The sequence below is a fragment of the Eucalyptus grandis genome, chromosome 7 (genome assembly GCF_016545825.1).
Source record: "Eucalyptus grandis isolate ANBG69807.140 chromosome 7, ASM1654582v1, whole genome shotgun sequence".
NCBI classification, from domain to species: Eukaryota; Viridiplantae; Streptophyta; class Magnoliopsida; order Myrtales; family Myrtaceae; genus Eucalyptus; species Eucalyptus grandis.
Window position 1 is genome coordinate 38,447,739 of NC_052618.1, and position 72,089 is coordinate 38,519,827.

At 40.1% G+C, this 72,089-nt stretch overlaps 2 protein-coding genes across 6 annotated transcripts; both read left to right on the top strand.

Annotated features, from left to right (window-relative positions):
* The first annotated feature begins 6,395 nt into the window (after window positions 1–6,395).
* Window positions 6,396–36,045, top strand: LOC104455540. Of its 5 annotated transcripts, none has more exons than XM_039318228.1 (5): window positions 6,396–6,572; window positions 29,089–29,358; window positions 29,608–30,055; window positions 30,699–31,451; window positions 31,617–36,045. In XM_039318228.1, the coding sequence occupies exons 3-5, from the start codon at window positions 29,629–29,631 to the stop codon at window positions 35,876–35,878; spliced, it is 5,442 nt and encodes a 1,813-aa protein (XP_039174162.1). In that variant the 5' UTR covers window positions 6,396–6,572; window positions 29,089–29,358; window positions 29,608–29,628; the 3' UTR covers window positions 35,879–36,045. The 5 variants fall into 5 exon arrangements, with proteins under 5 accessions (XP_039174162.1, XP_039174166.1, XP_039174163.1 ...); XM_039318232.1 differs by lacking the exons at window positions 29,089–29,358; window positions 29,608–30,055; window positions 30,699–31,451 and adding exons at window positions 7,346–7,751; window positions 8,332–8,984; window positions 9,063–9,111 and having other exon boundaries at window positions 6,398–6,572; XM_039318230.1 differs by lacking the exons at window positions 6,396–6,572; window positions 29,089–29,358; window positions 29,608–30,055; window positions 30,699–31,451 and adding exons at window positions 6,594–6,965; window positions 7,114–7,244; window positions 7,346–7,751; window positions 8,332–9,111.
* LOC120296353 (disease resistance protein RPS5-like) lies at window positions 11,335–14,000 on the top strand. The gene is made up of 2 exons (XM_039318233.1): window positions 11,335–12,513; window positions 12,695–14,000. The coding sequence occupies exons 1-2, from the start codon at window positions 11,838–11,840 to the stop codon at window positions 12,952–12,954; spliced, it is 936 nt and encodes a 311-aa protein (XP_039174167.1). The 5' UTR covers window positions 11,335–11,837; the 3' UTR covers window positions 12,955–14,000.
* Window positions 36,046–72,089: the final 36,044 nt, after the last annotated feature.

Consider the following 72,089-nt stretch of genomic DNA (forward strand, 5'->3'; position numbering starts at 1 on the left):
ACGGTCGTCAACGGTCAACGGAGGTCAACGGTCAACGGTCGTCGGTCGTTGGACCGGACAGACCGGTCAGGCCGGTCGGGCCGGTGGGCCCGGTTCGCACGAACCGACGGCACGTGCCGTGTGCGTGCGCGGGCTGACGTCACGCAGACGTCAGCCGGCACGTGCCGCGCGCGTGCCGGGTCTCGCGCGGGTCGGGTCGGGTCGTCGTGCTGATGTCATCGATGACGTCACCCTAGCGGTTATTGACCGTTGGGTGACGTCATGCGATGTCGCACGCGTCGGTCCGCGGACCGGCGCGTGCCGGCTCGCCGCGGGCGGTGCGCACGCGCCGGTTCGCGAGCCGGCACGTGCGCGCGCACGCGCTGGGCGAGCCAGCGCTTCCAGGCGCGTGCGGAGTCTCCCGGCGCCGCACAACCTGTCCCCGGACTTGTCTCGACGTCGCCTTTCTCCCCATTTTTTCAGAAAACAGTTTCGACATACGAAAACTCAGTAAAAAGGCCGAAGAACGCTCGGGTGTAGGGATTTTTGTCCCGATCCGTACGGCCGAAAGTTTCTTCGCGAAAAAACAATCAAAGAACATGAAATTGATCGGGAAAAACATGAAAGCGGGCTCTGATACCAATGTTGGGAATGACTGATCCCCGAAATACCGGATTCGACACTAAATCGAACCCCTAAATCAATGCGGAAGACGAAGCCTGGGAAAACGAACATGCATCACCGATCCTAAAGCACACCACGGATTCGAGCGTACCTTTTAGCCACAGATTAAACACCGACGTTGATGGAGGAAGAGAAACTGAGCAATTCGATCCGATGAAGCCTTGAAGGGAGAAAGAACAAGCCGTATGCTTACTGTCTTTTCTTCTGGGAGAGAGAGAGCGTGGAGAGAACGTACGTCTTTTCTTTTTCTAAAAACAACGGTATCTTTTTCTCTCTCTCTCCTCCCTTTTATACCTCTCTCCTTCCACGGGCCCTATTCCCATGGGCCGAGCTTTTTGGGCCCAACTTGGGCGGACGGGCCTTAAGCCCATCTAATAAAGCTTTCAGGGAATAAGGGTGATAAGCGTGCTGTTCATAGCTAGATTGAGATAGCCCGTGTTAAAAAAACCTTGTATCTCTGTATAAATATCCTAAGAAATGTCTGGCCAGTGAGTTTTGAAGAAGAGACCATGCATACCATCCGGTCCTGGGGCTTTATGGGCTCCTAATTGTTGCATAGCTTGCGTGATCTCTTCCATAGAAACAGGTTCTACTAGTAGTTGGTTCATTCCTACATTCACCGAGGCTGGTATTTGTTGTAGAAGGGGCTGAAAGTTGCGTGGCCCTGCTGATTCATACAACCTTTTGAAATATGTATTTGTCATTTCTTTCAGTTGCTGTTCATTTCGCACCCATTCATCTTCTGAATTTTTCAGCAGCGCAATCTGGTTTCTGGTTCGTCTTTGAATGGTTGTAGCATGGAAGAATTTGGTGTTTTTATCTCCCCAAGCTAACCACTTAATTCTAGAACGCATCCCCCAGTACATTTCTTCTTGTTGCCACAACTGTTCAATTTCTTTTGTTAGTTCCTTGGCTGCCTTGCTTTCTTGAGGAACCCCTGTACCATTCATTAGTTTTTGTAGTTCACTATTCAGCCAAGTTAGCCTCTTCTTTGCATTAGTAAATTTTCCTTGGCTCCATTTTACCAACTTTTTTGCCACATTCTGCAGTTTCTCAACCACATTGAGCTTATGGGAATCAGGATCAGCCCAGGTGTTCCTGACAAGGCTCTTACATTCCTCCTCCTCTGCCCAAAAGGCTTCATACTTAAAAGTCTTCCTCTTCCTCTTTTTTTGTGGACAAGTAGATAGAATAATTGGAGTGTGATCAGAGCCAATTGCTGGTATGGCTATACATTCTGCTTTGGGATATTTAATTCGCCAATCTGAGTTGCATAATACTCTGTCAAGACGTTCCTTGATCAGATTTTCTCCTTGTCTCTTGTTTGTCCAGGTATATGCGCACCCCTTGCATTCCATATCCAGCAAAGAACAGTGGTTAAGGAAATCCCTGAAAGCTACAATCCAGTAATTTTCAACTCTTTTCTTGCCCACTTTTTCCCATTGATATAGAATTTCGTTGAAGTCCCCCATACACAACCATGGCAGATGATAAAGATTACTCTCTCTATTAATATGCTCCCATACAGTATTCGCTCCTTAAAATCATTCGGAGCATGTATAAAAGAGATATGCATGCGCTGGTTGCTAGTTGGCAGATGGCATTGGGTGAAAATAACATGTTCTGTGAAGGAATCTATGGTTAGGATTACCTCATCGTCCCAAAATATTGCTAATCCCCATGCTGTTCCCTTTGGATTTACTATAAAACAATGCTGAAAGCGGAGTCTCTACCTCAAATTTAACACATTCTGCTCCTGATTTTTAGTTTCCATAATAAAGATAATATTGGACCTTTCTTGAGTCGTTAAGACCCTTAACGCTTGAACTGTCAAGGGGGTGCCCAGCCCTTGACAGTTCCAGCTCAGTATCTTCATGGATGAGTTGGTGGCTTATTAGGGCTAGCCACCAGAGCTCATTGAACAGATTTTTTTGCCACACGAATAAGAGTTTCAACTAGCTGGGTAGTGTCGACCATTATTGATTTTGATGATTGAGCACCATAGGGACAGAATCTTTTTCCTTTTTTTGAGGAGGACAGCTTAGTACTTCTTGCTTTCTCCCTTGTTGGGCTTTTTTCCTCAGCTATCTTCTCCACCATTTCTGCTTCAGCTTCTTTTAACTGTTCCTGATATATCACCATGACAGATTCATCATCAAGGCAGCTACTACCTCATTTCTGGGGGCCCTTCTCTGCAAAGAGTACTAATTCTTGTGAAGAGATAGTGTGGTGGTATTCCTGTAAGTTGAAGGTTTCAGTATTGCTCAAATTGCCAAGTGGTTGGGTTCGCTGCATTACATTCTGATGTTGATCTGGTTCAGGGGTTGGCTGAATGGGAGTCTCAGGCACACTTTCCTCCTCCTTTGGCTGTATTTCTTGCTTGCCATAGAAAATTTTGCCATATGGACTCAGCTCGCATGCCTCTGCGCGAAGCCAGTGTCCAAACCTACCTGGTAAGTTCTTTGCTAACCATGTCTCCTCATATGGAATTTCTGGACAGTTGGTTGCATAGTGCCCGATCTTCCCACATGAATAACAATAATTCGGGAGTCTTTCATACTTAAATTCAACCCACAGTCTTTTGCTATCAAAATTCACCAGTACACCTGTTTTGAGAGGGGTTTCCAGATTCAACTTTACTCTAGCCCTGCCCACTTTGTAGTTACTATTCCCTTTAGCTACTAATTTGACATCTACTACATCTCCAATTTTTTATGCTATTTCTCTGACGACTGCTTCTGTTACTCTCCCGATGGGTAGGCCAAATAAGTTTACCCAGAAATCACACTTGTTAAAGTCGTAGCAAATATCAGGGGTGTCGGGATCACATTGCTTTAAGACTAGTAGATTGTGCCCAAAAGACCACGGCCTTGAATCAAACACTCGCTGTTTTTCATCCTCTGATTGGAACGAGAATTGGAAATAACCCGGTTCAATAACAGCACAAGTGAACGTTTCATTTCGCCATGCTTTTTGCATTGTGCCCATAAAAGCATTGAAGTTTATGTTGGTCTTATTGAAAAACTTCCCAAACAGAGTTCTTCGGCAAGTCTGCAAGTTTTCCTCAGGAACATCACCTGTAATTTCTACTACATCTTCATCTGACCAAAGATTGCCCAGACTCTTACAAAGGGCAACCACTCGCCTTTCTTCTTCATATTGATTGGCCATCTCTTAATTACAGGAACAGGGTCACGGTAGGGTTTCAAAACTGACCTGATGGTGTGACGAAGCCACCAAGGACGTGACGATGAATCCTTTATGATTGAAGGGAGTTCTAGTTCGATCGACGGGGAGAACTAGAAATCAGCACCAGCTGGAAGAAATTTGCCTGAAGAGTGAGATGAAGCGCGTGGAAGAAAACTAAGATGAGATGAAGATGGGTTTTGGTGTAGACGGAAGAGGAATAAAATTAGGGTTTTTCAACCCATCCTCTTATAAACGTGATTTTGTGGGACTGGGAAATATGAAGGTGGAATGCAGTAGTGATGGGTAGCAAGGAGTTGATTTAGAACTGGGAAAAACCTACCCGTAAGGTAGGAGGAGACTACTCAGGCGATAGAGAGAATTCTCCATTGCAGAGAGGTTAATTTGTATGAACTTCGGTTCACTTGGGGTGAGTGAAATTAAGAAGCTTTGAAAGTGTTCTGAAAACATATAAGATAGGTCACCCCTCCCACTTCCCAACACTCTTAGAGAGTGGGTATGATAATCATTCAATTTTTATTCTAGAACTATTTTTTTTTATTCCGACTTATTTCTGGAATATAAATTCATTTGGTAAAACTATTTCATTTTTCTATTTCTAAAATAGATTTTTAATCCATAAATAAGTTTGGAATAGAAATCAAAAGTAAATATATATATATATTTTTTTTTCTTTTTGGAACAGAAATGAGAAATAAAAACTTTTATCATTATTTATCTTCGCTATCGTTGGTTGCTCATCCTTCGTTGCCGATTTTGCCTTCATCGTCCGTTGCAGCCACTCCTCCCGCCGTCGCCGTCACCGGCCGCTAGCCATTGGCAGTTGCCGATCGCCACTGTCATTTGCCGGTGTCGATCCCCACTGCTGCCACTTGCTTGCTAGTCACCGGTGGATGCCAGAAAGAAGAAATTTTGGTCGTTATCAAACAAATTTCTATTTTGAAAATATAAATTTTGAATCGTTATCAAACGCTTATTTTTACTTAGAAACTCATCCAAGAATAGAAGTAGAAAAATATATTTCTCTTCCAGAAATTAATTTCTAGCTGAAATCAAAAGTAAAATATATATATATATATATATATATATATATATTATTTCTGGAATAGAAATGAGAAATAAAAACTTTTATTATTATTTATCTTCGCTATCAGTTGGTTGCTCATCCGTCGTTGCCGATTTTGCCTTCGTCGTCCGTTGCAGCCACTCCTCCCGTTGTCGCTATCACCGGCCGCTGGCCATTGGCGCTGCCGATCGCGCCCGTCACCACCGGTGCCGATCCCCACCGCTGCCACTGCTTGCGAGTCACTGGTGGATGCCGAAAAGAAGAAATTTTGGTCGTTATCAAACAAATTTCTATTCTGAAAATAGAAATTTTGAATCGTTATCAAATGCTTATTTTTACTTAGAAACTCATCCAAGAATAGAAGTAGAAAAATCTATTTCTCTTCTAGAAATTAATTTCCAACTGAAATCTTATCGTTCGCGCCTTTAATCGTTAAGAAGGCGGAGACCGGGAACAAGTGGATATGAGTGATGGGAGGAGGACACGATGAGGCCAAGAGAGAGACTGCATATGGTTGGTGGTGGGCGCCACCTTCGAAGACAAGTCTTTGTTCAAGGTGTGGCCACGGCTTCAATCTCTACAGCAACGATCCTCGAAGGTGTGGTGGAGATTGGGCGGGTTACCATCCACGGCCGTCGTGCCACGGCCGTTGTGCTGACGACCACAACAACCGATTGCAAAACGACTGCTTCGATTGTCAAAGTCGAAGTGGGTCGAGTCAAGAAACTTGGTTCTTAATAGATAATAGAGGTAAAAGGAAGTGCTGTCCTGTTGTGGGTATTTCGATGGGAAGTGAAGGGGCTTGGAGGTGATGGGCCACTCACGATTCCCGGTGAAACCTATAACTTGGAATTTACGGATCTTCATTTTATGATCATGCATACTCTAGAACTCGAAATCTAGGTTGGTTCTAGGATCTGTTTCAAGTTCGTTCTAGATTCCACTTTTAGTGTTAATTTGAACAATTATAAATAATCACCGCTTGCCATTATAATTCACTGAGTATAATTTATATTTGGACACATGAAAAATACGAAATAGTAATAAATTAAAAATTTTAGTCATAAAATAGAAGTTTGGACGAGTGGTTCTAGATTATATATTCATTATCGAATATCTTGGAGTAGTATAGGATCGCGTGAATATATAGACCAAGAAAAACAAACAAAAAAAACTTATTCCATATTTTAGGACCCATCGAAACAGGTTTATCAATCTGGTATGTCTTTCTCTTAGACCGATCAGGCCATTGCAGGTCTTTATCTGTAATAATATCTATCTTAAGCTCTTTTTTGAGAAAAATAATATCAATTCAGGGTTAAGTATGAAATTTTTTTCTAAATGATAATGACTAAAATTCATTTGTGATTATTAGGGCACGTTGTATAAAAGGAATGGGAAGAGAGGAAGAAAAGTGGGGAAAGGTAAGGAAAAATCTAATCACGGTTTCTTGACCGCAAAAGAGGGGAAAGGTGAGAAAACAGGCAGCCCCGGACGAACAATAGGTCTCATTTGATCTCTCTCTCAGAAAAACACGCCTCAGAGAGAGAGAGAGAGAGAGAGAGAAAGGGCGAGAAGACAGTGGAAAATAGAGAGGGTTGTGGATCGCAGCCCGTTGAAAGGATCGAGCTACTAGGTAAGAGATTGTAGCTCTGTTCCGCACGAATTTGGTGGTCTTGTTCTAACAGTCAAAATTTCGGACCCATTTAGGATTTTGCTTGGCCGGCAACGATTAGCCCAAAATGGCCACTAACACCTAAGTGATGTTTTGATTCCCCAAATCTCTACATAGAATTTTACAGACCGTCGAGTTGGAGTCACGGTTCGAGAGAAACGAGCTCTCGAAATCCGCTCTGGACTGCGGGTGAACAGTTCGCCCCGCCACACTTCTTGACCAGACATCGGCCACTTTTTTGGCCGACAAACTGTCGACTGTTGTAATTCGATTCGAGATCTTTCCAATGATGTATACAGCTGTAGGCACTTGCTAGTATGATAAATAAGAAGTCATACATCTTCATTTGAGAAGGTACTCTGCAAATTCCAGGTTGTCTAATTCTCAAATCATTCCGTGATTCATTCCCTTTTTAGATCCGTCTGAAAATCTCACCAAGTCATCTGATTCGAGTGGGTTCTTGCATATCGATCTACCGCTTGGCCTTCCCATCTTTCAACAGGTTCAGTACTTGTGAGAATATTGCAACGCGAGCTAAGAAAATATACAGAACGTCTGAAAATCTCATGGAGACATCTGATTCGTGGGTTCTTGAATATCAATCTGCCACTTGGCTTTCCCATCTTTGAACAGGTTTCGTACTTGTCAGAATAATGCAATGCTCGAGCTAATAGAATATACAAAATATTTATATACTGTATAAGATGGATGGCATGTGCTCTCTTTACGTGTAGGTTGATAACCAAGACGACAAGATGCCACGAGATGAAGATAAAGCTTGGGAATTCGTGGAGAGACTGGAGGGCGGAAAATGGCGTTGTCCTCACTGTCCGAAAGAAAGCAGTGGGCAGGTTACAGGAGTGAAATGTCACTTGCTTGGAATCAAAGGCAGAGGGATTGGCATTTGCACCAAAGTCCCTAACGATAAAAGAGATCAGTTGCTGTCCTTACTAAAGAATGAGGGAGATCCATTGCTGTCCTTACTCAAGGAGGAGGCGTGTAGCGGAGAAGCCAATCGTCACTCCTCCACTGGGGGGGCTGCTGGTACATCTTGTCAACAATCACTAGGAGAGCAGCATCAGTTTCATCAGAGTTCAACTTTGCCGTCGGTCGCACAAGATAAACACTTCATTGCAAATGGTATGTCCATTTGATGTTTCTAGACAATGCAGGAAAACACATCTTTAATTTTTCAGAGCAAGGTCATCGTCCTTTTTCACCAAGGCCATCTAATTCAATAGTGAACTAGGGAGAAAAGTTACACTTAACTTGTCAATTTATCTCCAACACAAAGAACGAAGTCATGATCATTGCCGTTTGTTACCAAATTTCTCACGTTTCGCACAAAAACGAAAAGGAATTTTATTTTTGGTCGAGATTAATGTGGCTCATAGTGCACATCAGTATGATGAGCCGCGTAGGATGAAGCGTGGCATTTAATAGTAAGAATAGACAAAATTTGTAACGTGTGTCATTTTTGACTGCGACCGAAAGGTTGAACTTTTTCTTGAAATGTTTATGTTATTTTTGTCCCATCTCAAGTGCTGAAGGTAGACTTTCTGTTTTTGGATTTGGCCTGCTTGTTGTGGTTGCAAAAATTGATTTATATTCAAGTTTGAGGTTTATTCATTATACTGTTGATTGATCCTAGTGTCAAGTCTGGCTTAGCTCTTATGTTGGAAATGGGAATGTCTAAACATCTGTTCAATTGATGTGCCAGAGCAACCAGCTTCAGTACACGCTCCCCATTACCAGGATGTGTCTTCTGACAAATTACTTGCACATTCCGACCCACAGCAAGCGAGTGCAGTCAACATGGCAAACCATCCATCATGGATGCCTCCTCAACTTCAGATAATTTGCCAGTCCAGCCACACCGTACCTAATCAATCAATTAATTTCGAGGCAGGGGACCAGCAACAGAATCAAAGAATGTCATCTTCATTACAAAATGATCAGTTCCTCACCAACGGTGCATCAGATGGGTTGCAGGAGTCAATTCAAACTGGTGTTTTAGCAACAGATCCTCTCAACGACATACCTACGACCAACATTCGGAAGGAATCCTATCAACCAAACCACACCTTCTGTGGACAACATGGAGGTGAAAGCTTGTCATCTTCGCCAATGTATTCAACGAGCTGGCCATTTTCCATTGAGGATATCCCAACTAATGATGCGATGGATCCAGCAGAGATATCATCGTTAGGAAATGAAAAATCCCTTCAGACGGGTACTTCAAGTTTTTTGCAGGACTGCCGTGAGCCTTGTGCTTTGGAAGTGGTTAACACTGCCCAGCACTCTAATCAACCCCATCCAAGATGTGATGGAGAAAGTGGAATCGAAACCAATTTGTTTCCTTCGCAAGATTCGGTGGGAGTAGATCCCCAGAGTGCATTGCAGCATTCTAGTGATCCACACGTTTCTGAGAAATCAAATGTCAATTTGCAGGGCCCAACGGATGGAATAAATACGGCAGCCCAATCAATACCATCTCTGGGTATGGTTTGATCTATCTAACTGATGCTGTTGTACCAATTGAACCGCAAATAACCCCATTTGCCTTATTTGAGGGAGCACGATGCTTTTGTGTATGACTAACTCATGAATTTCTTGTTGTTTTTATTTTTATTTTTATTTTTATTTTAGATATGAACAGAGGCTCACCAATGTTGAACCAGATAAGCATTTGCGCCAACCATGAGAAGATGCAAAGTCTAAAAAGAAAAATTGAACCACTTGAAGGCAGAGGAGCTGACATAAAGAAGAAGATGAAGCTAGAATCTGCCAAGTCATTGCCTCAGATGAAGCCGAAGACAATGGTTACGAAATGGTTGAAGAAAATAAAAAAGCAAAAATAAATTCAAAAGCATTAACGAAGCGAGTGGGGAAAATATGCCATTGAAGGAACAGGTGGGGAGATTGACAAGAGAAGTGGAAGAGCTTAGAGAGGAAAAACTTCCACGAACGCTATTCACTCAGGCAGAACCTGCCAAAAGACCAGCACTATTAGAACATAAGCTAATAGGTGAGGCAATTCAGAGGAACATAGAGTTGATCTGGGGCTGTCTAATGGAGAATCGTTCTTCAAATTTGGGTATTTCTGGCATGGGAGGGGTCGGGAAAACGACAATAGTGGAGCGCATACATAATAGACTCCTGAAAAATGGGAACTTTGACGCTGTAATTTTTTGCACTGTGTCCCAAAATTTTAGCATTCATAAGTTGCAGAGTGATATTTGGAAGGAACTAAAAGAAAGTGACATGGAGGAGGAGCGCGTGATGAAACGAGCAGCGAAGTTGTCCACAGACTTATCAAAGAAGAAGAATTTTGTACTGATTCTTGATGATGTGTGGGAGCATTTCGAAGTCCGGGATGTGGGAATTCCCAATAGAGCTGATGGATGCAAGCTGGTCTTAACAACTCGATCTTCTAAAGTATGTGCTCAAATGGGTTGTAAGGAAATTGAAATTAGACCTTTATGTGAAGAAGAAGCATGGAACTTATTTGTGGAGCATCTTGGGTATAATGGGGTACTGGAGGAAATTGAAAAGGTGGCAAAGGCAATCGTGGAGAAATGTGCAGGTTTGCCACTTGCCATCATCACAATGGCAAGAAGCATGAGGGGGGAGGTGAGAAGATTTGTCTGGAAGGACACTTTGGAAAAACTGAATGACCCCAAAAGGGATCATACAGAGATGGGAGACAGGGTTTTGCCAGTACTTAGACATAGTTACACACGCCTGTCTGACCCTCAACTTCAACAATGTTTCTTACCCTGTGCACTTTATCCTGAAGATGCATCAATTAGGAAAATGGAGTTGATTGAATTTTTTATTGATGAGGGATTGATTGACGAACTGCATACTAGGGAGAAACAACATAACAGGGGTCTTACCATAATAAGCAGACTTCAAGATGCTTTCTTGTTGGAAGACTCTAATGGGTGGATGGAAGACTCTAATGGGTGGATCAAGATGCATGATTTGCTCAGAGATATGGCACTACACATAATGAGTACAACGTCTGTTATAGAAGTAAGCAAGAGTTCGCAAAAGATGCCTGATGAGGAACGTTGGACAAGTGATTTAGAGAGAGTTTCTTTGATGAATAGAATCAACGAAATTCCTCCAGATATGTCACCAAATTGTCCTAAACTGTTGACTTTGTTATTAAAAGATAGCCTTTTGAAGCATATCCCGGATTCTTTCTTCAAGCAACTGCAGGGGCTGAAGGTTCTAAACCTAAGTGGAAGTAAAATCACAGAACTTCCTAGTTCCGTGTCGGACTTGGTAAACTTGAGAGCTTTAGTTCTTTGTCGGTGTTATCAATTGTGCCACATTCCTTATTTAGGAAAGTTGAAATCATTAAGGAAGGTGGATGCCTCGGGATGTATAAAGCTGGAAGCAGTTGAAGGTTTGCAAATGTTGGCGAACTTGAGGTACCTTGACCTATTTCACACGGGTGTAAAAAAAATTACGGGAAGGAACATTAAGGAAATTGGTAAAATTGCAACATCTTAAGATTCAGGGAAGGGTGAATGCAGAAGAGATGACTGAGTTGAAGGCACTTGAATTATTTCAATGCCATTTTGATATGGTGGACGAGCTCAGCTTGTCTGTGAAAATCCTTGGGGAGATTGACTACAATGATTTTGAAATCAAAGTGGACCAAGCAAAGTCATTGTTTTATGTAAAAATGGCTCATTATGATCCCAAAATTGTATTCGTGAACATTCAAGTACTGTAGAAGTCCGTTACTGCAGTGATCCTATTGTGAATGCGGGAAGAAATGATCCTAACTTGAGTGTGGGTAGGCAAAGCAGTTCTATTTTGATTCCAGGAGATGTGCAGCAGTTGAAGGGGAGTAACTGCGGTGGCATGAAAAATCTAATGGATTTGAGCCCACTTCTAAAACTCGAGCTTCTAGAGATTTTTGAATGATGGGAGAACTTGCAGGTGCTCTGTGGAGCAGCAGATGAACAAGAAGTAATCAACGGGCATTCCTACTCTCTCTCCTTCCCCTGTCTTAAGAAGCTAAATATCCAGAGATGTCTGAAACTTAAGTATCTGTTCGGCCACGGGTGTGAACACTCCTTTCCAGACCTACAGGCGATTGTCATCCAGGGTTGTGAGGAAATAGAAGGGATAACTGCAGCGGCAGCTGGTTCACCGGTTCCTGCTTTCCCCAGTCTAGAAGAGATCGATGTGAAGTCTTGTGGCAACATGAAGAGGGTAGTTGAATCTGAGTGGCTTCTCCATTTCCCTAATCTGAAGAAGGTTAAAGTACGGGGATGCAAGAAGATGGTCGAGATAATAGGACGGCCACCTCCATGCATGCCAGTGGATACGGCCCTTTTGGATGTGAGCTCATTTCAAAAACTCGAGCTTCTAGAGATTATTGAAGGGGAGAACTTGCAGGTGCTCTGTGGAGCAGTAGATGAACAAGAAGTAATCAACGGGCATTCCTACTCTCTCTCCTTCCCCTGTCTTAAGAAGCTAAATATCCAGAGATGTCTGAAACTTAAGTATCTGTTCGGGCACGGGTGTAAACTCTCCCTTCCAGACCTACGGGTGATTATCATCTACGGTTGTAAGGAAATAGAAGGGATAACTGCAGCAGCAGCTGGTTCACTGCTTCCTGCTTTCCCCAGTCTAGAAGAGATTGATGTGGCGTCTTGTGGCAACATGAAGAGGGTAGTTGAATATGAGTGGCTTCTCCATTTCCCTAATCTGAAGAAGATTAAAGTATGGGGATGCAAGAAGATGGTCGAGATAATAGGACGGCCACCTCCATGCATGCCAGTGGATACGGCTGTTTTGGATGTGAGCCCACTTCCAAAACTCGAGCTTCTAGAGATTGTTGAAGGGGAGAACTTTCAGGTGCTCTTTGGAGCAGCAGATGAACAAGAAGTAATCAACGGGCATTCCTACTCTCCCCTTCCCCTGTCTTAAGAAGCTATATATCACGAGATGTCTGAAACTTAAGTATCTGTTCGGGCACGGGTGTAAACTCTCCCTTCCAGACCTACAGGCGATTGTCATTGACGGTTGTGCGGAAATAGAAGGGATAACTGCAGCAGATGAACAAGAAGTAATCAACGAGCATTCCTACTCTCTCCTCTTCCCCTGTCTTAAGAAGCTAAATATCCAGAGATGTCTGAAACTTAAGTATCTGTTCGGCCACGGGTGTAAACTCTTCTTTCCAGACCTACAGGCGATTGTCATCAAGGGATGTGAGGAAATAGAAGGGATAACTGCAGCGGCAGCTGGTTCACTGCTTCCTGCTTTCCCCAGTCTAGAAACGATCAATGTGGAGTCTTGTGGCAACATGAAGGGGTAGTTGAATCTGAGTGGCTTCTCCATTTCCCTAATCTGAAGGAGATTAAAGTACAGAGATGCAAGAAGATGGTCGAGATTATAGGACGGCCACCTCCATGCATGCCAGTGGATACGGCCCTTTTGGTAAGGCATCTTCAAGTGGAACATTGCAACATACAGAAGTTGCTTCCGCTGGAATTGTTGCCACATCTTCGGAATCTTCAACGCATCCATGTAAATGACTGCACAGGAATGGAGGAAATTGTAAGCAGAGGAAGTGCAAGCACTCCTGAGCACATCCCCTCCTCCTCCTCTCCATGTCCATTTCATTCTCTCCCACAGTTAGAGCACTTGCATCTAGAGAACCTACCTGACCTGAAGAGAGTATGTGAAAGCACCATAAGTTGCCATTCAATAACATTGCTTCGTGCGTTGGGTTGTCCAAAACTGGAGAGAATATCTCTGCAACTGAAACTCGCTCATCGTCATGGGCTCCTTCCAGAGATTAATTTGGGTCACGAGGAACTGTGGGATACACTGGAGTGGGACGGTCCCAATCAGGATCAATTGGTTTTGAAATTTGTAAAAGCTTATAGTCTGGGTAAGAATTGTAATCCACCGTCCTTTGATGGAGCCGGCTTGCCACAGAGAAGGAGAATTCTCCATAAGAATCGTGATCTACTGTCCTTTGATGGAGCCGGCTAACCACAAAGAAGGAGAATTCTCTGTGTCAACCACAAATAGCATCGACTCTTCACTATCTTCAGCTCTTTTCTTGTTTTCTTCTTCTACTTGCACTGCTGACCATCTTTAGGTTCATTATCTTCAGCTCTCTTCTTGTTTTCTTCTTCTACTTGCACTGCTGGCCATCTTTGAATTCAGTGTAGGAGAGGAAAGAAAATTATCTGTTGTAGAAGTAATGAGTGAAGTCAAGGGACATAACCCTAAATTGTTCCAATGAAGTGTTGAACTTGGAAAGATGATAAAATTAGACATTTTGTATACGAAACTGACTTTATGTGGGTGATTGAGTATATTCATATGTTAAGATGCTTAAGCACGAGTTCATCCTGCGGATCTAGTAAAAATGTGTCGTTGCAAAAGTAATTCTTTAATATTTGACTCGACTCATAGAACACATAATGGTTAGTGATGCTTACAGGAGTCCCTGAATCATGAGATGATTGTGCGTTCCTTTGAAAAAGTGGTTCAGTTCATCTGAGAACTGGTTTTTGCAGGTAGTTGATTTGGGTTTCATTGGAGTGTGTTCCTCTTGTTCATTATAACTATCTTTACCAACATGGCTAACTTGGAAGTCCACTCTGCATAAGAGTAGTCTCACGAAGAGTTCCATAGACAAGATTGGGCAGATGCTTTTACAGGACAAGTATCTCAAAAAGTTGTCAAATGTAGTTCTCTCGCATCCGAAAACTGGAGTATGTTGAGGAGGTTGGTCTCCCTTTTCCCCTCTGAACTGGAGTATGGTGATTACTTCAGTGCTGTTACGGGTCGTTGCATGAGATCTAGCGGATGAGCTTACACAGGTTTTGAGGCAAGGTCTCTTGTTTCTACAAGTTATGTTAAAGTGAGTGCACACTAAGTGGTTGTTCAAATACTCGGTAGAAAGCTGTCTGAGATTTGTGGCTTTGGCGGTGAGGAGTAAGTCTGTTTCTGTGGGTAGTGGATAAGGTGGGCTGGCAAATCTATGCCCCATCGTTGCAATAAATATTATAGCCTCAAACTGTTGACGCATTGTAGGAAACTCCACAGTGAGAGTTGAAGGCTAATTGCTGTTTCTGTGACCCGGATATTGTATTTCTATCAAGACACAATGTGATATTAGTTGGATAGAGACTCTTACAAGACGTAAATCCCTATGGATAATACACCAGGAGGATTAGCCGTCATTTGGAAAGATCCTGTGGTCTTATCCATTTCCTTTGCGGAGAAAAACCAAATTCATGGAGAGGTCTCTTAACAGTGAAAATCCTGAACAACTGTGGTGGCTTTCTTTGGTGTACTCACCTACTTATTTTAGTCTTAAGCAAGCATTTTACGATGATTGCAAAAGGCGGGTTCAGGACTTGGGAGAGGACTGTGTTGGAATTGGAGATTTCAATGATACTATCTTTGACTCGGAGGCGTCCAGAAGAGGCCCGGGCCCATTTCGTCTCTTCCTAGCAGACTTTGTGGATCTAGTGGGCTGTGTTGATCTTGGGTTTAAAGGCAAAACCTTACACTTGGACAAATGGCAGAGGGGGCTCTGCAAACGTTCGAAAAAGACTGGATCGAGCAATCTGTTTGACTTTGTGGTGAGAAATTCCCTCGGGCAGGGGTTGTCCACTTCTGACCGTCAATTCAGATAATTCTTCTATTTGGCTGAATTCTTCTTCTATTGAGGATAAGTTGCACCACCCTTTTAAATTTGAAGCAATTTGGCTGCAGGACTCGGCTTGTATTAATGTAGTGGGAAAAAGCTTGAAAAAATGAGGTGGCAGACAGTTCGAGGGCCTCATGGCATAGGAAACTAAAATTGACAGCCATAGCTCTGAAAAAGTGGAATAAGGAACATTTTGGCATTTGCCAACAACGCCTTAAGGATTTGATTTCATCACTTGATTCCATTTAAAGGGATGATCCCTTGGACGAGAATAACAGGAGAGAGATGGAAATCAATGAGGCTATTAATGAGCAACATGAGAGATTGGAAATGATCTTGAAGCAAAACTCAAGACAATTATTGCTGCAAGAGAGTAATCGAAATACCAAATATTTTCACCTCTACTCCTATTAGAGGGCGCAAAAATTATATCCTAGCAGTGCAGGAAGATGGAGGCCAATGGATCGCGAATATGGATGAGATTATAGTATTTTTTTTTCCATAACAAAGTATATAGAGCTTTTCTCAAGACCCATACTTGATCCACACCCTCTCATAGGGGAGTTATTTCCTAAGGCTATTTCTGAACAGGAGAACTTTAAACTTCTGGCAATTCCAACGGAGGATGAAATCTATAGCGTTCTAAAAGTGATGGCCCCTATAAAATCACTAGGCCTAGACGGATTTCATGCCATCTTCTATGTGAAATGCTGGAAAGTGGTGAAGGCCCAGGTCAATCAATTTGTGCAGCACTTCTTCCACACAAGTCAATTGCCCCACCTCCCCAATCATACTATCCTAGTACTTATCCCCAAAATACATAATGCACATGCTTTTACCCAGTTTTGCCCCATAAGTCTGTGTAATGCGAGCTACAAACTTATTTCTAAATTGTTAGCTAATACATTGAAGGGGTTTCTCAGCCGTATAATTTCACCTCAATAATCCGCTTTTGTTTAGGGTAAAAGTATCCTAGAGAACTTAGTAATGGCACAAGAAATCACAAACTCCATGAGAAAGAAACAAAATGGGAGGGCCTTTGTGGGAATCAAGTTGGATATGTCCAAAGCTTATGATAGAGTTGATTGAAATATTCTTGACACAATACTTTGCAGCATGGGATTTTCATATAACTTTTGTAAATTCATAAACTAGTGTATTTCGACAAGTCGCTATACTCTCTACTCATCAATTGTGGACCACTAAAGGTTTTACACCTCAAAACGATCTCAGACAAGGAGATTCTATCTCACCATATTTGTTTGTAATCTATGGTGAACTTCTCTCTCGAATACTCATTCAAGCAGAGGATTTGAAGATGATCGCAAGGATAAGAGCAGGACGGGATGGTCCATCATTAACATACCTTTTGTATGCTGATGACTTGCTGTTATTTGTTTAAGCCACAAAGAAACATTTGAGAGCTCATGCCATAATATCATGTTAAAATGTTCAACCCAAATTTTTTATATTGGACCATCTAATGTAGTATTAGAGCTCGTTCAGCCTCGATTTATTTTGCATATGTGATCTACGATTCGACAAATTCTCCATGCCATTTCTAATATAGCTTACATATGATAGGGGTGTTAAAATATTTCACGTGGCTTGTCTATGAGGCTTGTCTACAAGTCCCCTGACAAAGCTATCATTTGGTTTGACTAAAGTTGTTGCTCAAAAGACTAGCATTTATTTGCATTTTCTCTGGGGCAACTAGTTTTAATCTCAAGAGCCCGTTCACATATTAACAACTTCAAAGCTCAATGTCTATTTATTATGTCTTTCATGTTACATCATACAATAAACTAAATGGTTAATACCCTGAAAAATTTCAAATTGGTACACATGTGACAAATTTACCAAAAACTATTTTTTTGATCATGAAAAACTCAAACTGATATACTTGTGACAAATTTAACCCGACTGGCCATAAAAAATCATAAACCAGTACATTTATGATAAATTTATCCCAAAATAATTTATTTGATCGCAAAAAACCCAAAACTGGTAAATTTGTGATAAATATACCCTTCGCTAAATTGAATTAATACCACAAAAAAATAAAAAAAAAATTGTAAACTGTGACAAACAGAGCGTAAAATTCCAAATTGGTATACCAGTCAACTGTCACGAATCATTTAACTTAATAATTTGATAATGAAATTTAACGAAAATTAACAGAGAATAAATTTGTCATAAGTGTACCAGTTTTGGGTAAATTTGTTAAAGGTATACTAGTTTGGGATTTTTGGTAGTCAAAAAAATAGTTTGGGGTAAATTTGTCACATGTACCGACTTAGGATTTTTCAGGGTATTAACCCTAAACTAAACTAACCGAACGAAGAATGAACACATTTTATATCTAAGTATATTGGTATTACTAACTTTTCAACTAAAAGTTACATTATTTGATGTAATCATTTAAGTATTTTTGCTGGGCTCATTTTCCTTCTTTAGTCACGGTACTATCATAAATCGAAATCAAAGTGGTTTAATATAACTGATACAATATCTCCTTTTAAGTCTATTCCTTCGTTGTCAAACCATCTTAAGTTATTTTCATGTTTAATATCTAAAAGTACAACCAGCTTTGATTGGAAAAAAAGAAAAAAAGAAAAAACCATTTGCGGTGGGAAGAATGATGAGCACTAGGACGACTTCCCAATATAAAGTAAAAATGAGTCATTTAAAGCATAACTGAAATACATTTAGAGCCTCACTTCTTTGATATTAGTGAGTATACAGTCAAAGAAAAAAGAAAAAAAAAAGCACAATCTTTTGCATCTAATGTACCACAACCTTAAAAATGCTAAAAAGCAGCCCAATCTTTTGAATGTGAGATGAAAATAACACAACCTTTCGAACTTCCTAGATAAAAGCCTAACACGTTTAACTCCTGTGACAAAAATGGTATCCGATGCAAATTATGCCTAATCTCCTATTATATCACCACGAGTCGCACATGACTTCAAACGACTATTTCTAACAAAATGCTAGAAATTTGGTGAGAAAGATTATATACTAAATTTGGTGACAAAGACTGTAAACATAAAACAACGCCATATTTGTGTCGGTTGACATGGCTCGCTATGTATGTCAACAAGGGAGCCATGTAGGGTAGCTGTCGTAATTTAGCAATGATAATGGACGGAATTTGTAATTTGTGTTAGTGTCTTGTCCCACAAGTAAAAAACCTTATCTTCTACCCGCCCAAGTACAAAAGGTTGGCCATAAGTATACTCAAATTCTATCCATCGATTATTGAAGGTGAAAAAGTTACAAACTTGACAGCATGATGACAGATGGGATTTCTTGATATGTTGAGAGGCCGTATGGAAATGACCAATAAAGAGCATGGTTACTTCTCCTGGAGGTGGCTTCCTTTTTATAATTACTTAGGTGTTGAGATCTAATTCCTTCTCCATTAATTACGTCATTCTCCTCTGAGTACCGAGAAATCTTGCGCAACATTGTGAAGTACGGTCAGAAAGTTTCTGATTCGTGGAAACTGACAAGGATTTGGGAATCCATGGATTTTCTGTAGTACTTCTTAACTACGTAAGTGATTCTTCTTGGTGAAAGCTTGCTTCACATTTGGCTCGTAGGAATAACAATCATATTTCCATTCAATTCTGATGATGCAATTATTCGTTCGTTTGATTCAAAAATAGATTAGAAATAGCTATTTTCTCAAAATAAGGAATAGCTACTCCTGGATGGCGGAGGAATTATTAATAGCTTATCCGTGTAGTTGAGAATAGCTTCAATTTTCATAATTTAGAGTTGACTTTGGATGTTTAATAATTAATCGTATTTATATTAAATGAAAGTTATTGAATTGGGACTATGTTTATTATACTTGCATAATTCAATTATTCATATTGTAAATAATTTATAACACACCAAATTGTAACCTATAATCAAATTATAATTTATGCTAAAATAGTAAGATATAGAGAGCTTGAATATAATTGATATATCTTAGTTACTCATAATTAGAAAATTATTATTAGTAATATTCAAAGTTGCCATTCATAAGATGATAAATCACACAGGATATTATGATAATTACTATCCCAAGTTTAGTTACTTATAATTAGTTATTGCGCAAATGGAAAAAAGAAGAAGCAAAAACTAGTATATGTTTTTTTTTTTTTAATTAACTGCGTAACTAGCGTAGTCAAGGAATATACGACACTCATAATTTTGAAATTATCTTTATTTAAAGAGAAGTTTGTTTTGTCCAATTGCCACAATTATTACAATGACTACGTCTCCATGTGATATGAGTTCATTTAGATATCTAATGATAAAATTACGGAGAGAAAACATATTTCTATTAAAATTGATCAAATCAACTATTAATTTTGCACTTTGTAATTTAATTGAATCCCGTGGGGAAAAGGACACCAGAATTATCAAAACTTGTGTACGGTACTCACTTTTATGCCAAAAGTTTATTTTGAATCACTTAAGTCCCAAGTTTTTAAAGAATGATCCTTTTAGTGTCAACTCCAATTTGTTTGACCGGAAATCCAACGTGGCCTTTTTCATTAGTTTCTTAAGCCGACATGACTCATTGGAGAGTCTAGTCAACATCTAACCCTAAAATGATGCCGTCTAGTACATTTCTATCAAATAAGAACCATAAATTGCCAAATTGAAAGAGAACCCCAAAATTTCAAACCCTAAACCGGCCATTGAATGCAAATTCACTCCTTATTTTAGTTTGCTCCCAAAATTAATTGCTCAATCTTGCAAATAAAGAGCAGGAGCTTTAGTAGCTGCTCGCAACGCCAATTTTTTCTCTTGCGAGTCCTAATTTTCTCTCAAGAACCCTAAAATGATGCCGTCTTGTACATTTCTACCAAATAAGAACCCTAAATCGCCAAATTGAAAGAGAATCCCCAAATTTCAAACCCTAAACCAGCCATTGAATGCAAATTCACTCCTTATTTTAGTTTGCTCCCAAAATTAATAGCTCAATCTTGCAAATAAAAAGCAGGAGCTTTAGTAGCAGCTCACAACCCCAATTTTTCCTCTTGTGAGTCCTAATTTCCTTTCAAGAACCCTAATTTTTCCCTTCAAGTGAGAACTAAAATGAATAGCTTGCTCGCCACTTGTAAGAACCCATCTAAGAGATAAGAGCAAAACAAGAAATTCTTCTTGTTCTTAAGCCAAATGCTAAATGAATTACCACTCAAAACAAGTCTACCTTCTTATTTATCATTGCATGCTTATATAGATGAACTTGGAAAGCATGAATAATTACTAGAACTCTTTGGAAAGATAAAAGGACTCATAGGGAAGACAAGCTAGAAAACAACGAAAATTAAAAAGGGACTTTAAAAACTTTAAATGTCCATTTGACGTTTCTATAAAATGCGGGAAAACACATCTTTACTTTTTCAGCGCAAGGTCATCGTCCGTTTTCACCGAGACCATCTAATTCAATAGTGAGCTAGGGAGGAAAATATACTTCACTTGTCAATTTATTTCCAACACAAAGAATGAAGTCATAATCATTGTCATTCGTTACCAAGGGCACGCATGTTTTTATTTCTATTCTTTTTCTGTTCCCGGGAACAGAAATAAAAAAAAAGTGTTTCTGTTCCGGGGAATAATTTTTTTAATAAAAAAAGTGTTTGGTAAACTTGTTCCGGAAATAAAAAATGAACAGAAACACGTTTGGTAAATTTTATTCTTTTTTGTTTCTTTTAATTTTTTAATATTTATTTTATTTTTCATTTTTCCTTTCTTTTTCTTTTTTCTTTTTTTCTTTTTCGGCGGTCGCCGACCTCAACGGCGTCGCCGGCCCTCGGACGGACCGGTCGCCGGCCATGGCCGAGGCCGGCGACCGCGAAAGAAAAAAGAAGAAAAAAAGAAAAAAAAGAAGAAGAAAAGAAGAAGAGAAGAAGAAGAGAGGGAAGAAGAAACGTTTCTTCAAAATTGTTCTAGAACAAGAAGTAAGTTTTTTTGTTCTTTTTGTGTTCCGGGAACAAAAGAACAAAAAGAAAAACGCAACCAAACGTTTTTCTTTTTTTCCGGGAACAAAAAAATAAAAAAGTGTTCCAAAAACATGCAGGCCCAAATTTCTCGCGATTTGCACCAAAAACAAAAGGGAATTTTATTTTTGGTCGAGATTAATGTGGTTCATAGTGTACATCAATATGATGAGTCGTGTAGGATGAAGCGTGGCATTTAATAGTGAGAATGGACAAAATTTGTAAAGTGTGTCATTTTTTACTGCGACTGAAAGGTTGAGCTTTTTCTTGAAAGGTTTATGTTATTTTTGTCCCATCCCAAGTGCTGAAGGTAGACTTTCTATTTTTGGATTTGGCCTGCTTGGTGTGGTTGCAAAAAATGATTTATATTCAAGTTTGAGATGTATTCATTATACTGTTGATTGATCCTAGTGTCAGATCTGGCTTAGCTCTGGGTATGGTTTGAATTTGATCTATCTAAACTGATGCTGTTGTACCAATTAAACCGCAAATAACCCCATTTGTCTTATTTGAGGGAGCACAATGCTTTTGTGTATGACTAACTCATGAATTTCCTCTCTCTCTCTTCTTTTTTTTTTTTTTTTTTTTTTTTTTTAATTTTTTTTTTTATGTTAGATATGAATAGAGGCTTACCAATGTTGAACCAGATAAGCATTTAGTCCAACCATGAGAAGATGAAAAATCTGAAAAGAAAAATTGAACAATTAGAAGACAGAGAAGCTGACCTAAAGAAGAAGATGAAGCTAGAATCTGCCAAGCCGTTGTCTCAGATGAAGCTGAAGACAATGGTTACGAAATGGTTAGCCAAAACAAAAACAGCAAAAAATGAATTCAAAAGCATTGAGGAAGCGACTGGGGAAAATATGCAACTTGTGGAGAGATTGACAAGAGAAGTGGAACAGATTATGGGGAAAAAACTTCCACAAACACTATTCATTCAGGCAGAACCTGTCAAAACACAACCACTATTACAACATAAGCTAGTAGTTGAGGCAATTCAGAGGAACATAGAGTTGGTCTGGGGATGTCTAATGGAGAATCGTGCTTCAAATTTGGGTATTTCTGGCATGGGAGGGGTTGGGAAAACGACTACGGTGGAGCACCTACATGATAGACTCCTGAAAAACGGGAACTTCGACATTGTAATTTTTAGCACTATGTCCCAAAATTTTAGCATTTATAAGTAGCAGAGTGATATTTGGAAGGAACATAAAAAAGTGACATGGAGGAGGAGCGTGTGAGGAAACGAGCAGCGAAGTTGTCCAAACACTTATCAAAGAAGAGTTTTGTACTGATTCTTGACGACGTGTGGGAGCATTTCGAACTCCAGGATGTGGGAATTCCCAATAGAGCTGATGGATGCAAGCTTGTCTTAACAACTCGATCTTCTAAAGTATGTGCTCGAATGGGTTGTATAGAGATTAAAATTAGACCTTTATGTGAAGAAGAAGCATGGAACTTATTTGTGGAGCATCTTGGGTCTAAAGGGGTACTTGGTATGAACAAAATTGAAAAGGTTGCAAAGGCAATCGTGGAGAAATGTGCAGGTTTTCCACTTGCTATCATCGCAATGGCAAGAAGCATGAGGGGGGAGGAGAGAGGATTTGTCTGGGAGGACACTTTGGAAAAGCTGAAGGACCCAAATAAGGATCATACAGAAATGGGAGAGAGGGTTTTGCCAGTACTAGACATAGCTACACACGCCTGTCTGACCCTCAACTTCAACAACGTTTCTTACGCCGTGCACTTTATCCTGAAAATGCATTAATTGGGAAAATGGAGTTGATTGAATTTTCTATTGATGAGGGATTGATTGACGAACTGCATGCTAGGGAGAAACAATATACGAGGGGTCTTAACATAATAAGCAAACTTCAAGATGCTTTCTTGTTGGAAGTTTCTTATAGGATCAAGATGCATGATTTGCTCAGAGAAATGGCACTACACATAATGAGTACAACGTCTATTATACAAGTAAGCATGAGTTCGCAAGGGATGCCTGATGAGGAACGTTGGACAAGTGATTTAGAGAGAGTTTCTTTGATGAATAGAATCGACGAAATTCCTCAACATATGTCACCAAATTGTCCTAAACCTCGACTTTGTTATTAGAATATAGCCTTTTGGAGCATACCCCGGATTCTTTCTTCAAGCAACTGCAGGGGCTGAAGGTTCTAAACCTAAGTGGAAGTAAAATCACAGAACTTCCTAGTTCCGTGTCGGACTTGGTAAACTTGAGAGCTTTGGTTCTTTGTGAGTCTTATCGATTGTGCCACATTCCTTATTTAGGAAAGTTGAAATCATTAAGGAAGTTGGATGCCTTGGGATCTATAAAGCTGGAAGCAGTTGAAGGTTTGCAAATGTTGGCGAACTTGAGATACCTTGACCTATTTCACACGGGTGTAAAAAAATTACGAGAAGGAACATGAAGGAGATTGGTAAATTGCAACATCTTAAGATTCAGGGAAGGGTGAATGCGGAAGAGATGACTGAGTTGAAGGCACTTAAATTCTTTAAATGCTGTTTCGATACTGTGGACGAGTTCAGCATGTCTGTGAAAATTCCTTGGGAGATTGGCTGCAATGATTACCAAATTAATCATAGCCGTCGTGTTATGTAGAACTGAGTCATTATTATGATCCTAAAAATTGTATTCATGAACATACAAGTAGTGTAGATATCCATTGTTGCAATGATCCTATCGTGAATGTGGGAAGACATGGTCCTAACTTGAGTGCGGGCGGGCAAAGCAGTTCTATTTTGATTTTAGGAGATGTGCAGCGGTCGATGGGGAGTTACTGCGATGGTATGAAAAATATAATGGATGTGAGCCCACTTCTAAAACTCGAGCTTCTAGAGATTAATGAACGGGAGAATTTGCAGGTGCTCTGTGGAGCAGCAGATGAACGAGAAGTAATCGACGAGCCTTCCTACTCACTCCTCTTCCCCTGTCTTAAGAAGCTAAATATCCAGAGATGTCCGAAACTTAAGTATCTGTTTGGCCATGGGTGTAAACTCTCCCTTCCACGCCTATGAGCGATTGTCATAGATGGTTGTGAGGAAAGAGAAGGGATAACTGCAGCAGCAGCTAGGTCACCGCTTCCTGCTTTCCCCAGTCTAGAAACGATTGATGTGAAGTGTTGTGGCAACACGAAGAGGGTAGTCGAATCTGAATGGATTCCCCATTTCCCTAATCTGAAGGAGATTAATGTATGGGGATGCAAGAAGATTGTTGAGATAGTAGGATGGCCATCCCCATGTATGGGGATTAATGAATGGGAGAACGTGCAGGTGCTCTGTGGAGCAGCAGATAAATGGGAAGTAATCAACGGGCATTCCTACTCTCTCCTCTTCCCCTGTCTTAAGAAGCTAAATATCCAGATATCTCTGAAACTTAAGTATCTGTTTGGCCACGGGTGTAAACTCTCCCTTCCATGCCTACGAGCGATTGTCATAGATGATTGTGAGGAAATAGAAGGGATAACTGCAGCGGCAGCTAGGTCACCGCCTCCTCCTTTCCCCAGTCTAGAAAAGATCGATGTGAAGTTTTGTGGCAACATGAAGAGGGTAGTCGAATCCGAGTGGCTTCTCCATTTCCCTAGTCTGAAGGAGATTAATGTATGGGGATGCAAGAAGATGGTTGACATAATAGGATGGCCACCGCCATGCATGCCAGTGGATACGGCCTTTTCTGTAGCGCATCTTCAAGTGGAATGTTGCAACATACAGAAGTTGCTTCCGCAGGAATTGTTGCCGCATCTTTGGAATCCTCAACGCATCCATGTAAATGATTGCGCAGGAATGGAGGAAATTGTAAGCAGAGGAAGTGCAAGCACTTCTGGGCACATCCCCTCCTCCTCCTCTCCATGTCCATTTCGTTCTCTCCCACGGTTGAAGCACTTGCTTCTAGAGAACCTGCCCCACCTGAGGAGCATATGTGAAAGCACCATAAGTTGCCCTTCAATAAAACAGCTTCATGTGTTAGGCTGTCCAGAACTGGAGAGAATTTCTCTGCAACTGAAAGTAGTTTGTGTTGGCTGTTGCCTTCTGGATATTATTTTGGATCATGAGAAACTGTGGGGTGCGCTGGAGTGGAACAATCCCAATCAGGCTCAATCGTCTCTCAGCTATGTAGAAGCATATAATGTGTCTAAGATTCGCAAGAAACAGTCCAATAATGGAGCTGTGTAATGACAGTTTATGGAGCTAGCTACATACAAAACTGAAGAGAATTCTTTGTGTCAACCACAAATAGCATCTGATGGATCATAGACTCTTCGCTATCTTCAGCTTTTTTCTTGTTTTCTTCTTTTACTTGCACTGCTGACCATCTTTAGGTTCAGTATCTTCGGCTCTTTTCTTGTTTTCTTCTTCTACTTGCACTGCTGGCCATCTTTAGGTTCAGTGTAGGAGAGCAAAGAAAAGTATCTATTGTAGAAGTAACGAATGAAGTCAAGGGACACAGCCTTCAATTGTTCCAATGAAGTGTTGAACTTGGAAAGATGATAAAATTAGACAAAATGTCTAATTTTTGTATATGAAATTGACTTTATGTGGGTGATTGAGTATATTCATATGATAATATGCTTATGCACGAGTTCATCCTGTGGATGATCTAGTAAAAATGTATTGTTGCAAAAGGAATTCTTTTTATATTTGACTGGACTCATAGAACACATAATCAAGCATGGTTAGTGATACTTGCAGGGGTCTCTGAATCATGAGATGATTGTGCGCTCCTTTGATAAGGTGGTTCAGTTCATCTGAATTGGTTTTTGCAGGTAGTTAATTTGAGTTTCATTGGCGTGTGTTCCTCTTGTTCATCCTATTTTAACCACATGGCTAACTTGGAAGTTTACTCTGTATAAGAGTAGTCTCACGAAGAGTTCCATAGACATGATTGGGCAGATCCTTTTACAGGACAAGTATCTCGAAAAGCTAGCAAATGTAGTTCTCTCGCATCTGAACTGGAGTATGGTCAGGAGGTTAGTTCCTGTTTTCCCCTCTGAACTGGCGTATGGTGATTATTTCGGTGCTATTACGGGATTGCTGGATGAGTTTTAATGGATCAGTTTACACAAGGGTTTTGAGGCGAGGCCTCTGTTGTTTCTACATGTTAAAGTGACTGCACAACAAGTGGTTGTTCAAATGCTCGGTAGAAAGCTGTCTGAGACTTGTGGCTTTGGCGGTGTTCTGCTTGAGGAGTAAGTCTGTTTCTCTGCTTAGTGGATAAGGGAGGCAGGCAAATCTATGCTCCGTTGTTGCAATGAATATTATAGCCTCGAACTGTTGAGGCATCGTAGGAAACTCCACAGTGAGAGAGTTGAAGGCTAATTGCTTTTTCTATGACCTGGATATTGAATTTTTTTAAGACAAAATGTGATTTTAGTTTGATAGAGACTCTTACAAGATGTAAATTCCTACGGATAATACATCAGGAGGATTAGCCATCATTTGGAAAGATCCTGTGGTCTTATCCATTTCCTTTGCAGAGAAAAACCAAATTCACGGAGGTCTCTAACATTGAAAATCCTGAATAACTGTGGTGGCTTTCTTTGGTCTCTAACATGCCATAATACCATGTTAAAATGTTCAACTCAAAATCTTTTATGTTGGACTTTCTAACGTAGTATTAGAGCCAATTCAGCCTCAATTTATTTCGCATAAGCGATCTACCATTCGCCAAATTCTCTGCGTCATTTCTAATCCAGCTTGCTTATGATAGGGGTGTTGAAATATTTATAATCCACTTGGTTTCCCGCATGAATCTTGATTTCATCAAGAAAGCTCATAAGAATGGCGAAATCGTTGATACTACAACCAAATGGCAAGTGTGACTTCATGGCAAAGTTCACACCACCACTGAGCTTCTTCATGGATATGAAAGACATTATCCCAAGTGGATGGGGCGACAAGGAAAATAAGAACGATCCTATTCCACCCCTATCGAAGAATAGAGAATTCTATTCCGATGATGATGAGCATAAGTACAAAACCACCTATTGGGATCAAGAATTCATAAGGAAGGCCCGTGAGAAGGGTGAAATAGTTGACACCCTTGGGCAAACGAGTGGAAAGTACGACTTCATGGTTAAGTATGCTCCGCCTCCAAGCTTCTTTGATGATCCCAAGGACATCATTCCTAGTGGATAAGGGGATGAGTTCGATGACGAAATCGTAGCCATGATTGATCATGTTGTGATTGACTTAACTAAGGAGAATGTTACTTGTTAGGTTCGAACAACCGACGTGGATCCTCTTATGTTGGATTTTCTGGTCGACAATCTTGAAGCTACGAAGATTTCGAGTGCGGGAGTGTATTGTTTAATGGCGAAGGTCCATCTTAGGAGATTCTCCTCACGTAGTATGCTGCCTATATTTAAGCGGTACCGAGCTTCCCACTTATATTCAACTGTTCTTTTCAGGACACTTTAACTCCGATTGTGACGTAGATCCTGAATACTTGATGACTCCAGGTCTATATGAACTTCACATAGTTTCTTCTAATTATTTAGAATCCTTTCACTGATCATGTTAATGGTCTTTTTAATGTGGATAATATCCAAAACACAAACAACTCTTACATTTGTCGAGATCGATATGAATTATGGATAGATTTGTCAATTTCAAAATCTATTAGTAGGTTTTCTCAACACAAATAAGAGATTGAAATGAGGTCATTTTCGAAAAAAAGAAAGATCTAAAGTGGACTTATTTCAAATAAGGATTTGAGATGACCAAATCAATAACAAAAAAAGGTCTGAAGCGAACAAATCAGTTTAAAAAAATGGCATAAAATTAAGGGGTGGCAACCACTTGATAATCCCGGCCGTCGTGCTGACGACCACAACAGCCGATTGCAAAACGACTGCTTCGATTGTCAAAGTCGAAGTGGGTCGAGTCAAGAAACTTGGTTCTTAATAGATATAGAGGCAAAGGGAAGTGCTGTCCAGTTGTGGGTATTCCGATGGGAAGTGAAGGGGCGTGGAGTTGGAGGTGAGCGGCCACTCGAGATTCCTATAACTTGGGATTTACGGATCTTCATTTTATGATTATGCATACTCTAGAACTCAAAACCTAGGTTAGTTCTAGGAACTGTTCCAAGTTTGTTCTAGATTCCACTTTTAGTGTTAATTTGAACAATTATAAATAATCACAACTTGCCATTATAATTCACCGAGTATAACTTATATTTAGACACATGAAAAATATGAAATATTAATAAATTAAAAGTCTTAGTCATCAAATAGAAGTTTGGATTCATTATCGAATATCGTGGAGTAGTGTAGGATCGCACCAACATATAGACCAAGAAAAACAAAAAAAAAAAACATTCCATATTTTAGGATCAATCGAAACAAGGTTTATCAATCTGGTATGTCTTTCTCTTAGACCAATCGGGCTATTTTAGGTCTTTATTTGAAATAATATCTATCTTAAGCTCTTTTTTGAGAAAAGTAATATCAATTCAGGGTTAAGTATGAAATTTTTTTCTAAATGATAATGACTAAAATTCATTTGTGATTATTAAGGCACGTTGTATAAAAGGAATAGGAAGAGAGGAAGAAAAGTGGGGAAAGGTAAGGAAAAATCTAACCACGGTTTCTTGAAGAAAAACACGCCTCACAGACACAGAGAGAGAGAGAGATAGTCTTGTTCTAAAAGACAAATTTTCGGACCCATTTAGGGTTTTGCTTCGCCGGCAAGGATTAGCCTAAAATGGCCACTAACACACCTAAGTGATGTTTTGATTCCCCAAATCTCTACATAGAATTTTACAGAAGTCGAGTTGGAGTCACGGTTCGAGAGAAACGAGCTCTCGAAATCCGCTCTGGACTGCGGGTGAACAGTTCGCGCCGCCACACTTCTTGACCAGACATCGGCCACCTCCGGCCACTTTTTTGGCCGACGAACTGTCGACTGTTGTAATTCGATTCGAGATCTTTCCAATGATGCGGGAGCTCGCTCAATACGGAGACTCATGGGGCCAGAACCGAAAGCTGGAAGATAAATAAGAAGTCATATATCTTCATTTGAGAAGGTACTCTGCAAATTCTAGGTTGTCTAATTCTCATATCATTCCGTGATTCATTCCCTTTTTAGATCCGTCTGAAAATCTCACCAAGTCATCTGATTCGTGTGGGTTCTTGAATATCAATCTGCCACTTGGCTTTCCCATCTTTGAACAGGTTTCGTTCTTGTCAGAATAATGCAATGCTTGAGCTAATAGAATATACAAAATATTTATATACTGCATATGATGGATGGGATGCGCTCTATTTACGTTTAGGTTGATAGCCAAGACGACAAGATGCCACGAGATAAAGATAAAGCTTGGAAATTCGTGGACGAACTGGGGGGCGGAAAATGGCGTTGTCGTCATTGTTATCGTCATCGTCCAAAAGTATACAGTGGACAGGTTACAAGGGTGAAAGCTCACTTGCTGGGAATCGAAGGCAAGGGGATTGACATTTGCACCAAAGTCCCTAACCGTGAAAGAGATCAGTTGCTGTCCTTACTAGAGAATGAGGGAGATCCATTGCTGTCCTTACTCAAGGAGGAGGGGTGTAGCGGAGAATCCAATCGTCACTCCTTCACTGGCGGGCCGGCCGGAAGAGCAAACATCACCGATGCGATTCAATTAACCTCTGGTCAACAATCACCGGGAGAGCGGCATCAGTTTCATCAGAGTTCAACTATGCCGTTGGTCGCACAAGATAACCCCTTCATTGCAAATGGTATGTCCATTTGATGTTTCTAGACAATGCAGGAAAACACATCTTTAATTTTTCAGAGCAAGGTCATCGTCCTTTTTCACCAAGGCCATCTAATTCAATAGTGAGCTAGGGAGAAAAATTACACTTAACTTGTCAATTTATCTCCAACACAAAGAATGAAGTCATGATCATTGTCGTTTGTCACCAAATTTCTCACGTTTCACACAAAAACGAAAAGCAATTTCGTTTTTGGTCGAGATTAATGTGGCTCATAGTGCACATCAATATGATGAGTCATGTAGGATGAAGTGTGGCATTTAATAGTAAGAATGGACAAAATTTGTAACATGTGTCATTTTTGACTGCGACTGAAAGGTTGAGCTTTTTCTTGAAATGTTTATTTTATTTTTGTCCCATCCCAAGTGCTGAAGGTAGACTTTCTGTTTTTGGATTTGGCCTGCTTGGTGTGGTTGCAAAAATTGATTTATATTCAAGTTTGAGATGTATTCATTATACTGCTGATTGATCCTAGTGTCAGATCTGGCTTAGCTCTTATGTTGGAAATGGGAATGTCTAAACATCTGTTCAATTGATGTGCCAGAGCGACCAGCTTCAGTACACTCTCCCCATTTCCTTGATGTGTCTTCTGACAAATTACTTGCAGATTCCGACCCACAGCAAGCGAGTGCGGTCGACATGGCAAACCATCTATCACGGGGTGTATATACGCCCCACGGCATATTGCCCGTGCAACGAGACACTTCAATGCCTCCTCAACTTCAGATAATTCCCCAGTCCAGCAACATTGTACCTGATCAATCAATTAATTTCGAGACAGGGGACCAGCAACATAATCAAAGTATGTCATCTTCATTACAAAATGATCAGTTCCTCGCCAACGGTGCATCAGATGGGTTGCAGCAGCCGATTCAAACTGGTGTTTTAGCAACAGATCCTCTCAACGTCATACCTTCGACCAACATTTGGCAGGATTTCAATCAACCAAACCAAACCTTCTGTGGACAACATGGAGGTGAAAACTTGTCATCTACACCAATATATTCAACAACCTGGTCGTTTCCCAATGAGGATATCCAAACTCATGACGAGATGGATCTGGCAGAGATATCATCACTAGGAAATGAAAAATCCCTTCAGATGGGTACTTCAAGTTTTTTGCAGGACTGCCGTGAGCCTTGTGCTTTGGAAGGCGTTAACACTGCCCAGCACTCTAATCAACCCCATCCAAGATTTGATGGAGAAAGTGGAATTGAAACCAATTTGTTTCCTTCACAAGATTTGATGGGAGTAGATCCCCAGCATTCTAGTGATCCACACGTTTCTGAGAAGTCAAATGTCGATTTGCAGGGCCCAACAGATGGAATAAATACAGCAGCCCAATCAATACCATCTCTGGGTATGGTTTGATCTATCTAACTGATGCTGTTGTACCAATTGAACCGCAAATAACCCCATTTGCCTTATTTGAGGGAGCACGATGCTTTTGTGTATGACTATCTCATGAATTTCTTGTTTTTTTTTTTTTTTTTTTTTTTTTTTTTTTTTTTTTTTTTTATGTTAGATATGAACAGAGGCTCACCAATGTTGAACCAGATAAGCATTTGCGCCAACCATGAGAAGATGAAAAATCTAAAAAGAAAATTTGAACAACTTGAAGGCAGAGAAGCTGACATAAAGAAGAAGATGAAGCTAGAATCTACCAAGTCATTGCCTCAGATGAAGCCGAAGACAATGGTTACAAAATGGTTGAAGAAAATAAAAACAGCAAGAAATAAATTCAAAAGCATTAACGAAGTGAGTGGGGAAAATATGCCATTGAAGGAACGGGTGGAGAGATTGACAAGAGAAGTGGAAGAGCTTAGAGGAAAAAAACTTCCACGAACGCTATTCATTCAGGCAGAACCTGCCAAAAGACCAGCACTATTAGAACATAAGCTAATAGGTGAGGCAATTCAGAGGAACATAGAGTTGATCTGGGGCTGTCTAATGGAGAATCGTTCTTCAAATTTGGGTATTTCTGGCATGGGAGGGGTTGGGAAAACGACAATAGTGGAGCACATACATAATAGACTCCTGAAAAATGGGAACTTTGACACTGCAATTTTTTGCACTGTGTCCCAAAATTTTAGCATTCATAAGTTGCAGAGTGATATTTGGAAGGAACTAAAAGGAAGTGACATGGAGGAGGAGCGTGTGACGAAACGAGCAGCAAAGTTGTCCGAAGACTTATCAAAGAAGAAGAATTTTGTACTGATTCTTGATGACGTGTGGGAGCATTTTGAACTCCGGGATGTGGGAATTCCCCATATAGCTGATGGATGCAAGCTAGTCTTAACAACTCGATCTTCTGAAGTATGTGCTCGAATGGGTTGTAAAAAAATTGAAATTAGACCTTTACGTGAAGAAGAAGCATGGAACTTATTTGTGGAGCATCTTGGGTATAATGGGGTACTGGAGAAAATTAAAGAGGTTGCAAAGGCAATCGTGGAGAAATGTGCAGGTTTGCCACTTGCTATCATCGCAATGGCAAGAAGCATGAGGGGGGAGGTGAGAAGTTTTTACTGGAAGGACACTTTGGATCAACTGAATGACCCCAAAAAGGATCATACAGAGATGGGAGACAGGGTTTTGCCGGTACTTAGACATAGTTACACACGCCTGTCCCCTCAACTTCAACAATGTTTCTTACGCTGTGCACTTTATCCTGAAGATGCATCAATTGGGAAAATGGAGTTGATTGAATTTTTTATTGATGAGGGATTGATAGACGAACTGCATACTAGGGAGAAACAACACAACAGGGGTCTTACCATAATAAGCAGACTTCAAGATGCTTTCTTGTTGGAAGATTCTTATTGGGGGATCAAGATGCATGATTTGCTCAGAGATATGGCGCTACACATAATGAGTACAACATCTATTGTAGAAGTACGCATGCCCGATGAGGAACGTTGGACAAGTGATTTAGAGAGAGTTTCTTTGATGAATAGAATCAACAAAATTCCTCCAGATATGTCACCAAATTGTCCTAAACTGTCGACCCTGTTATTAAAAGATAGGATTTTGGATCATATCCCGGATTCTTTCTTCAAGCAACTGCAGGGGCTGAAGGTTCTAAACCTAAGTAGAAGTAAAATCACAAAACTTCCTAGTTCCGTGTCGGACTTGGTAAACTTGAGAGCTTTAGTTCTTTGTTGGTGTTATCGATTGTGCCACGTTCCTTATTTAGGAAAGTTGAAATCATTAAGGAAGTTGGATGCCTTGGGATGTATAAAGCTGGAAGCAGTTGAAGGTTTGCAAATGTTGGCGAACTTGAGATACCTTGACCTATTTCGCACGGGTGTAAAAAAATTACAGAAAGGAACATTAAGGAGTTCGGTAAAATTGCAACATCTTAAGATTCAGGGAAGGGTGAATGCAGAAGAGATGACTGAGTTGAAGGCACTTGAATTATTTGAATGCCGTTTTGATACTGTGGACGAGTTCAGCTTGTCTCTGAAAATCCTTGGGGAGATTGGCTACAATGATTTTAAAATCAAAGTGAACCAAGTAAATTCGTCGTTTTATGTAAAAATGGCTCATTATGATCCCGAAAATTGTATTCATGAACATTCAAGTACTGTAAGAGTCCATCTTGAGAAGCTAAATATCCAGAGATGTCTGAAACTTAAGTATCTGTTCGGGCACGAGTGTAAACTCTCCCTTCCAGACCTAGGGGCGATTGTCATCAGGGGTTGTGAGGAAATAGAAGGGATAACTGCAGTGGCAGCTGGTTCACTGGTTCCTGCTTTCCCCAGTCTAAAAATGATCAATGTGAAGTCTTGTGACAACATGAAGAGGGTAGTTGAATCTGAGCGGCTTCTCCATTTCCCTAATCTGAAGGAGATTAAAGTACAGGGATGCAAGAAGATGGTCGAGATAATAGGACGGCCACCTCCATGCATGCCAGTGGATACGGCCGTTTTGGATGTGAGCCCACTTCTAAAACTCGAGTTTCTACATATTATTGAAGGGGAGAACTTGCAGGTGCTCTGTGGAGCAGCAGATGAACAAGAAGTAACCAACGGGCATTCCTACTCTCTCCTCTTCCCCTGTCTTAAGGAGCTATATATCCAGAGATGTCTGAAACTTAAGTATCTGTTAAGGCCCGGGTGTAAACTCTCCCTTCCAGACCTGCGGGCGATTGTCATCGAGGGATGCGAGGAAATAGAAGGGATAACTGCAGCGGCAGCTGGTTCAATGGTTCCTGCTTTCCCCAGTCTAGAAAGGATCAATGTGAAGTCTTGTGGCAAGATGAAGAGAGTACTTGAATCTGAGTGGCTTCTCCATTTCCCTAATCTGAAGGAGATTAAAGTACAGGGATGCAAGAAGATGGTCGAGATAATAGGACGGCCACCTCCATGCATGCCAGTGGATACGGCCGTTTTGGATGTGAGCCCACTTCTAAAACTCGAGTTTCTAGAGATTATTGAAGGGGAGAACTTGCAGGTGCTCTGTGGAGCAGCAGATGAACAAGAAGTAACCAACGGGCATTCCTACTCTCTCCTCTTCTCCTGTCTCAAGGAGCTATATATCCAGAGATGTCTGAAACTTAAGTATCTGTTCGGGCCCGGGTGTAAACTCTCCCTTCCAGGCCTGCGGGCGATTGTCATCAAGGGATGCGAGGAAATAGAAGGGATAACTGCAGCGGCAGCTGGTTCACTGGTTCCTGCTTTCCCCAGTCTAGAAAGGATCAATGTGAAGTCTTGTGGCAAGATGAAGAGAGTACTTGAATCTGAGTGGCTTCTCCATTTCCCTAATCTGAAGGAGATTAAAGTAAGGGGATGCAAGAAGATGGTCGAGATAATAGGACGGCCACCTCCATGCATGCCAGTGGATACGGCCGTTTTGGATGTGAGCCCACTTCTAAAACTCGAGCTTCTAGAGATTATTGAAGGGGAGAACTTGCAGGTGCTCTGTGGAGCAGCAGATGAACAAGAAGTAATCAACGGGCATTCCTACTCTCTCCTCTTCCCCCGTCTTAAGAAGCTAAATATCCAGAGATGTCTGAAACTTAAGTATCTGGTCGGGCACGGGTGTAAACTCTCCCTTCCAGACCTACGGGCGATTGTCATCGAGGGATGTGAGGAAATAGAAGGGATAACTGCACTGGCAGCTGGTTCACTGCATCCTGCTTTCCCCAGTCTAGAAACAATCGATGTGAAGTCTTGTGGCAACATGAAGGGGATAGTTGAATCTGAGTGGCTTCTCCTTTTCCGTAATCTGAAGAAGATTAAAGTACAGGGATGCAAGAAGATGGTCGAGATTATAGGACAGCTACCTCCATGCATGCCAGTGGATACGGCCCTTTTGTTAAGGCATCTTCAAGTGGAACATTGCAACATACAGAACTTGCTTCCGCTGGAATTGTTGCCACATCTTCGGAATCTTCAACGCATCCATGTAAATGACTGCACAGGAATGGAAGAAATTGTAAGCAGAGGAAGTGCAAGCACTCCTGAACACATCCCCTCCTCTCCATATCCATTTCATTCTCTCCCACAGTTGGAGCACTTGCTTATAGAGAACCTACCCAACCTGAAGAGCATATGTGAAAGCACCATAAGTTGCCTTTCAATAAATTCGCTTCGTGTGTCGGGTTGTCCAAAACTGGGGAGAATTTCTCTGCAACTGAAAGTAGTTCGTCAGGGCATGGACATGCCAAAAATTAATTTGGATCGTAAGGAACTGTGGGATACACTGGAGTGGGATGGTGCTGAAAAGGATCAATTTGTTTCCAATTATGTAAGAGCTTATAATGCATGTAAGAATCGTGATCTGTAGCTGGCTAAATACAAAAAATAAGAGAATTCTCTGTCTCAACCACAAATAGGATCTGATGTATCAGAATTCTTTTTTTTGGAAGGGTAAATGAAAGTCTGTCTAGGCTGATGTATCAGAAATTTTACTCTGTGTCGAGCACAAATAGGATCTGACTTCATTTTCTTGCACTGCTGAGCATCTTTAGGTTCAGCATCTTCAGCTCTTTTCTTGTTTTCTTCTTCTACTTGTACTGGTGGCCATCTTAAATTCAGTGTAGGAGAGGAAAGACAAGTATCTGTTGTGGAAGTAATGAGTGAAGTCAAGGGACATAGCCTTCAATTGTTCCAATGAAGTGTCGAACTTGGAAAGATGATGATAAAATTAGACATTTTTTATACGATACTGGCTTTATGTGGGTGATTGAGTATATTCATATGTTAATATGCTTAAGCACGAGTTCATCCTGCGGATGATCTAGTAAAAATGTGTCGTTGCAAAAGTAATTCTTTAACATTTGACTCGACTCATAGAACACATAATCAAGCATGGTTAGTGATGCTTACAGGAGTCCCTGAATCATGAGATAATAGTGTGTTCCTTCGATAAAGTGGTTCGGTTCATCTGAGAACTGGTTTTTGTAGGTAGTTAATTTGAGTTTCATTGGAGTGTGTTCCTCTTGTTCATCACAACTATTTTTACCACATGGCTAACTTGGAAGTTTACTCTGCATGAGAGTAGTCTCACGAAGAGTTCCATAGACAAGATTGGGCAGATCCTTTTACAGGACAAGTATCTCAAAAAGTCGTGAAATGTAGTTCTCTCGCATCTGAACTGGAGTATGGTGAGGAGGTTAGTCCCCGTTTTCCCCTCTGAACTGGAGTATGGTGATTACTTCGGTGCTGTTACGGGATTGCTGGATGAGATCTAGCGGATGAACTTACACAAAGGTTTTGAGGGGAGGTCTCTTGTTTCTACAAGTTATGTTAAAGTGGGTGCACACAAGTGGTTGTTCAAATACTCGGTAGAAAGCTATCTGAGATTTGTGGCTTTGGCGGTGTGGAGTACGTCTGTTTCTGTGGTCAGTGGATAAGGGAGGCTGGCAAATCTATGCCCCATTGTTGCAATAAATATTATGGCCTCAAACTGTTGAGGCATTGTAGGAAACTCCATAGTTAGAGTTGACGGCTAATTGCTGTTTCTGTGACCCGAATATTGTATTTCTATCAAGACAAAATGTGATATTAGTTGGATAGAGACTCTTACAAGACGTAAATTCCTATGGATAATACACCAGGAGGATTAGCTGTCATTTGGAAAGATCCTGTGGTCTTATCCATTTCCTTTGCGGAGAAAAACCAAATTCACGCAGAGGTCTCTTAACAGTGAAAATCCTGAACAACTGTGGTGGCTTTCTATGGTGTACTTACCAACTTATTTTAGTCTTAAGCAAGCATTTTACGGTGATTGCAAAAGGCGGGTTCAGGACTTGGGAGAGGACTGGGTTGGAATTGGAGATTTCAATGATACTATCTTTAACTCGGAACCGTCCAGAAGAGGCCCGGGCCCATCTCGTCACTTCCTAGCAGACTTTGTGGATCTAGTGGGCTGTGTTGATGTTGGGTTTAAAGGCAAACCTTACACCTTGACAAATGGCAGAGAGGGCTCTGCAAGTGTCCGAATAAGACTGGATCGAGCAATCTGTTCGACTTCGTGGTGTGAGAAATTCCCTCGGGCAGGGGTTGTCCACTTACCAATCGTCAATTCAGATCATCCTTCTATTTGGCTGAATTCTACTTCTATCGAGGATAAGTCGCAACACCCTTTTAAATTTGAAGCAACTTTGCTGCGGGACTCTGCTTGTATTATTGTAGTGGAAAAGGCTTGAAAAAACGAGGTGGTAGACAGTTCGAGGGCCTCCTGGCATAGTGGGATATGTTCAGTAGAAGTCCAAAAACTTGTGCGAGAAAGTGCGGTGAGTCCAAAAACTTACAGAAAGTTCAATCAAGTCTAAAACTTGTCCAGAAAGTGCAATTGAGTCCTAAAGTTAACACGTTAAGAAAGTTAACGGAAATTGCGACGTGGCGCGACGTCATATTTTAAATGATTTTTTTTTATTTTTCAAATGGCTTTTTAAAATTATTTTTATTCAAAATCTTTAAAAATTAGATTAAAAACTAAAAAGGAAAATCTAAATTTATTTAAAAAAAGAAAAATCTAAATTTATTTAGAAAAACAAAATTGTTCAAAAAAAAAAAAAGGCAGTGGACTCCGCCGCCGCCCATCGCCGGAGGGGCGGGCGACGGTCGCCGCCCGCTCGCCGGGGCGCCGAGGCACGCCCAGATCCGGCGAGCCTCGCCGGCCCGAGCGAGGGCCGACGAGGCCTCGCCCAGGCGGGCGGCGGTCGCCGGCCCCCGGTGAGGACCGTCGCCGGCCCCTCCGGCAATGGGCGGCGACGGAAGTCCACCGCCTTTTTTTTTTTTGAACAATTTTGTTTTTCTAAATAAATTTAGATTTTTCTTTTTCTAAATAAATTTAGATTTTCCTTTTAGTTTTTAATCTAATTTTTAAAGATTTTGAATAAAAATAATTTTAAAAAGCCATTTGAAAAATAAAAAAATCATTTAAAATATGACGTCGCCGCCACGTCAAAGCAATTTCCGTTAACTTTCTTAACGGTGTTAACTTTAGGACTCAATTGCACTTTTCGGACAAGTTTTAGAACTTGATTGAACTCTTTGTAAGTTTTAGGACTCAATTGCACTTTCTGGACAAGTTTTAGGACTTGATTGAACTCTTTGTAAGTTTTAGGACTCAATTGCACTTTTTGCACAAGTTTTAGGACTTCTGCTGAACATATCCCAACTAAAATTGACAGTCAAAGCTTTGGAAAAAGTGGAATAAGGAACATTTTGGCATTTTGCCAACAACGCCTTAAGGATTTGATTTCATCACTTGATTCCATTTAAAGGGATGATCCCTTGGAAGAGAATAATAGGATAGGAAATAAATCAATGAGGCTATTAATAAGCAACATGAGAGATTGGAAATGATCTTGAAGCAAAAATCAAGACAATTATTGCTGCAAGAGAGTAATCAAAATACCAAATATTTTCACCTCTACTCCTATTAGAGGGCAGAAAAATTATATCTTAGCAGTGCAGGATGATGGAGACTGATGGATCACGAATATGGATGAGATTAGAGTTTTTCTTTTTTCCTAACAAAGTATATAGAGCTTTTCTCAAGACCCATACTTGATCCACACCCTCTCACAGGAGAGTTATTTCCTAAGGCTATTTCTGAAGAGGAGAACGCTGAACTTCTAGCGATTCCAACGGAGGATGAAATCTATAGCGTTCTGAAAGCAATGGCCACTTTAAAATCACCAAACCTAGACGGATTTCATGCCATCTTCTATGTGAAATGCTAGAAAGTGGTGAAGGCCCAGGTCAATCAATTTGTGAAGCTCTTCTTCCACACAGGTCAATTGCCCCACCTCCCCAATCATACTTTCCTTGTACTTATCCCCAAAACACATAATGCACATGCTTTTACCCAGTTTTGCCCCATGAGTCTGTGTAATGTGAGCTACAAACTTATTTCTAAATTGTTAGCTAATACATTGAAGGGGTTTCTCAGCCGTATAATTTCACCTCAATAATCCGCTTTTGTTTAGGGTAAAAGTATACTGGAGAACTTAGTAATGGCACAAGAAATCACAGACTCCATGAGAAAGAAACAAAATGAGAGGGCCTTTGTGGGAATCAAGTTGGATATGTCCAAAGCTTATGATAGAGTTGATTGAAATATTCTCGACACAATATTTCGCAGCATGGGATTTTCAAATCACTTTTGTGAATTCATAAACTAGTGTATTTCGATAGGTTGCTATACTCATCAATTGTGGACCAGCTAAAGGTTTTACACCTCAAAAGGGTCTTAGACAAGGAGATTCTATCTCACTATATTTGTTTGTAGTCTATGGTGAACTTCTTTCTCGGATACTCATTGAAGCAGAGGATTCGAAGATGATCATAGGGATAAGAGCAGGAAGGGATGGTCCATCTTTAACATACCTTATGTATGCTGATGACTTGCTGTTATTTCTTTAAGCCACAAAGAAACATTTGAGAGCTCATGCAATAATATCATGTTAAAATGTTCAACTCAAAATCTTTTATGTTGGACCTTCTAATGTAGTATTAAAGCTAGTTCAACCTTGATTTATTTTGGCTATGCAATCTACCATTCGGCAAATTCTCCATGTCATTTCTAGTCTAGCTCACATATGATAGGGGTGTCAAAATATTTCATGTCACTTGTCTATGAGGCTTGTCTGCAAGTCCCCTAACAAAGCCTTCATTTGGTTTCACTAAAGTTTTTGCTCAAAAGACTAGCAAATAAAGCATTTATTTGCATTTTCTCCGAGGCAACTTGTTTATAATCTCAAGAGCCAGTTCACATATTAACAACTTCAAAGCTCAATGTCTATTTATTATGTCTTTCATATTACATAACACAATAAACTGAACTAACTGAACGAAGAATGAACACATTTTATATCTAAGTATATTGGTATAACTAATTTTTCGACTATAAGTTACATTATATGATGTAATCATTTAAGTATTTTTGCTGGGCTCATTTTCCTTCTTTAGTCACGGTACAATCATAAATTGAAATCAAAGTGGTTTAATATAACTGATACAATATCTTCTTTTAAGTCTATTTCCTTCGTTTAGTCAAACTATCTTAAGTCATTTTCATGTTTAATATCTAAAAATACAACCAGCTTTGATTGGAAAAAAGGAAAAAAGGAAAAAAAAAAAAAACCATTTGCGGTGCGAAGAATGACAAGAGCACTGGGACGACTTCCCAAAATAAAGCAAAAATGAGAGTCATTTAAAGCATAACTGAAACACATTTAGAGCTCACTTCTTGGTTATTAGTGAGTACACAGCCAAATAGGAAAAAGAAAAAGAAAAAAAAGCACAATCTTTTGCACCAAATGTACCACAACCTTAAAAAATGCTAAAAAGCAGCCCAATCTTCTGAATGTGAGATGAAAATAGCACAACCCTTCAAACTTCCTAGATAAAAGCCTAACGTTTAACTCGTGTGACACAAATGACATCCAATGCAAATTATGCATAATCTTCTATTACATCACCACGAGTCATACATAACTTCAAACGACTATTTCTAACAAAATCCTAGAAATTTGGTGAGAAAGATTATATACTAAGTTTGGTGACAAAGACTGTAAACATAAAACAACGCCATATTTGTGTCGGTTGACATGGCTCGCTATGTATGTCAACCAGGAAGCCACGTTGGGTAACCGTCATAATTTAGCAATGATAATGGATAGAATTTGTAATAGGTGTCAGTGTTTTGTCCCAAATTTAAAAGCAGGGGGGTTTTTTACATTTGAAAGCTTGTGTTATTTTTGTCCCAAGTACAAAAGGTTGGACTTGTTTTTGGGACTTGGCCATAAGTATACTCAAATTCTATCCATCGATTATTGAAGGTGAAAATGTTACAAACTTGAAAGCATGATGACAGATAGGATTTCTTGATATTTTGAGAGGCCGTATATTAGGGAAATGACCAATTAAGAGCATGGTTACTTCTCCTGGAGGTGGCTTCCTTTTAATAATTACTTAAGTGTTGAGATCTAATTCCTTCTCCATTAATTACGTCATTCTCCTCTGAGTATCCGAGAAATCTTGCGCAACATTGTGAAGTACGGTCAGAAAGCTTCTGATTCGTGGAAACTGTCAAGGATTTGGGAATCCATGGATTTTTTGTAGTACTTCTTAACTACGTAAGTGATTCTTCTTGGTGAGAGCTTGCTTCACATTTGGCTCGTAGGAATAACAATCATATTTCCATTCAATTCTGATGATGCAATTAGTCGTTCGTTCGATTCAAAAATAGATTAGAAATAGCTATTTTCTCAAAATAAGGAATAGCTACGCCTGGATGGCCGAGGAATTATAATGGCTATTCCGTGTAGTTGAGAATAGCTTCAATTTTCATAATTGAGAATTGACTTTGGATGTTTAATAATTAATCATATTTAAATTAAAAGAAAGTTATTAAATTCGGACTATGTTTGTTATACTTGCATAATTCAATTATTCATATTGTAAATGATTTGTAACATATTAAGTCGTAACCTATAATCAAATTATAATTTAAGCTGAAATAATAAGTTAGAGAGCTTGAATACAATTGATATTATGATATTCGAAGTTGCCATTCGTAAGATAGTAAATCACACAGGATATTATGATAACTACTATCCCAAGTTTAGTTACTTATAATTAGTTATTGCGCAAATGAAAAAAGGCAAAAATTAGTATCCGTTTTTTTTTTAACTGCGTAACTAGCATAGTCAAAAAAAATATACAACACTTATAATTTTGAAATTATATTTATTTAAAAAGAAGTTTTTTTTTGTCCAATTGCCACAATTATTACAATGACTACGTCTCCATGTGATTTGAGTTCATTTAGATATCTAATGGGAAAATTACAAAGATAAAACATATTTCTATTAAAATTGATCAAATTAACTTTTAATTTTGCACTTTGTAATTTAATTAAATCCCATGGAGAAAAGGACACCAGAACTACCAAAACTCGTGTATGATGTTCATTTTAATACCAAAAGTTTCATTTGGATCACTTAAGTGCCAATTTTTTTAAAAAAAATGATATTTTTAATGTCAACTCTGGTCAGTTTAGCTAGAAATCTAACATGGCTCTTTTCTTTTAGTTTCTTAGGCCAACGTGGTTCGTCGGTGAGTTTAGTCAATATTTAACCCTAAAACGATGCCATCTTAATGCCTTTATGTCAAATAAGAATTCTAAATCTCCAAATCGAAAAAGAACCCCCCCAATTTCAAACCTTAAATCAGCCATTGAATGCAAATTCACTCCCCATTTCAGTTTGCCCCCAAAATTAACAACTCAATCTTGCAAATAAAGAGCAGGAGCTTGAGTAGCATGACTCACAACCCCAATTTTTCCCCTTATGGCCCTAATTTTCTCTCATGAGCACTAATTTTCCCTCTATTGAGTCTGATGCTAGAGAGAGTGTAGAGAAATAGAAGGCAATACAAGTGAGAACTAAAATGGATAAGTCGCTTGCCACTTGTAGGAATCCACCTAAGAGATAAGAGCAAAACAAAAGATCCTTCTTGTTCTTTAGCCAAAGGTTAAATAAATTATCACTCAAAATAAGTCTACATTCTTATTTATCGTAGCATGCTTATATAGATGAACTTGGAAAAACCCTCCAAGCATGAATAATTACTAGGACTCATAGGGAAGACCAACTAGAAAACAACGCAAATTAAATAGGGACTCTAAAAACTTTAAACGACAATTACTAGACATTCAAAATATAAGAAATAAATGTTATTGAATGCATGTATCCAAGATTTGCTTGTTCCAATGTTGTTGAGTTAATGGCCTTCAAGGAATGTAGACATCCTCCAAATGTGAAGTGATTAGAGTAGATTCAGAACCGATAATTGCCTTGTCAATCGATGTCTAGGTTGTTGGTCAATAATTAATGCAATCGACAAATTGTCCACTAAATCAACAACTCCCTTCTAGAATCAATGACTTCTAGGAATGTTCCGACATCAAACGCTTTTGCTACGTGTAAGCTCGTCCTAGAGTTTTCATTTTTTTCAGCTTCATGGTAGGGAGAAAGATCGGCTACATTGAACGTCACCGAAACAACATACTCACTAAGGAGTTAAATCTTGTATGCTTTGTCTCCAATTCTTTGCAGCACTTTAAAAGGACCATCGACTTTAGGCTTCAACTTCCCATGATGATCTCGAAGAAATCTTTTGTGATATCCTCGTTCTGACCCTAATTTTCAAAATGAAATCACATTGACTGCTAATCTTTAGATGAGATTACAACGAAGATCAATATACCACGAAAACATCGAGAATAGCCATTTTGGGTTACAAACTCTATTTCTTATTGATGGGATGTGAAAATTCAGAAAGTTGGAAGTATGTCACGAACAAGGACCCAAGTGGACCCACGCCCACGGAGCTAGGGCCAAATGGGCCCACGCCCATGTTGGGCGGCCTAAGGGCCATACACCCAAGAGGTGGGCGGTCCAAGGGAGGGCCATGGGCTCTCTAAGCCCATTAGGTCCATCATTGCTAAATCTTGGCATTTATTACAGTCAATTATGTGAATAGTGCGTGAATAGTGTGCAACCTTCGAGAATTGATCAAATTGCCCCCTTATTCAACTTAAGACAAAGGGGCAAGATAGGAAATAAGGAAGGGGTGGCCACAAGGGAGAAGGAAGGGAAATGATGTCAACCCCCTCTCCCCCAATCTAGCCTACTCACTTATTTTCCCATGTGCAAATCTTCCACATTAATGATCTTGGATTATTTCCCTTCATGAAGCCATCCTTCTAGCTAAGTAGATCATAAGTTGAGTGGATTTTTGAGGGATTATGTGTGCCTTGCATTAATTGGCAAGATTTTCCTCTTCTTCCCTCCCCCCAAAAACTATGGTCTCGTCTCTCTTTCATTCTCTCTTTCTCATTTTCTCACCTTTTGCTCTCAATCTCATTTTCTCTCTCTCCTTGCCATAGTTGAACCACTCCTTGTCCATTTGCATCTCATTGCAAGCCACTCTCTTCATTTTCCTCACATTTCCCTCACCAGCAATCGTCCACCACTTCGTTGCTATTGAATTGCCCTTTCGTATTGCCAATCCTATAATTGTATCGGGTTTTTGGACACACGGAGGCTACTATCCAACCCCTGCCGTAACTCCTTCTCCTTCATTTCCTTCACGGTTTGGTCCCCCATGGAGCTCGGAGACGGTCTACCACCTAGCCAACCGCCGTGCTGCCACCATACCACCACCAGAACGCCTCCACAGCCCTCGCCGGGGCCTGATCAGTGCTGGTCCAGCCACCATAGCCACTATCTAGCCTTGCCACTCCTCCCTCAATGCTTGTTGAAGCTTGGATTTGGGTGTGAGTGGCTTTCTAGCCCTTGATTAGGGTTATTGTTGCATTTAAGGATTAGTTTAGGGCTAGATTAAAGTTAAATAATGCTATGATAATGTGATAAGTGGGTCTTATATAATAATTTATCGTAGGGTACCGATAAATTATCGAGATAGGTTACCACGGCTATCGCAATAGGTTATCAAGTTTTACCGATAAGTTATCAATATATGATAAGTAGTTATGTGATAAGTTATTAACATGTGATAAGTGAAGTATGATATGTTGATATCGTGTGCTATAATAGAGTAATAAATTATTATGTGATAAAAAGGGTATGTGATATGATGTTGTGATAGGATATGTCATTAAAATAAGCTATCAGATAGTTTATTATAATGCTTTAGACCCTTATATAATGAATTATCTTAAAGAAGTGTTATATATGCTTGAAGTTCTAATAATGATGCATTATTAGTTGTGAAATTTAATTATGATGCATGTTCATGGCATTAGATGATTTTTAGTCAAGAATTATGCATGTGATGATATGTGGGAAGGATAGCATGTTGGAGTGTTTAAGTGGTGCAATTATACATAGTGATATAAGATACGAATTTGGCATGATGGCATGTGACAAACATTGTTGCATATTACATGGGCATCACACTTGATTAATGAAAAAGATACGAAATGAGTTGTGTGATGGTATGCCTGTGGGATTTACGCGGATTAATGGACCCATCCTAATGCATTTTATATGGGACCCATCCTAATGCATTTTATATGGGACGATGCCCGATTAAATTCAGATGTCCCCAATAATCGACCCTGGTTTTGGCCCATTATCTTTGAGGATAGTTTCAGAAACAGAAGATTGCAAAAGAGTTGGGGCATCAATCCCATTATCTTTTCGGGGGATCCGTAATCAACCCTGGTTTCGGCCGACGCTTCAAGGAACTGCTAGTGCTCTAGAGCCAACGTCTCTCTCCTCCTTCGTTGAGGTGTTTGTTTTTTTGCCAATTGTTCATGCCGTGCATTTCTAGTTGTTGTTTGCCTTCTTTGGGCGTTGCCTTGTGTTTTACATCATCGCATCCTTTCACTCATTATGATTGTTCATATTGAGTGCAAGTTTTTGATGCCGTGATCTTATGTACATTTGGCATTTTCTCAATATATTTATTACCTTTTACAAAAAAAAAAAAAAAAAGTTCCCATTTTTCTTTTCTTTATTATTTTTTTTTGTAATGTCCCCGTTTTGAGGGGGCACTTTTTTTTTTTTTTTTTTTTTTTTTTTTTTTGGGAATTTTGTAGGGCTTGACATCATTAGGCCTAGCTGGCCGAATTGGAGAGACTTAAACATGTAAGCCTTCAGACTGAAGGCTGGGCTTGTCGAAGAAGAAAGAGGCTTCGGTTGGTTTGACATCACTCGCAATGCAAGTGGAAATGGAATTTCGGGAAATTTTTTAGGCATTTTAGAAATATATTTTTTTCATTTTCGCAAAATGAAATCAACAATGACAAAAATATTTTAACTAAAAGTTTGGAGAGTTCGAAGACAAAAAACCATCCGTTAGATAGGATCCACCTTTAAGCAATTCAAACGCCACATATACTTTTCACATATTTATCCATAAGACATTGTCATATGTTACGTGTGATGAAATTGGAGAGCAACTGAGGCTCATACATGGTAACATGGCTTGAAAGTAAGTCTTGTGCCATTGGTTAACCACCACAATAGTGTGGAAATTTGAACCTCTTGACCTCTAAGGATGTCAAGCATTTGGCAATGTCAACTATTGAAAGATAATAGGGTTAAGTTAACATGAAATTAAATCATATGTAGTTAATAGTCATTTTGCTCAATTAAAGCCACTAAATGCATTGGCTCAAGCTCCCCTAGTCCCAATAAACTGAACCGAACCTATCTGAGTCAAATCGATACATTAGGGTTCTACCATTTTCATGTTTGATTGGGATAACTTCGGTTAATTGATACCAAACCAGATGAAACCTAACCAAATTGTGATTTTAATAAACAAAACAATACTTATAATAAGTCGAGATTGATCCTACACATGCATTTATCTTATGACATTACAATTACTTATTCCTATTCAAGTTCGTTGTTGCTATTCAAACATTCGTCTTTGTCTATGTCGATAGATTCAAGTCAACATACCATTTTCTCTCATTAATTGATTTCTAAAATTGCCTTCGCTGCACATTATATTCATTCATTGAGTAACCTTCCACTTTCTTTCTATGCAAATATAACCCGCTTTTGGCCTGATCTACCACAAGGGCCGATAGGAATTAGGGACAATATCATCATTATTTCCATCTTCAGCATATACTGCTGCATACATACGATGATTCTTATTATATTACTAAAAATATATCATCAATAACTTTAGCACATTTAATTTACAATATCATCTAGAAAGTAATTGGACACGCCAAGTGCGTGCACAAGAACTGATTACAGTGCAAGCAGAGGATAGGTCAATTCCGCCAAGCTAAGATCTCTTTAATGGAATTACTTGAGCCTATAACGGGCATACGATCTCGAGTTTAGAATTGAGTTTTATCAATGCCACTTGAGCTCGTCAGCCCAAAATGCTCAAGTTAAAGGACATAAGATGATCTATTGCCCGATGTGGAGTTGAGCTAACGTAGGTCAGCTATACGAAAGAAAGTTCCAAAATAAGACCCTAAAAGAAATGATCGTCATACTAATGACTAGGTTTGGTAAGAGAACTGATTTCATTATTACCAAAGAGATTCATTCATAAAGTTGACCACTAAAAGAAATGACCTTGATACAGCATGAACAACTCATTCATGTTGCCATGTCTCTAATCACCTTTTTTTTTTTTTTTTTTTGTCTAAAGTGAATTTTTATTTATCAAATACGCGGAGAACCGCGATGGCCCGCTACCGGGGCGTCGATACATAAAAGAGCCCATAGGCTTGAGGGAGGAGAGGCCCACCAATTCGGAGGGATGGTCTTCAGGCGTTGGTTACGTGCGGCCCAATCCGCAGCTTGGTTCGCTGAGCGGGGACAGAAGGCGAGGCCCAGTCGCGGCATCTGCTGGAGAAGAAGTCGACAGCTCCTCACCGCCCCACGTGCGTTCACTTCAGTTTGCTGTTCGTTCTTCAAGCTGGATAACACGGTTTTACTGTCAGTTTCCAAGACAGCTTCGCAGAAGTCTTTCTCCTTTAAAAACTTTAGGGCTTCAAGGACCCCTAGGGTTTCAACTTGCACGCTTGATTCCGCCTAGACGTTCTTCGAGAATCCATCTACTAGGGTGCCGAAGGAGTCCCGCACGACGCAGGCAACCGCTCCCTCCGTCGATCCTTCGCTTAACGATCCGTCAACGTTCAGCTTGAGGCAGCCGGGCTTTGGAGCTCGCCAGGTGGGTTCTTTCTCCGGTTCTTCGGTTTTCTTCACTAGTTCCTCTCCAGATCCCCATTTTTGGTAGCTGATTTGCTGAGATCTTGCTAGATCTATCACTTTGTTGGCATCCGGTGTGGTTCCTCGGAAGATGAAATCGTTTCGGCCCTTCCATACCTGCCATAGGAGAGTGCCGACTTGCTCTAGAGAGGGGAGGTGCGGGTCTTTGCTTGTAAATTTTGTCAGCCATTCATCTAAGCGTCTGATTTCATGTGCTTCGGTTTGCTGATTTGTTTCCATGTGATTCCATACCCCTGCAGCCCAAGGGCAAAGGAGGAGAGTATGTTCGGCCGTTTCCACCGTGGCTCTGCATAGGTCACATAGTGGGTCAGGTGAGATCTTTCTCTTCCAGAGATTCTCCTTAGTTGGTAGGGCGTTTTGACAAGCCCGCCATATGAAAAACTTCACTTTCGGATTGGTTTTCATGTGCCAAATTACGTTCCATAATGCTGTTGGGGTTTGGTATGAGGAGGAGGGGTGCCTGATTGGCTGTGTTTTCGTGATGTTGTCTCTCAACAAGTTGTACCCATTTTTGACTGTAAATGATCCATGTTGTGTGCCCGTCCATACTAGCTCATCAGTAAAAAAGGACCATTTATTGGTATTGCAAGAATTTCTGTGTAGTCCGAGTATCAAACAAATTTCTTACCAATGGTTCATTCCACATTTGTGTCCCCGGTAGTATTAACTCGTAGACTTGCTTGTGATCGTTTCTGTTTGCCGGTCCCCCTATTAAACCTCTTCTCAGCCACTTATCTGTTCTTATATTTACTGATTCTCCATTTCCGATCGACCATCGGACTGAGTCCGCAATAGCCTCTCTTCCAATTAGCAGGCTTTTCCACCCCCATGAGGGGTTGCAACTAGAATCAGCATGCCAAAACTCTGAGCGATTGAAGTATAGTCCCTTCATTAATTTGCCCCATAGCGTATTCGGATTTTTAACCATCCTCCAAGCTTGCTTCCCCAATAAGGCTTTATTAACAGTAACCAGATCTCTAAAACCCATTCCTCCTCTATCTTTTCTCATTTTCATGATTTCCCAACGTTTCCAATGCAGACCAGCCTGTGTATCATTGTTCTTCCACCAGAAATTTGCTATTTTTTTTCTCTATTGCCTTACAAATTGACACGGGGATTTTAAAAACTGACATGGCATATTGTGGTACCGCCCGCACCACCGATTTCAAAAGAATTTCTTTACCCGCCTTTGATATGAGTTGCTCCTTCCAGCCCTCCAGTTTAATGTTGATCCTATTTAGTATCCACCCAAACATCTGCTTTTTTGATGCTCCCCAATCAGATGGTAGTCCCAAATACTTTCCAGTTCGTTCTAGCTCAGGTACTCTTAGTTCTCTCTTCATATTTTCCTTCAATGATGATGGACAATCTTTACTGAAAAATATCCCTGATTTATTTAAGTTTACAGCTTGTCCTGAAGCATAACAGTATTGGTTAATGACAGCTGCAACGTTTTGGCATTCCTGAAGAGAACCGTCTAAGAAGAAGACTGAATCATCTGCGAATAGCAAATGAGTTAGGGTAGGGCTTACAAAGTCCCTTTTTTGCACATTAGCGCTGCTTTTTTCGTCACACACAAAGGTTAATCGAATTGAGAAAAAGTTATTGTTCGAAAACTTTCATAATTAAAAAAACAATGATTCATCAGATTTTGACTCGTATATTACATGATCTATGACATTAGTTGGGCTATTTTTTTTTTTTATAATCACCCAATGTCTAAATAATAATATCTATTTAAATAATTAAAAAAGTTAGTGATTACCTAAATATTATTTTAGTGAGGGATAGTGATTACCTAAATATAATTTTAGTGAGGGAAACTTTTTACTTCTACTGAAGAATTTAATTTTCTTCTTGGTTCCAACTTTAATACAAAGTGGACTCCATCATAGGTCTAAAACATCTTTTTCCTATTCGATTATTTCTCTCTGTTGAGATGTGGCCCCACTATAGATTGCACACGGGTCCCACTTTTTACCCCCTTTTTTCCCATCTCCTTCCTCTATTGGGCCCTCACAACCTCTAATCATCCACTACTTGGGCCTGATCTAGTGGCCCATGACGCAATCTCATGTGAAATTGATTTTGCTTGTCTTCTGATTCGATGCCAATGAGACTCAAAATTTACCAAATAGAAAGGAGAAGATGCACCAGTTTTACAGTTTTACTCTTTCACGTGAAGTCTTCTGTCCCTAGTGTTTGTCAATCGTGGAAGGTTGACTTGCACGCATTGCCCAAATCACAGATATTCAGCAAAGACAAAAAGGTTACTCGACCGCAAGCATATGACTCGTAGGTAATCATTGGTTCCTTCCGCATCGTTCTTGAATGAGCAGTTGGTCTCCCCTATTGTACTAGCTGTTGAGCTTCCTTCGGACCAGGACATGGAGTGTTATGCTTCTCTTGGTGCCTCCTTAATAGGCCCGTCCCGCCTCCAGATTTGGCGAATAATTTATTCCCCACTAAATGTGTGCACCATCGGCTTCTTACAATTAGGGAGGACCTTAATTTTGAATGTCTTCCAAATAGTGGATATTCATTGCCGAGAAGTTTACGTGAAAACGTTTGGGATTTGCTCGGTGTCTAGGATAGGGTTTTGCCGAGTAAAGGGGTGTCAACGCCACCTTAGCAAGGGACAACAGCCCATTGTTGCCATTCCAATTCCGCATGGTCATCTGGCTATTGTGAATTGTCATTATAGGCATCATGGGAATTCTTGTTATTGCTCGGGTAAAGTAGCCACGTAGGCAATTCCTCGCGTCATTAGGGCGGTGAAGGAGTGAAGCTGCCACCGTCCATCTAGAGGTATTGGCTCACCATCTAGGAAGCGGTTATAATTTCGATCGTGGTCCTTTGCAAGATCTAAATAAAACGAGGAAATTGTGTATATGAAGTAGCAATTGGTTACAAAATAGAAAAAAAAAATGTGGATTTATGGGAGGGTGAGAATTTGTCTCGGATGTATGAAGGGGAAACCAGAGAAAGAGACCATTATTAGTTCAAACTTCAAAGGGAAAAAGCTTGAATCCTTTTGTAATTGTGGCCGAAGCCCGGACAGTCGACCGGTGACCATTTGGGCCGGGGCCTTTGATGTCCCAAATCACCTTTGTATCTTTGTGGATCGGGCTTAGTCCAAACTACTTGGGCCAGTACACACGTTCGCCAACCAACTCTAACACGTGCGAGAGTTACCAAAAAAATTCTATTTTTAGGGTCTGTTTATTTTACCAAAAAAACAAATGATTTACTAAATATTTTTCTTGAAAATGTTCGCTTGAACGTTTTCATGGATGATAAATTTTTTTTTGTTTATTTATTATATAAGCAATATAGTCGATCATCTTAATTATTTATTTCTGCAAAACAAACCTACTCCTACTATATTTAGATATTCATTCTTGGCAAATTTCAATCTCTATCGTTTTATTGGTAAGAAAAGTTAATAGGAAAGTAAATGATTAATATCATAAAAAATCTTAAATCGATACAATTATGACAGATTGTTGATTTTTTATTTTATTTTATTTTAAAATTGGGCTTTGGGCTCTTTCAACCCAGCTTTGACCAAACCAATTTGGTCTAAAAACGTCAAGGCTCGTTTTGTTCGAAGACCCCTCGAGAACTTGCCTTCTAACACACGAATTTCGCCTTGACAAATCAGGGAGGTTCTCACGGACTTCGAGGAGAAAGTATAACTCACTACGGTCGCAATTGTTGGGTGCGAGTGACTGGGGATTCATGCTGTTGCTGCGACCCTCGCGATCTTCTAGTCAAATCCAGACTTCATCCAAAATGTGTTCGAAGAAATGCACATAAGAAGACTCGAGTGTATTCGGCACCCACACATTGTCTCATTCCTCCACCAAAAGGCGTGAAGTTCTGCGATATTGTGCCTGAATCAAGATCCTGATATGCAATGGACATCAAGATATGCCAAGAAGACGGAAAAAATTCAGTCCATGAAGATTTATTGAAGAGAAAGCTCAAGAAATATCTGCTAGCTTTTCAAGTGTCGCACCTTCCAGCGCCAAGGGTTAAATTCAAGAGGATTCTCAAACACATTGTGATTGGTATGAAGAGCGGTCGTGACTACCATGATCGACCACCCTTTTGGGATCGTAAATCCTGCAAGTGCATAGTTTGTGAGAGTATATTGCTAGTTGGAGTTTCAAAAGTGCGAACATCCATCGGGACCACTCACCTTTCACTGGGATATCTTGTAATGCTCTTCGGAGTACCCCTGGAACGGTATTTGCCAGCCTGAGTGTTTCATTTATTACCTGAAGTGTTTTTTTTTTTTTTTTTTTTTCAAAGAGTACTTTTACATGTTGGAACATGATTGCATAGAAGGCGTAATTATATATATTCTTGTGAAGGGATTCTGCGTCACCTGTATCGTGAAAGTCATCGACTTGTATTCATCCCAAGAAAGTGCAGTACTTTGCTGCTCTCTCTTTTCAAGGATCAGTTTGTGCTCGGCCTATGATGTAATTGTTGCCATTATTGAACAATTTTTCACAATATGGCAAGTTCATACTCGTTAAGTAAATCCTCTCACCCTTAATTCTACTAGGACTGCTGGGGTCTCAGACAGTAGCTTGAAGATCATAGCCAGAATTGTCGAAATAGACTCAGAACTTGCGAGGATGCCCACAAACATCATCTGAGCTATGAAATCCTCTGTCAGGAACTCCTGATCACGCATGCTGTCAATTGCCTGATCAAGAAAATCCACATTGCTTGTTTTCCCTGAATTGAGTCTCTCCCTCAGGATACCTTTGATCATATCTATCAATTTCCTGTGTTCCTGGAGTGAAACGATGAATTGTCAAAAAGATTAAGATTCATGTATTTGGCTCAAAACTTTTTTTGTTTCCAAGGTTTGCCTTAAACTAATTTTCTACTTCATAGCCCATGCTTTCCTACTCCTTGAAGCCTATTCTGTCAGTCCTCTACTGCTAAAGAAAAAACTCAGATATACTATCTTTTTGAACCATTTAGGTGTTGAAGTTGGCACTATGGGCATTTCCTAACTGCAGGGGAAAATGAAATGGCGATTGAGATTTTCTTCCGTCGATAAAAATGTAAGAAAACACGAGAGGTGTTGCAATTTTTAATTACCTTTAGGCACCTACGGTATGCAGTACCAGGGACATTCAAGGGAAATGCCATGAAACCTCTTAAGAACCTGTTGAACCTCTCATTGGTAGCGTCTGCTGAAGCCTCATCAGCATCATAACTAAAAAGTTGCTTCCCCGCGAAATCGAACATCATCTAAAAGAAGGTTAGTTCAACAAACTAAACTTGTAAGCTCATTGAAAAATTTCAATGCTGTAAATTTTAAAGAAGACATGCCCCAAACGGACAAACTAGAGTTTTACAGCAGAAGCAGCTTGTTTCACTTCGATGCACGGTTGGCTAGACCACATTCTTAGACATCTCTCAACGCCTTCCTCTATTTGCTGAAGCAGCTTTTCTCTGAGGATGTCGGAGCCAAAGTGATTCAGAAAGATTCTTCTTATGTACTTGTGAACAAGACCGACTCTGCTCAGGCGGGATTCGCCCTCCATTGCAAGTATCTTGGCAAAGGTGTCGAAGTACCACATTTCAACGAGCCTCTCTTCTTGCTGAAGGATGTGATTATTAAATTCAGGGTCTACAGAAAAAATTATTGGCCGACCTGCTAAACTGGTTCGGAATATTGGCCCATACCTGAAAACAGAATACATTGATTATCACGTTAATTCTTTCAGGAAGCAAGAGAACCTGTTTCCTTTGCGGCAATCTCTATTAAGCAAACGTCGTTGAAAGAGTTTAAGAATGGACTCAAGCGCTTTCTCATCGTTCAAGCTTCTCAAAATCCATTTATTTTTTTATATTCAACCTTAAAAGAAGTTCGAAAGGTCGTTATGGGTTTGGCCTCAACATAGAAAAATTCCAGTAGTTCAGAAACCAAAGAATGTTACCAGTAGAAAAACCAAACTGAACCCGACAGATTAAAAACATAGAATACTCGATTTGTAATTATAAAGTTGAACAGATAATCTTTTAGTGCAGCACCATACCATTACAACTTGACGCACACGTGATATTCACAATAACGTTGAAACCCAAGCCAATCTAATCGGGTTTTCAAGAGTCAGGCCACACAAGACCAAATTAATACGGACCCCGCAATCTACAAAACATTGGGTGGAAGGATGTTACCTCTGAACTCTCTTTCTAATGAACGGATGAAGGTCAAGAGAGTAGCTTGGAATCAAGAGCTTAAGAGTCTCCCCAAGGAGAGGCAAACCCATTGAACCTGGAGGCAAAACTCCATTGCATCTGGGTTTTCTCCACTTGTAGACCCAACGAACATAGTACAATAAAGTCGCTACCGCAAGGCACAATGAGACGACCCACATTTTTCTCTTCAAGTTTGCGACTCTTCTAATCCTGCAAAGAGACCATACTTATAGATGGCCGACATGTGCATGAACTTTCGCACCCCGAATCCCAGCAGAAAGGGGGATGAAACGACTATTCTTTTACCCAAAGGATGCAATCTCTAACCATCCCAATCCAACATCCAAAAGTCTATTGATATCAGTCTCACTCTATAGGTCACTAACCAAGAGACCTGAAAATATTGGGAAGGAGAAGAGTGAGCAACCACAGCTCAGTGAATAATACATCTCTTATAAGTAAATCGAGCAACTTATCAAAACTTTATAATCCAAACTCAAAGTATAAGATACATGGTGAATCGCATATAAGTTGTTTCATTTCATAAAAACTTTGTATAAATTAGAAATACTCATTTAAATTCACCATCAAAATTCAAATAACAATGTTAAAATCCATTAGTTAATCTCTATAAAAAAAACAATGTCAATAGTCCATTCTATTGTCCAACTCGTACAACATCACATCTTAAGGCCTTAGAGGTGGCTCTTATGAAGCTCACGACATCATATAGCATTTAGCCCTTGAATAGTACAAGGCTTTGGAAGTGGCTTCCACAAAATCCGTATCACCATGTAGCACCTAGCTCTTGACCAACACATATCAATGGTATAAGGCCTAAAGGTAACTCTCACGAAGTTACGTGAATTTTGTCCCATAGTCACATGTGAGTCACACGTGCTTGTAAGCATGCGAAGATTTGGCCGGCCAAGAGCTAGGGGTGGTTTGAGATTAAAGTTATCCATTTCCAGCGGTGATGTAAGACTCCACTCCTGAAGTTTATCTAAGAATGCGTCTACTCTAATGACTCTTTCGAGAAAATAGGGCCTATTTGAAAATTTCCCAAACATAGAACACGCGATTCCTATCTTGCTTATGCAGTTGAACAGATTATGTTTTAGTGTGACAACATACTATTACAATTTTATATACAAATCTGAAACCCAAGCCAAGCTAATTGAGTTTTTCAGTGCCAATTCACTTTGGTTTGCTTTCGTTCCCCATATAAGACCAAATTAATATAGACTATATTTTGTCAACTCATGCACTCACCCGCACAACTAGAAAAGAAAATTGGAGGAAGAGATGTTACCTCCATTTGTTTCGTAGAAAATGAGTGATTTTGAATATATTTTTCTAAAAATAATCATTTGTAGCACTAACAAAAATAAATGAAAGAAAAATATTTTTTATCGTCCACGAAAATATTTAGACAATTTTACAACGAAAATATTTTTCATTGATTAATTATTTTGAACAATATAAGTTATCATTTTAAAGAAAATATTTTCCAAATCATTCATTTTTCGCGAAACAAACGGGCCCTATAATGGCCTTTTCTTTGGGCCGAGTTTGGAATCTAGATGGATAGTATCCCAAAAAACCGAACCAAACTACTCATACTTAAAAAAAAAAAAAAAACATTAATCTTAAGCAATTCACCACTTCTATAGGCAATTCTTTTTTATTTTTGTATTAATATGTATTTTATTTGGATACTTAAAAGAATGACATCAATTGAGTTTCGGATTCCCAATAACTTCTTCGGGCCGGTTTTAGCACTTCCTCTCAAAAAGCAAATGGGTTAGCAACAACATCATACATCATGTCATACATCCCAAACCCGCCCGCTGCCATCCCAACCTGCCCCAGTATAAGCTCATTTGAACGTATGATAGGACTATCGAAATCCAAAAGACAAATGGAAGACTGATGTGGAGAAACGGCATACTGGTTGGGAAGCGTTTATCTATGAACCTTAGCTTCTATTACAATTGTTTTTAAAAACATATTGGTGCAAGAACCAGCGCATCTGGTGGTACAATGGTTCAACCGGTCTATATAGTTAGACCAGGTGAACTGTCCAATTTAAGTTTAAAATGGCATTCTAGAATAAAGGGCTGATACATAGAAAAACAATGCACGTTTTTTTAATCACAAATCTGCACAAAGCTGCATTGGTTATGTGCACCTTTTTATATATATATATATATATATATAGGGTTGTTGATTTGAGTCTCCATCATCACATGTTGGCCCTAATTTTATAAGAAGTCATTTAGATGCTTTGCTATCAGAGGACGAAAGAGTTGGTTCTAAAAGCAAAAAAAAAAAAAAAAAAAAAAAAAAAAAAAAAAAAGTGTATGAACGATGAAACAAACACCCACTCGTGATAGCGTGCTTCTGTTTTGACCGTTTGAACTACTCCACCCACATCCGAAGTTCCCCAATTGAATTTCTTTTGGTTCAGCAAAAGCGATGCTAGCGTCAACTTCTAATTGAGCAATGGACTTTTCTTGTTCCTAATTTTTTGCTAAATAGCAAGCTTTGCACCAAAAAAGTAATTTGCATTTAACATCGTAAGTGTTCCAAAATGGTGTTTGCGTGAGCATAAGATTTAGCACTAAGTAGTTGGAATTATAAAATATTGCCAAAAAAGTAAACACGAATGGACAATTTTTTGGGATTATTGTCTGTCAAATATTATTTTTAAACAAACTAAATTTGACATATATATATATATATATATATATAATTGATTTATATTTATAACTATTCCTCAATTGAAGTACCAAATAAAATACCAAATGGAGTTATCGCCGTTTCCGAAATATCTTGTAGAATTAAACTTTTTGCATTCCTGTGCCATTTTATATATAACAAAAGATACAGTCCGGCCCAAAAACAAACAAGAAAGATTTAAGTCCTCGTTAATTCGCATTCAGACCTTCCATGAGCCAAGCCTTATATCAAAATTAGACAAATAATTTTGTTTTTCTCCTGTTTCAAAGAGGGAGTTCCTTTGGCAGCGGCAGCAGCAACAAAATAATCAGCATCTTTAAAGACAATTTTCCAACTGCGACTGTGAAAATTCAAGGTCAGACTCGAAATTCAATGATAAAATTGCCCTCGTGACAAGATTCCAAATTCGAGAATGGCTGACAAGATGCTAAGGGTGATAAACGTTACATCCTCAGCACTCTTGTCTGATTTGAAAGGGAAAATTGCATCTTAAACCCATGAAGTTAAACATGTGTTGGTCGAAAGTTAAACATAACTTTTGAAGGAAAAAAAATTGCCACATTCAACAGATGATGAAGTTGTAAACCTTCGTAAGGTATCAAAACTGGAGAAACATGTAAAGGCCAACTCACAAACAACGAAAGGTGTTTGATAAGCGCAAATCACGTGAGTACCTAAGGGACAGCAGAATGTCTCTTTTTTCAACAATAAATGCCTGCATATCGAGTAAAACAACCTACACAGAGAAAACGATATACAAGTATCTTGAGAAGCACCAGGAGGCAGAACTCTGGGATTGCTCAAGAAGGTTTTTTGTGCCCACCCACTCTTTCCTGGATGAGTTTCATGCAGAAGATACGCCGTAAATCTGCTTGTCCAGTTGCCAATCTTTCATCTACATTTTCCGCCTTTGTTTCTGTCGTTGCAGTCATCAGACATCTAAGGTTGCATCAAGGGAGATCCACCATCAAGATGTTGACACTTTCACTGAGCGACACCTGGAAACATATAGGATAAAATGTCTGAGTGAAACTGCCAGGAGAAAATGCATTTCGGCTTTCATTTCAGCACGAAGGGACTAATAAGAAAGAAAAATGTTCATTCACAGAACTGATTGAACTAAGATAAACATCGACCGATCTGCCCTCAAAATTTAGAGTGGCTGCACAAACCTTATAGGTAAAGAAGGAATTGCAACTGCATTTCAAGTAGTCAACAAATATTGGATCCTTTGTAGCTGAAAACAGGCATACATGAGCGATATTCCAGCATCTTGTTATAGTGATGGCAGTCATCTTAGAATGACACCATCTCCACCCAGAAATTTTCCACTATTTCCAGAACTTACTTTCATTGGGAAAACATATGTAAACCCTGTGTTTATCAAACAACATCAAGCTCGAAATAAAGAACCAGGCAGCCACTCTCCTTCCCCAGTCTGTCATCTCGCACGACACAAATACCCCAAAATCCAGCCTGGCAGCTGCAACGGCCACTCTGGTCCTCCGGAGCGGAGGCGTGGAGGAGAAGTTGGTCGAGAAGGCCTCTTGGTGCGTGAGCAAGTCCTCGAAGAAGACCCCAAAATCGTCCGCTTTGTGCGGTAAAGAATTAGAGGCCTTGGACGGTGTTTCAGGATGGCGGTGTTTGGATTCCTTCTGAGGAAGGTATCAGATTTTTTTTTTCTCCTTAGTTTCCTTTTTCCCAACACTCTTAGAGTGGGTATGATAATCATTATATTTTTATTCTAGAACTCTTTTTTATTCCAGACTTGTTTCTGGAATATAAATTCATTTGGTAAAATTATTTCATTTTTTTATTTCTGGAATAGATTTTTAATCCATAAATAGATTTGGAATATAAATCATAAGTAAAAATATTTTATTTTTTTATTTCTGGAACATAAATGATAAATAAAATTTTTATCATTATTTATCTTCGCTATTAGTTGGTTGCTCATCTGCCGTTGCCGATTGCCTTCGTCGTCCGTTGCAGCCACTCCTCCCGCCGTCGCCGTCACCGGTCGCTGGCCATTGGCATTTGCCGATCGCCAATTGTCGCCACCAGTCTGCTGGTCCCCACTGCTGCCACTGCTTGCCAATCACTGGTAGCTGTCGGAAAAAAGAAATTTTGTGTCGTTATCAAACAAATTTCTATTCTGAAAATATAAATTTTGTATCGTTATCAAACACTTATTTTTACTTAGAAACTCATCCAAGAATAAAAATAGAAAAATTTATTTCTCTTCCAGAAATTAATTTTTAGTTGGAATGTTATCATTCGCGCCTTTAATCGTTAAGAAGGCGGAGACCGAGAACAAGTGGATATGAGTGATGGGAGGAGGACACGATGAGGCCAAGAGAGAGACTGCATATGGTCAGTGGTGTGTGCCACCTTCGAAGACAGTGATGTTCAAGGTGTGGCCATGGCTTCAATCTCTATAGGCAACAATCCTTGAAGGTGTGGTGGAGATTGGGCGGGTTACCATCCACGGCCGTCGTGCTGACGACCACAACAACCGATTGCAAAACGACTGCTTCGATTGTCAAAGTCGAAGTGGGTCGAGTCAAGAAACTTGGTTCTTAACAGATATAGATGCAAAGGGAAGTGCTATCCTGTTGTGGGTATTCCGATGGGAAGTGAAAGGGCGTGGAGTTGGAGGTGAGCAGCCACTCAAGATTCCTGGTGAAACCTATAACTTGGAATTTACGGATCTTCATTTTTATGATCATGCATACTCTAGAACCCAAAACCTAGGTTAGTTCTAGGATATGTTCCAAGTTTGTTCTAGATTCCACTTTTAGTGTTAATTTGAATAATTATAAATAATCACCGCTTGCCATTATAATTCACTGAGTATAATTTATAGGGTTAATACCCTGAAAAACCCCAAACTGGTACACCTATGACAAATTTACCTCAAACTATTTTTTTTACCACCAAAAACCCTAAATTGGTATACTTTTGACAAATTTACCCACAATTGGTAAACTTGTGACAAATTTACCCTCTGTTAGTTTTTGTTAAATTTTACTGTCAAATTATTAAGTTAAATGACACGTGACAGTTGATTGATATACCAATTTAGGATTTTACACTCCGTTTGTCACAGTTTGCAATTTTTGTGATTTTTTTGTGATATTAATCCAATTCAGCGGAAGGTATATTTGTCACAAATTTACCAATTTGGGATTTTTTACGGTCGAATAAATTAGTTTGAGGTAAATTTGTCATAAATGTACCAGTTTAGGATTTTTTATGGTCAGTTGGGGTAAATTTACCATGGGTGTATCAGTTTGGGATTTTTCATGATCAAAAAAATAGTTTGGGGTAAATTTATTACTAAGTGTACCAGTTTAAGATTTTTCAGGGTATTAACCCTAATTTATATTTGGATATGTTACACCCCGAACCTCGAGTGCGCGCACGTCCCTCGGTGGTCGATAGAATTTTGCAACGTTCCCAGGACTTGTTGCAGACCCTTTTTATTTTATTGTACATGCGGAAGCGAATTAACTATTCCCCTAACAACAACAAATATGGGATAAAAAAGTGAGACAACCAGTTTCAAATCAAATACACTTTCATAAGTACCTCAAGCTTATACATAAGGTTTATCTCACAAAGGACTACTGAGCCACCTATGCCCCCTGACCCTTCCGCTTCAAGCTCCGGGTTCTTTATACTAAAGACCTGAAAATGGTTATTCAATAACCAGTGAGATGTAAATCTTAGCGAGTTCTTCCCCTAGTCCCCCGATTAGTACACCAACTCAACTTGAGGTATCTCTTTAGAACCATCCCTCAAATAACCCAAAGATTAACAATCAACAATCAACAATCAATAGTCGATTCGCATACATCCTTACCTGATATGCCATACCCTGTACGTCATAACTCAGCACAATACACGCAATGCATATGGCCATTAGATGATGCAGTTCATCAATCACATACAAATTGTGTTACAAGCGATCTCACTTGGCCATTGCCACACGAACACGTTGTCTGGGGTAGAGGCGCAGGCACACCGCCATCCCTCATCCCAGCCCAGTATTGTCCTATTTGGGTCCCGCATTGGCGTGGATGAACCGCCATCCCAGTTGGGCCACCCCTCAAGGCTTTGTTCTCAGCACAACATAAACATATGTGAAACGCATTATCAGTTCATGTGTACATGCCATAAACAGTGTGCTTAACTCATGCATGACTAGAACCAAAGATGCCATGATTTTCATACGTTCTTGCACATTAGTGCGCCATACAGTACATATCGATCAATCACATGGGTCTCGATTATAAGGTAAAATCAATGTAACATGTCCCATTTCATGCCACACAATTTTACCCCATAATAAGGCCCAACAATCTCAATACTCATGTGTTCCAATTCATTTCAATCCACCAGCCACGGCCGACTCAACAGCTAGTAGTCTTCCGGCGTAGCTGAGCATCGTCTCACACCATCAAGCACGATAACGTCATCTAGACGGCATTCTATATAGGAGCATTAGCCCAGCCTCCACTGTGACCGGCATCCATTGACGTGAGGCATTCTCAAAGGAGTATCGTCTGACTCCAAAGGCTCGTGATGGCATCTCATATCATTCATGCATTCATTGAATTTTGGCCTAGGACATCGTGCATTACACTCAAATACCTCAATTAAAATGGTGATCCCGGCTTATTTTCTTCATATTAGAAATGCATGGTAAAATAATCGTGTGTGGGAACACGGTCAAATCGAACCAGAAAATTTTTGTCTTTTCTTTTAAAATCCCACAGTTTGATATAGTATTTAAAAACACTTTCGGCATCCAAAACTTGACACCCGATATTTTCTAATTAAATACCAATAATTTACAATCACCATACAATTGCACAAAACATCACCCAATTCATACAGATACCAATGCATTTACACATCCATTCACTTCATAAAATCAATATACATGAAATTAGATCACTTTTCATTCTCGGGTGAATAGTGTGCATGAACAATACGCGTGAACAGTGTTTCGTGAACAGTGTCACGTGAACAGTAACTCGTGAACAGTGCTTCATGAACAGTAAATTTCAGAATTAAATAACTAATAAATTAAACTCATAAGTCATTAAAAACATTAATTAAAGTAAGCAAAGCATCAAAAACCATCTCCTAACTAAAATTGGTCGTAATTGGCAGAAACTAAGCCTTTGCGCGTCTCCAAGCTTAAATCCAGAAACTTAATCAATCGAGCTCGGAAAATTTCCAAATTTGAATATGTGACAAATGACATGTAAACAAACATTTTTCATGCAGACACCGAGACCCGGATTCTTCTAGATTCGGCCCAATAACTCACTCAATACAGCACCAAAATTAGGTTCGTTTTCATAAAGTCAGTTTTTCGAAATCAGTTTGGTTTGAGGTCTTAAACACGTCTGTTTGATTTGGAATTTAAGCATATTAAACTAGAAGAGGTAAAAAAACAACTTTTATGAAGAAACCATTTTAAAATTCGAACTACAAGAGTCAATAAAAACCCCTAGAATCCTAAAAGATCACCAGTTCTAGCGAAAATTGCAGTTCCGTTTGAAAATGGCAGAGCTGATATCTCTTGCTTCTGAGTCCTTGAAAATCTTGAGAAAAATATATGTTGTAGCTTGCTTTAGATTCGTGACCGACTTCAATCTACAAAAATTGCAAACAACGGACGTCCAGGAACCAGTTCTGAAGAACAGCCTCTGTTTTCACCCAAATCATCATCAAACGTGTTAATCTCACGAATTAGACTAACATTAATCCATTCTAATGCTAGTCTAACCATTCTAACTTATAATTAATCCATACTTAAGTTAGTCTAAACCATCCTTAAACCTAATCAACCTCCTAAGTAAGTTTAGACATTAATTAAATGATTATGAGCTAAACTCACTTGATGACAATTCCGACGACATGAGCACGATGGTGGTGGCGAGGGTTACGCTCGGTTATGTTCAAAACGTCACGAGGCGCTCGGCTAAATGGGTCTTGGCGGAGGTGGTTTCTAATTTGGCATGAACGGCGAGCGAACGGCTCGTCGATAGGTGGTGTGGCTCTTCGGCGGTGGATGGCGGCTTGCGGATAGTGATGGCCCACGGCCATGGCGCAAGGTGGTGGCTGGCTTGGGGCAAAAACAATAGCACACGGTGCTGTTTTGGAAGCAAAACATAAAAGAAACTAAAGAAGGGAAGAGAAGAGGAAGAAGGGAGGGGGTTGTCATGAAGAGGAAGGGAAAAAGGGGAGAGAGAAACAATAAAATAATAGAGGGGAAGTTGCGGGGAAATCGTAGGACGAGGGTTGGCGTAGGTGAGGGGGTGGGAAAGTGAGAGAGAGAGGGAGAAAAAGAAGAAAGAGAGAAGAATAAGTTACCGTAAGTGAGGGGTGGAAATTGCGTGCGAAGGAGGGGGAAAGAAAATGTGAGAGAGAGGAAGAGAGAGAAGAAAGAGAAAAGACAAAGGAGAAAGAGGAGTCTTGGCCGAAGGAGGAGGAAGCGTAGAGGAGAGGAGAAAGAAGAGAGAGAATAATAATAATAATATTGTTATTATTTTTCTTTTTCTTTCAATCTTCAATTTTTCATCCAATAATTTCTTTTTTCGAAATTTCGGATGTCACAGGATACGTGAAAAATATGAAATACTAATGTCGCGACCTACCCTCAGGGGGAGGGAACAGGTTTAGGGGTATTGCCTAAGGACGAGCCTAAGGCCTATGATTACGCACGAGCTCTCCCAAGCCCATACCCCGCGTGACATTGGGATATTCTTAAGGAATTTTGCACAAAAGGAGTCGCCACTAGCCTATTGGGGTCGGCTAGAAACCAAGTGAGGCATGGGAGTGTGCCTCACTTCCTACGCAACCAGAGAATCTAGGATCGGGGACTTGATTACACTAATTAACCAATTAGTGCCCTTTCGGTACCTAATCTTGTTCGTTTTAACAAAATGATGTTTGACAAGCAGTTTAGATTGATTTTATACCATGTGAGGTGATCATGCAGATACGCAGTCATTAAAGTAACAATCATAACTACCAAAATCCTAATTGCAGTAAAATTAAACACGCACAATTAAACATAATTAGATACGTAAATCAAACATGCAACATAATTAATATGCAAGCAAATAAATGCCTAATTATACTAACATGGCAAGATATAGCAATTCCTAACCAAATCCCATCATTTTTTTAATTTCGAAATTTTTAATTTTTTAAAAAAATTATTTTTATTTTTTAAAATTTTTAAATTTTTTAAAGAAAAATAATTATTTAATTTTTTTAATTTTTAATCTTTTAATTTTTTTTTAATTTTTTAATTTTTAATATTTTTTTGAATTTTCGAAATTGTTTTTTTTTTAAATGTTAAAATATATATATTTTTGAACCGGACCGGACCGGTCCGGTTCAACCCAACCCGGTTCGGCCCGGTCGGCGTGGATCGGGTCCGGTTAGGAGCAGTCGGCCCGAATCGCAGCCCAACCCAAGAGATGCCCCTCCTCCCTTTTTAAAAGAAAGCAGGCCCACAAGCCTATACTAAACCAGCCCAAGCCCAAAAGCCCACAAGCAAAAACAACCCAAACCCGGCCCGATTCACCTAAAACCCTACCCATTTCTTTGACCTGGTTTGTACCTCCTCTTTAGGGTTATGTGTTGACGGCGGCGACGACAACGCGGCGGGCGCAGGCGGTGGCGGCGATGCAGCAGGCGGCAGCGGCGACGCGGCGTCTGCGAAGACGAGCGGCACTCGGGTTGAGGAGGGCGTCACGAACATGTGGGCAGCAGGCAAGGGTCGGTGTGGGGCTCGCTCGGTGGTGACTGGCGAGGCAGCTCGGACGGCGTTGGGTTGAGGGCGGTGATGGGTGAGTGACGGCACCGGCTACAGCGAGGGGGTTCGGACGGCGACTAGAGCGGGACGGCGGCGGCGGTTGGCTTGGTGGTGCAGTGGAGTTCGATCAACTCCCAGATCTGGTTCGTCTCCGGCTAGTTCGGTGTCGGGAACGCTGTGGGCGGCGAACGACGACAGCAGCAGCAGGGAGGCGGTGTTTCGACGAGGGGCGGTGACGACGTCAGGGTCGGCAAACAGGAGCTCGGCTGCTGCAGGTTGCGTGGCGAGGGGACGCAGCGACCGGCTTGGGTGAAGCGGCGGTGGCGCGAGGATCAGTGAGCAGGAGCAGAGGCAGTGTCGTGGGGGCTCGGGATCTGGTGTTCGGGCAGGAGGGGTGACCGGAGGCGTTGAGTTGCAAGGTCGATGGCAGCAATGGTGGCAAGCAGGGGCGGCAAATAGCAACAGCTCGTCAGGGCCGGCGGAAAAGCGTCCGTTGGTCGTCTTGGGTCAGCTGCGGGAGCGGTAGAGACGGGCGGAGGGCGAGGTTGCTCGTGGAGACGCAACAGAACGACGAATGCTGGGCCGAGGCGTCGCGAGGTCGACGGGCGGCACTCGGACGAGAGGGGGTTGGTCGGCGGCAACGGCGGCGGCGCCACCGCCGCCGCCGCCCTTCCTTCCGGTTTTCCCTCTCTTTTTCTCCTCTCTCTTTCTACGTTTTTTTTTTTTTTTTGTTCCGGATCCTCTCCCTCTCCCCGTCCGATCTCCCCTCTCTTTGTTTTTGAACCCCCTCTCTCGTAGGTCGCCCCCCCCTTTTGGTTGCTAGGGTTTCGGCGAAGATGGAGGCGAGCGGCATGGGCCGGGCCAAGGCGAGATCCGGCCCGGCCCTTTCCATGTCTTCTTTTTTTCTTTTTCTTTTTGTTGTTTTTGTTTTCTTTTTTTTGTTTGTTTGTTTGTTTTGTTGTTCTCTTTTTGTTTTGTTTTTTTTTTTTTTTTTTTTTTTAAAACGACTAATTCCTAATTCGTAGACAATTAAATCCTAAATGAAAAATGGGAAAATTTAGGTGTCAACAGCTGCCCCTCTTTGAATGGGAGCTCAAAGAGATTCCTTTTAAAGACAAAAGACACCTAAATTATTTTGACGATAGACCCAGGTGCATAGGCACGTATTAGGTTGATGGAAAGAACTCATAACTATGAAAGAACGTCTTGTCAATAAGAGGAAGAAAGACTCTGGGCTACAAAGCTCTCCGGGCTACAAAAGCTCTTCGGGCTACAAAGCTCACCGTGTCCTAGGAAGAAGGACTTCAGGCTACAAAGCTCTCCGGGCTACAAAAGCTCTCCGGGCTACAAAGCTCACTGTGTCATAGAAAGAAGGACTCCGGGCTACAAAGCTCTCCAGGCTACAAAGCTCTCCGGGCTACAAAGCTCACCGTGTCATAGGAAGGACTCCAGGCTACAAAGCTCACCGGGCTACAAAAGCTCTCCGGGCTACAAAGCTCACCGTGTCATAGGAAGAAAGACTCCGGGCTACAAAACTCACCGGGCTACAAAAGCTCTCTGGGCTACAAAGCTCACCGTGTCATAGGAAGAAGGACTCCGGGCTACAAAGCTCACCGTGTCATAGGAAAGGGATTGAAGGACTGAGGTCTCATCGTGTAAAAACGAGTTTCGACCGGGAATAATAGTCTCACCGTGTATGAACGGATTTTGACTAGGAGGTAGGTCTCACCGTGTACGAACGGGTCTCGACCGGGTTGAAAATGCATGATTTGAGGGAAACCAATGAACCTTTGTAGATGACATGGTTTAAGGTTGACCATGAAACTTTTGAAAAATTGCAGTTTAGAAAAAAAAAACTCATGAACATTTTAAAAGCGGGGTTTAAGGATGATCCACGAACCTTGTGGTTTAAGGATGACCCACGAACCTTGTGGTTTAAGGATAAACCCACGAACCGTATGGTTTATACTAGAAAAAGAAAAAAATGGTCTCACCGTGTAAAAACGGGTTTTGACTGGATGTGATGGTCTTACCGTGTAAAAACGAGTTTTGTCTTGAGGTGATGGTCTCACCGTGTAAAAACGGGTCTCGACCGGATGGTAGTCTCACCGTGTGAAAACGGATTTCAACTGAAAGGAATGTCTCACCGTGTACAAACGGTTTTCGACCGGATGATAGTCTCACCGTGTACAAACGGGTTTCGACCGGAGGAAGGTCTCACCGCGTACAAACGGGTTTCGACCGGAGGAAGGTCTCACCGCGTACAAACGGGTTTCGACCGGATGATAGTCTCACCATGTACAAACGGGTTTCGACCGTGTGGTTTAGGAAAAGCCACCAATCCCGTGGTTTAAGGATAAACCCACCAACCTTGTGAATGACATGGTTTAAGGCTGACCATGAACCTTGTGGTTTAAGGATAGACCCACAAACCGTGTGGTTTAGGAAAAGCCACCAACCCGGTGGTTTAAGGATAGACCCACCAACCTTGTAGTTTAAGGATAGATCCACAAACCGCGTGGTTTAGGAAAACCATCAACCCCGTGGTTTAAGGATAGACCCACCAACCGTGTAAATGACATGGTTTAAGGCTGACCATGAACCTTTGGAGATGGCATGGTTTAAGGCTGACCATGAACCTTTGGAGATGGCATGGTTTAAGGCTGACCATGAACCTTTTGAGATGACATGGTTTAAGGTTGACCATGAACCTTTGATTTTTAGGGAAGCACCCGCTAATCCCTTGAAAACTGCATGGCTTCACTGAGGAATCCTGTGAAACTCAACTTGGACAAATGTCATTAGGGACGTCATATTAGAAATATTGCAGCATTAATTGAACAAGCTAATTAAGCTAAGTCTGACTGCTTTGGAAAAACGTTTTATTTCAATCAGTATCATGTGGTGCAAAATTGTCATCTTGTTCGAGAATGCATCGTTAATCATCAAATTCTCTATGAGTCAAGTTCTTACCAGAATGATTTCTATTCGTGAAAAAGACTCATTAAGCATGCCAAACTGGAGCTTTTTAGTTAGAAATGGCTTCTCACATACTATCGATAAAATGGCTACTTAATCCCATCCATTCACGTGGGAAGTAACTGATTGCTGAAAGTATCTCACGTAGCCTATGTCGAAGGCTTTCTGAAACATTCGCAATGAGCACAATCTGATCGATCAAAAAGGTCTTTTGAAAGGACCGCAATATAGGCTTTGTTAGGGCTTACACAAAGGAATGATTGCTTTGAGGCCAATAAATGAACATCTGTCGCTATCTTCATTGGGTTTACGAGTCGAGAACTTGGAAGATAAGACAAAATAGAATTATTTCCACTCCTTCAAGCAGTAGCTTCTTTGTGGTATTCTCATCTTCACTCAAATCATCCCAATCAGAAGAGACTTCGGAAAAGGGTTATAATGTTGGCTCAGGAAAGGCTTGAAAGGCTTAAAATTTTCAAGAATGTCTTTAAGAGTTAGTGATCATCATGACATCGTGACCGGGTCACTTGACCTTTCAAAAGCATTTGGCTTTTGAAACACAGCACATCTCGAGAGTTCATTCACTGATCATTTCTGCATGAGAGCTTTGCTCTTTTCTCTAATTTCCTTTGTCCTTTGCAATGATTTTTTTTTTCGCAGGCACTTGGATTTTGATTTTTTTTTTCACATAAGATGCGGCCTTTTGGCTCTTTTTCTTGACGGACATTGGCCTTGCTTTTACCAGGCACACTACTTTTTCATACCCCCTAGTTTGTCGAGCTTTTTGCTCTTTGAACTTTGGTAGCTTATGACTTTCGAGATGCTTTTCACATTTTCCCGTGATTGTCAATTGTGTTTGGTCAATTCTTATGCCTTGCCCCAGTGAAGGGAGATGACCATCGCTCGGGATTCAGAAATGAATAATCAGGCCCAAATTGGTTATAGCAATGGGTATTAGTGTTTGGGTAGAGAAGGAAATGCTCTTCTTCACCTTGGGATGAGTCAAGCTCCGATGAGAATTCCTCTGAAGCTACCACAAGAAGATTGATGTAAGTGAAAGTAATAGAATCTTTCTCAACCTTTCGTTTCACAACACGACCATAACCTCCTATGTTGCCCCAATATAGGGTCGTTCTCGATAGGGGTACTTTGAAGGATCATCTTTTTTTTTTCCAGCCCGAAGGGGTAACAAGAGATCAGTGCAATGCTTGGGATTGATGAAGGCAATGCCTTTATCATTTCGATCTTTGCGCTCAATGCGAATGAATCATTCATCCTAAGAAAATGTCTCTTTTCACTCAACTCTCAAAAGTGTTTAAAGGACGTGTTTGGAAATGAGCTTGCCTTTCTTCATCCTAAGCACTTCTTGTTTGGCATGGTTAACATTTCCATTTCACTCTGCCGAGATCATTCGAGTATATCAATCTCCATAGGGAATTTTGATTCAAAATGAATAATCCACAAGACAAGAAAACAATTTTGAGATAGAAAGGATGCTCAAAAGGTTTGTAATTTTTTCTTTTCTCAATTATCAATTTTTTTTTTGCTTGTCTCTAGGAAAGCCCAAAAGTTCTCTTTTGTAATGGAAATTCTCTTTCTTTCTCTTTTTTTTTTTTACTTAAAAAAAAGACCGAGAAGAAGGGTACTTACTTGCAACATGGCGACCCGATAATCCTGTAAAGAATGTAAAAGAATATGTTAGTGCAAAGATCCTTAGGGATTGAAATGTTGGAAACGATACATTATTACCCTTCACTCGCTTTCATCCTTTTGGCACTAACATCTCTTGGATTCACCTTCATGGATATTTGGTAACTCAACAATACCCTTCCCTTGCATTCGCCTTTAAGTGTTTGATGTTTTCTTGATTCCTTGGTAGAAGACGCCGCTTCTGCGGTCAGGTGTAACCCTTTATTTTTTTATCACCACTTTGTTTGTGGGGAGATGAGAGATTTTTTTTTTTTTAAATCAGATGTTGCTCTGCCACTCTTTATTTGACAATCCTTTGTTATGTTCGAACCCGTCATGTATCAAAGAAAATGACATGTCATTTTTTATGCTGAAGAGAATCAAGTTTAGGAACGAGATACATCATTTTTAAAGTCGGGCGATCAACATCCCAAGGTATCTCTAATGGAGGAATGGATAATATTGCCCCTCTGTTTCATCTGAATCTTTCCTTGTTTAAAACGCTCCACTGTATTTGTTAAGAACGTTACAAAACTTGACACTCTTGATGTTTCCTTGATAATGGAAAATAAAACCATGTCAGAAACGGTATTAGAAATTGATGATTTAAATCGATACAGTTTACTCTTCCTTCAATTTCACCCTTTTGGATGCTTGGCAACTCCCTTCATTTGCCTCATCATGCAGAGTGAACGAAATTGATGGGTTATTTTGGTTCTTAAGGCATTTGCAAATAACAAAACTTCCTAGAATGGAATTCAACTTCACTCCGCCTTTATGGAAAATTGGCACCAACGATGACTCAATGCATGCTTGCTTCTTGAGTTCGATGAGCCTAAGAAAACAACTACAAGAAGAGAGGGCCTTAAGCAAAGTTTTCTTGAAATTTGTTTTGGAAGGTAGACATAAAGGTTTGCTTGAAACATTTCTGAATTTGTTTTTTCTTTTCTTTCTTTCTTCCTTTTTTTTTGGGATGATTTTCACGAAATTGAATTCCATCATAAAAAATGAGTCACATGATTTACCAAAGCATCAATTGGATTTGCAAATCAAAACCCAAAACGGAAAACATGTTTCTTAACAAGAATAAAGACTGATAAAATACAAGAGACTCTTTTATAGCTGAAAGTAAAAAACAACTCTTGTCCTAGCTCTAGAATTCACTTCCTTGAATGGTCACCATGAGAATGTCAAAGAGCATCGCGCATAACTTGCAAAAAGACGACAATGTCAATATGTGAATAAGAGAAAATGATATTTTAATGACGTCGCTTCTTATAATAAAATCGAGGCGACGATACATGCCCCACAATCTTTATTTCGGGACTTTAGTATTTTGCCAAGATTTTATCATAAGAGAATACATCATTAAAATTATCAATCCACGGCCATCAATTGAATGTCCACTTTTATTCCAAAAGTTTCGTATGCAAAAGTGTCATTGATTTTTGAAAGATTGATTTGTGATTTTACTCCTAAAAAAATGAAGTGATTTCTATTTTGAGGAATTTATACACAAAATGATTTGCATTATAGTCCCAAAATATGAGAACAAGAAAATTTGCTAAAAAAAAAAAAAAAAAAACGCAATTTCATTTTTTTTTTTTTTTTGCCCCAATACAAAATCACAACTTGAAAGTTTTTTTTTTTAAATGATTTCGAACCCATAACTAGAAATTTAAACAAAACAATGTGTTCAACAAGGCCCAATCAAAATGTTTAGAACTTGCATTCAAATGTTCACTTGTCAAAAGTGATTGCCAATTTTTCAATCATAAGCTTGCATCACCGAGGGCATTCGATTGATTTCCGCGAATTTCAATATGAAAATGCAATACAAAATGAACAAATAAAAAGGAAAATGACACTTACAATGGTTGTTGACCTTTGTCCTTTTTTTTTTTTACATAGACATGCGCATGAGATGTGGTTTGATTTCTACTCTATATGGCTCAAAATGAAGCCATGGGATCACAAGACTGAACCAACAAGATCGTGGCTAGGTCGTGTTACCCATGACTCCGGCTTTGTCAAAGGACCGACCCATGTCGCATGCTCGCAAACCAGGGTGGGGACCTCTGACATCAAGAAAGAAATTTCGGGGTTAAGGTGGGCGACTCGTACTACGTGCTTGTAGTCGGAGTAGTATCCACCTCAACACCATCCTAAATGATCCTATGCGGCCCAGGTCCGATGGCAGGTAGTGTGTGCTATAGTGTAGTGCAATGCAGGGGATGCAGGCATGACAATTTATAAACAAT

What these genes read in the sequence shown, in the direction of transcription:
- LOC120296353 (XM_039318233.1), top strand. Translation starts at nt 11,838, where the DNA reads ATGAAGAGGGTAGTTGAATCTGAGTGGCTTCTCCATTTCCCTAATCTG. An exon ending in GGTGCTCTTTGGAGCAGCAG is followed by an intron (nt 12,514 to 12,694) that starts ATGAACAAGAAG and finishes TAACTGCAGCAG; the next exon opens with ATGAACAAGAAGTAATCAAC.
- LOC104455540 (XM_039318228.1), top strand. Translation starts at nt 29,629, where the DNA reads ATGCCACGAGATAAAGATAAAGCTTGGAAATTCGTGGACGAACTGGGG. An exon ending in TAACCCCTTCATTGCAAATG is followed by an intron (nt 30,056 to 30,698) that starts GTATGTCCATTT and finishes AATTACTTGCAG; the next exon opens with ATTCCGACCCACAGCAAGCG. An exon ending in CCAATCAATACCATCTCTGG is followed by an intron (nt 31,452 to 31,616) that starts GTATGGTTTGAT and finishes TTTTTATGTTAG; the next exon opens with ATATGAACAGAGGCTCACCA.